Here is a 70,378-nt window from a genome sequence, read left to right on the forward strand (position 1 = left end):
ATTTATGGGCAGTCTGCCGCCAGTAAGCGTAATCGGAGAAGTAAATGGTTGCCCAAATAGCTGCATTTCTCGGGTAAGGAGCCTGGGAACGCAGCAGGCAACGTGCTGCCTGCTCAGCAGCAGCAAGGGGACGGGGTGGCTCGCCCTGCGTCCCGCTGCTGGCATCGCCCGAGCTGCCCCCGGCAGCTGCAGCTGGGCAACTGCTCCCTGGGGGAGGCAGGAACATCCAGGAGAAAAAGGGATTAAAAGGCAGACGTTCCCTTGAAAATATTCTAAAGCCGGCGTGCGTGTTTAGACGGGAGCACGTGTGGGGTTGTGCAACAGGGCAGCGCAACGGGAGCGCGTTACAGCCAGCAGCCCTGGCAGCAGGGTGCCAGCAGCCGCCGCTGCTCCCCGACCTGCACGTGAAATAAGTGCAGCCTGAGCCTCCGAGGGGAAGCCCTGAGCTGCCGAACCCTTGGCAGAGCGCTCCTGGAAGGGCTCCTCCCGCCCGGCTTCCCACCCCCACGGCTCATCAGCGCTTTTTTGGCCAAGAGGAGCCCGTGCAGCGCTCGAGGCTGGCTGGCGACGCCATCGCCGCTGGGTGATGCTCGGTGTGAGCTCACCCGGCCCCATGGCACTGCCAGCTCCGGTTCCTTCCCAAAAGCTGCGTGACACGGGCGGCTCCGTCAGCGAGGCTAACTCGGCTCCCTGTACAAAGCACACCAGCCACCTGCGACCTTCCTCCGCTCCCTCTGGTTTAACGCTGTGGCATCCCTGACACACGATGGCTTGCCACAACTCTGCAGCTGCAGGTGCCCGAGGCAGGAAGAGTGACTGCTGCGCATGGCCAGGTGCCAGCGCCCCACGCTAGGAACCTGGGGCACGATGGGGAGCAACAAACCGAGCTGCACCTTGACAACTTTAAGACACAAGGGTGGAAGGTTTAATTTCTCTCTCGATCGCCGTTTTTTTTAGAAAGTACCAGCAGGGGCAGAGCACTGTGTCCAGCCTTTTGCCATGCCACATTTGTGCTTTGGAGCATTTTCAATCACTTGCTACAAGCTGAAACAAAAGCAGAGAGGGAACACAGCTAAGGCAGTGGGTGGCAAAGAAAATCGATTGAAAAAAGAAATGTTTTCTAGTTGGGTTCAGGCATTAAAGACTAGCTTGCCGTTTTCACTATAATTTGTTAGCTAGCTCCAGCTCCTACCTCAGACTGCGGGGACCCAGGTGCTCAAACCAGAGATGCAGCAGCTTTGATGAGTTAAGAAAACAGGATACACAAGGAAAGACAGTTTTATTAGTCCAAGTGACATAAATTTAAAAAAAAAAAAAAGGCAAGTTTTCAGGCACCTCCTTGCATCAGATAATTGCTGACTGCAGTAACAACGCTGTGATGAAGAGAGCACTAATTTAGTGGTGCCTCTCTGATTACACGATGCAGCACCAGCTGTTTGCCGAGTGTCCGTGGAACAGTGACACGAAGCACAGCGAGGAGGATCTAAAAAGTACCCAGAACTAATCGGCTGGTTCTGGCACCGTTTTCCCTCCCCTGCTCTTGCCAGCCTTGTGCCAATTAACTCAAAAAGGACTCAGCACAGATCAAAATTCCTACATGTGATCTCCTCTCCCTCACCCAGCTAAATTTGAATCATACGAAAAGCTCCATTTTAAGAAAAAAAAGTCTCATCTGAGACATTCACTCAGCCTTTAGCTTACCCCAGCCAGAGCCATCACTTCAGCTCAGTGACAGCACGCAATCACTGCCTTCGAAATATCTCAGCTTCTACAAAAGAAAGCTTCACTTATCTCCACAAGCCTACATAAAGCTGCTCTCTGTAAAGCTATTTATCAGCCTTTCAGCACACTCCCTCTGTAAACCCCAGGTGCTGAGAAAGTGCTCTGCTTCCCAGGTTGCACGAGCTGCAAAAGCTGTTACTTAAGAGTCCAATGCTCGCAGTTTCTGGGAAAAAAAAAAACAGTTGTTCCTGTAGATTAATAAGGTGGGTATTCCATACAGCAAGCACACGTGTGGACTGATTGCAGTCACCCTGGAGAACAGACCTACTTGATGACACCACATAGAAGAGCCTGAGCTTGCAAGCCAGACCAGGGCTGGAAAAAAATATGTATTTGGTATGTTTTAGTTGACTATGCTGTTCAGTTGGCTCAGACCAACAAGAAACAGCTAAAGAAAGCAGCACTTCTGTTTTCCTGTAACTGGCTTGCAACCCACCTCTCTTCCTTGGTTAAACCAAAAGAGCTCAGATAGAGGCATCATTTCAGTCTGAGCTTCACCTCACTTTCAGCCCCAGAAGGGCAATTAGCATTTGCACCAAGCTTCTGCACATCTCCAGAGATTAAAGGACGTGATCTTTTCACAAACTAGTTTAGTGGAGGTATTATTACAGGCTGAGGTCTGACCTCAGAGCATTGCCCTGCAGCCCCAGGAGGACCTGTCTCTGAACAGCAGCCCTTTGTACCCAGCTCCATTTCCCCTCCCTTCCAGGAGTCAGTCTGACTTGCCCTAGTCAGGCTAATAACAGTTTACACTTGCCATGAGCAGATGCACAAGCTGAAGCCTCCAAGGTAGGGCAGGTTTGAAATGACTCATGTTTAGCACTAGTTCTCAGGTTTACAGCAACTGCAGTCATATTAAAGGCTCGCTTTTGACACTGCTGTAAGCACACTCAAGCAAATAGACTGCAGCAGTGCAGCCAGGAAGGTGTGCTAGCACACAAAAACAGCCAGCTTAGCATAACTAGGAAAATCAAGTCGCTTAAATCTCACAGACATTCAGTTAACACATCTAACACACCGTCAGGCCAAAACAACAGTTTATTTCATTTTCAACAACATCTCAGCCATCAAAAAATAAACTCTAACACAGATGGATGGAAGACTTCTCTACAGTGTAACTAAGTGGGCTCTGACCCCAGGGGTTTGAATTGGAGTGACATTTTATTATTCATCCAATAAGTTAGGAAGCATGAGAATAAAGTGCTTTATTTCTGAGCTGGTATGAGGTCATCAATGGACTGGCCTTTCTCAAGGCGTTTTTCCATTTCAATGAGCAGCTTCACACCATCCACCACCATCTGCACCAGCTCCACCTCAGAGAAGCCAAGGCGATCAGCATTGGAGACATCAAACACTCCTCCAACAGCAGCTGTGTCCACACCACCTGGAGCAAGAGTTTTAATTAGTACGTGACCACTGCTTGAGCCAGTAAGTCTACCTTTCTTCCCTCACCAGCCTGAGGTGGGAGCACAGCAAGACAGTTCTCTACAAGTTGCCACCACCTCCTCCTCCCTGCAGGGAGATAAAGCTACATGTGACTAAACATGAGCCACTTTGAGCACACCATTAGGCGAGCTTTTTAATTCTTTTAATCCATGAGTAATCTAACCTGTGGCCAGAAGTACGTGCTGTAGCTATTTCCCAGTCACAAGTTAAATCAGAATTCCCATCCCTGCTTACAACAGGCTTACTAGGTCCACCTTATCTGGTGGTCAGAATACCACAGGGAAGGATATGCCTAGGAGTGCTCAGAAGCTGGATATGATAAGGTTTAAGCAAAGTATCTGCATCTCCACCTCTTTGAAACTATGACTTTAAGGCTCGGTTCTAACCACGTGCCTTCAAAGGCTCCCTTCTGGACAGTCACTGTCAGCATGAACCAAGACTTGACTTTGGTTGTAGCCAGGCTCTCGCTGCTGCCTGGTCAGAGGCAGCCTGACATGGGCATCACTGCACCCTCACTTCTCACCTGTGCCTCGTTTCTGCAGCCGAAGCCTCTTGAGGACTTCTCCAAACTTCTCATGTTTCCCAAGGTTTGGCAGCTTGATGTGCACACCAGCACGGAGCCCCGTTCCCAGGTTGGATGGGCAGGTCAGGATGTAGCCCAAATGCGGATTCCACATGAACTCATGGTTTTTGGACTTGAAGAGATTTTCTATCTATAAATAGAAAGAATGAATGTTTAGAGATTGTTCTCTGCCTGAAAGATGTAGGTCATCCATTAGTGCTCATTTACAGCTTCAGTCGCATAGCAACAGCCACAACAGTTGGAGCAGCTATTTCAGTCAGTCACATAAGCCCCCTCCATTTGGGAAGGAAAGTCACCAACCAGGGGCTTTTAAGGCCTTCGTCTTTCTCACTGCTGGGAGCAAGATTAAGCTGAAGCTCCACTACAAAGCCTAAAGTCACTATCTACTGGCAAGCTTGATTTAGTGCATGTTGAATTGGCCTATCTGTTAGGATTAAGGAAGGGGCTGGTAAGGCTCAAGTTGATATGAAGACCAGATGCTGAGAAAAGCATTCAGCCTAGAAACTTCAGTCCATCTTTGTCCATCCACTTTCAAGCAATTTCTCCTCCCACCCAGAGTCTCTAAATGCTGGGATTTATAGAACCATGTAGAGGGCCTTTAAGCAGTTTAGACACTTTGATAAGGGTATCAGATTAAGAAAACTCACTCTAGATTTCATGATGCTTTGCCAGTACAGACATTTTAGAGCCCTCACAGCTAAAGGCCTCATCAGGGTGCTCCCACAGACCCCAATTACAAAGAAGTACTCTGTGGAACAACAGAGAACACTCTGGCAATGCAGGATGTATCCTACACTCCTGGATTGGAAGAGCATATATTGTCAGCTCAAACCAGAGAAATGTTTAACATTTACACCTACGGCTCAGTCAATATTTGATTTACCTGTGTTAGTCCAGTACAGAAGCGGGTAAATACTTCCTTCATGTTGCCACCTTTCTGCATGGAAATAACTCTAAGGTGATCCTCCTCATTGATCCAGACAAGGAAAGTCTTGTTATCATTGTGCCTAGGAGACAAGACAAAAATGTCCATTTTCAGTATAGATATAACAGCACCAAATTACTCATTACTGTTGCTTTTGAGAAGCCTATTTGGTTGCTCCTTCAAAAAAAAAAAATCTTGCTTTTTTTATTCATCCAGGCACTAAGAGTTAACCTAGTACTTTTACCCTGCTCTTTTCATGGGGTGGTTGGAAGTGGCCTGTACCTAGACAGGTCAGAATAAGCAGTAACCATAACCCTGGCTAGTGCCATGTATGAAAGCCTAGCATTCAGTCAACCGCCTATTTTGGTCCTGAGTTTACAGATTTAGATTTAGGTTGGTCAGAGTTTGCAGGAAGGTGATTAATGCAGACACTGACACAGCCCAGTACACAGATGTTCATAAGGACACCATGTTGACAATGTATAACCAAGACTTATCAGAATTTTATCACATTCTGTTAGGCTGCACTTTGTACCTTATAAGAGAACTACGGAGAATTTCCACTATTCATTTAGATCAAGGGCTCTTCAGAGATGCTATAAAAACCTCCAAATACCAATGACCACTCTACCTTAGCTTGCAGCTGGTCAATATTTATCACACTAATAATTTCCCAGCTTGATTATGATCAAGAATTAACTAGTACCTGATGAAAGTTATTTATGCGCACTGAGACTTTACACTTCAAGCCTGTACATTAGTCATGCTCAGATGACAGCACTATCTAGTGCTTGCATCTGCAGGTAGGTGACGCAATCTTAAAGGTGACCTACAGAAACAAAGCATGCTTCCTCTGAGCTGTATTGAAGCAGCTACAGTAATAAGCTTGGAGTGTTCCAGCTGTTAAAAACTAGCCCTTCGCTTACAAGGGAGCAAGTTAATTATGCTGCAGAAGCTCCTGAGGTGCAGAGTTCTATGTAGGTGACCCACATCTAACAAGCAGAATCCTTCTGCTCCACACCTCTGCAGCAGTCAACTCATGCCATTGAGTCTCGGGGGGGGGGGAGGGAAATATCACTTGTACAGGTAAAGCCATCCTAGTCTGGCATCAGTGAGTTTCTGAAAGCAGAAGCATTGAGACTACACAGGAGTTACTACGAATCCAGCACCAGGTTTCAGCTAAACCCATGCTGTGGTTTGTCACCCGAAGTTACTCTACACTCTTAAGATGAGAAACAAATGCAGTGATACATCAACTCTTTTAGAAGTTATCTCCTTTCCTAGGCTGCTTTGGTTACAGTCTGGTGCTTCACAAACCTGTGCTGGAAGGGTAGACTCTGCCTACAAGCTAGCCCAGCTGGCTTGTTCGTACCAGCCCAATGCTAACACTTCTCCAAATTCTGCTTTCAGATGCAACTTCCCCAGAGGATACCACAGAAGATTCTCCTCAGATTCAGCAGTATGAGCTCAGAGCCTGCCATTCTGCCCAGCAGTATTAGCCACAACCAAAATTTCAAGATTTTTTTTTTTCCAGGGACTTCATGCAATGCCTCCCTTCTGGGCATACACTCACCAGATGCCTCTGGCGTCAGGCCAATCTCGTGCCATCCCAGATGCCAGCAGAAGAGGAGAAACAGGCTTGTCGAACAAGAAGTGGTCATCAATCAGCTGCTGCTGCTCCGCATCGGTCATGTTCCTCAGGGCATAGTACTTCCCCTTGAGATCACCTCCCAGACTACCCAGAGCTGAAAGAGAGTCACTTTTAGGATGGAACCAAAGATGACAAATGTTGCCAGCATTTTAGAGACTGCATTCAAACTATCTGCTCGTTTTGGTTCCTCCCTTGCTTTCATCTGTAATGTCAATGCCTTTGTGGCATTGCAGAACTTAAGGCTGTATCAGATGATTTGTCTGCACCTTCCAGGCTTAAACAAGTCGCCTTTGTTCTCGTACATGCAGTATGGGATCACTACAGCTGCTTAATTGTAGAAGTAGAGTGCTTTCTTCCAAGAAGAATCAAGGTCACAAATACAACAAGCAGTATTCTAGTCAAGGACTGTTACTCTGCCCTTGAGAAGTTTTGGAACAGTGACAGCATCGGTCTCCAGGAATGCACCTTGAGAGTCTCCTTCCCTCTCACTTAAAGGAGGTGGGAGACAACAAAAAACTGCAGCTAAGAAGTTCCACTGAAGACTAGAGTGAGCTCTAGTCAACTGCACACTTGGAGCAAGACTACACCTCTAAGCAAGCTGAACCTTAATGAAAGTCAATTAAAAGCAGCCACAAAATACTGCAAATGTGACTCAAGCCCTGAAGTTGCTACATACCTGTTACATTTCAAGCTTGAGCCATGATGAACCAGCCTCTTTCCCCACACACAGAGAAAGCTTTCAAGATCAGCAAAGGTCAACTTAACAGAGTCCAACTTCCCTCTGACATGTGCTCTTGCTCTAAGCTAGAAACTGTAATGCTGATGCAACTGGAATTCAAACTGCCGTTTTCAGGGAGAGCTCTGTGTTCAGACTAAGCCTTGAGGAAGGCAGCTTTTGCCAACTGCCTCCATTCTCAAACTGCAAGGAGCACCTCTTGCCCAGATGTTAGTAGTTCCCCCTGATCAGCGGGTTCTCACTTTACCTTCAACAGAGAGCTTTTCAATAGCCCGCCTCTCTCCTCTACTACAGTGAGGGGGAAGACAGAATCCACGGATGCTCCTGCCAGTTCTGACACGAGAGCTGAGCACGTAATTGGGATCCAGGTCATCACCACCCTACAAGATTAGGAAATCGGTGAGTACAGCCTTGTTGCCAAAATACTTACCCTAAATAATGCAGCTCCTGTGCATTTGGGCGTGCACCTTATACTTGAGACTGACTACTTGGCCTCTGAGCAGACATACTTGGGGACCATTTTCTTCAGCTTTAGCACAAATATCTGTGTAACACAACCCTTGTTCTGAAGCTGAGGCTAGGGCTACCAAGTACATGCTAGAAAATAGGGACACCATCAGGCCATCAGTTTTACATCTAAGAGCAGCATCTGAGCTTGTTACCCCTTTTAGATCTGCAATCCAGAGGCATCAACATAAGAAATCCTTATTTAGGTAGCCATAACAATGGCTATTCTATAGCATGAGACCACCAGCTCATTTTTAGTATACAAGATCATAACATAGGAAGTGTTAAGGTTTGTAACAGCCCTTGATTCCTCAGAACGGGCTGTTTCACTTGACTACAGCCAAGAGCTGACAGAAATACACGTTCAACGTGTTTGGCATAGCCTCTGCTGCAGCAGCCCATCAAGCAAGTTCCTGCTGCATGCCAGCTGCCTGGTTCTACCCAGCTATTGAAACCCCACAGCAGCAGGCTCTGAAGTAAGACTGCACTGGGCACACTGCCCATCAGTCCACGCAGGGTGAAACTGAGAGGACAGGGCCTGAGCAATCAGTTCAGGCAACTGCCAACGACTTTACCCAGGCCTTTAATTGATCAAAAGTGTATACCTGCAGGTTACCAGCATTCAGGTCGGTCTTGTGTTGATCAGTTGGTTTGTAGCCACCGTGCCTGTCTTCAATAACTGGATCAAAGAGTTCCTTAAACACATCATAGGATTCTTCATCGCCAGCTACGCATCCTACTGTCATTATGAAGGGATGGCCTGGAGTGGTAATAAAGTCAGAAGAGCTAAGTTTGGGTGATGTTTGGCTGTACTCCAACGCAGCACTAACCAGGCAAGTTCTTTAGTGGTAGGTCTAGTCACTTAGAAATGCATTCTCACATAGGAGCAGTTGAGAGACCCTACATTTTACATTTCATCCAGTTAGTCAAAATGCAGTGCTATGGAAAACCATAGCTGTTGCCATTAAAACACGTTTTTGTCAAGCTTTGGTTTAGGACAATTTTGCACAGCACATCCGATTTTACTAGCTAATTTAGACCAGCAGATAAAACGATACCTAAACAATCATGCTTTGCTCTAAGCAAGCACGCATCGCTTTGTTTGCTCAGCTACAGACAGAACTGCATTTTTGTAGTCTGCTCATAAATACCACCTCCACAAGCTTAGTTTAAGTCACCATATTCAAAAGCACCAGTTACTTCAGCTGGTTCACACAGAATATTCTCAACGCATTTTACCAGGATTATCAACCCCAGTCTGAATGACATCATCCAGGGTGAAGCCACTGGGCGTGACTCTGTCTCTCAGTTTCTTGTACAAATCCGGGGTTAGCACTTTGGCCATGTGGTTGTTGTGGGTGCTCAGGTCCGGGTACTCCTCATCGGGAGGCAGTCTCTGATTATTTAGTTGGGCCATTTTGATATTGCTAGAGTAAAAATAAATACTGTAATGTTAACACGTAAACACATCTGCTCCCCCTTTTTTCATAGAAGTGCTACAGAACATCACATATCCACTTTGGAATAGGACAAGATCAGAACAGCCGGGTAAGCCCACACAGCATAAGAGAATTTCCCCCCCCAAGCTGTGTAAAAATTAGAACAAGCTTTTTTTTTTGGTTCGGATTTAAAGTATTTAGCAGAGCAGTTACATAATTGAAGTGTCTGGGAATTGGTGTGTCAGATCACAGCAAGGAACATGGCTTGATGGAACAAGGCCTCTTTTAACACGGCCATGCGTTTAGAGCCATCCTGCAGCGCTTTATGAGACCTGCCTCTCGGCAGCTCGAGAGCCTTGGGGGCTGTTGTCAAGAAGCACTTCCAGGAACGAGGGAGAACAGATCGTTATGTAGATCTAACGGGCCCGGCCGTTACCTGGGTTGTCAACCCCAGTCTGGATGACATCATCCAGCGTAAATCCACTGGGAGTCTGTTTGTCCCTCAGCTTCTTGTACAGGTCCAGGGTCAGCACCTTGGCCATGTGATTGTTGTGAGCGCTCAGGTCGGGGAACTCATCATCAGCAGAGTGCTTCATCTTCAGGAGGTTGTGGCTGTTTGAGAAGGGCATGTCTGACCCTACCGCAGTCACTGGGGGAGAGAGAGGGGGAGCCTATCACCTGGGGGCTCGGCAAGCCTCCCCAACACCCAGGGGAGGACGCCAGGCACCCAGCAAGGTCACCTTGGCTGTCATTCCACACGTGCCTTTCACACCTTTGTTGTCACAACACCTTCCACCAAAACAAGGCGGGATAAAAAGATTGGGGAAAAAAAGTTTTCCACCTTCGCAAGCCTTGCCCTGTCCTTTAAACACCCCGGCAAGGGCAGGGCCGGTCCCGGCTGCTCGGAGACACGAAGGAGGCGAAGGGACGAGCCCAAGGGCGGGCAGGGCAGCCCTAGGGGGGTCCTGGAATGGCTTAGAGGGGCTGAAGGAGCACTGGGGGGTCTAGGAAAGCACGGGGGAGGGCCGGGGGGCTCCGCGCCCCAGGGAAAGGGGGGGGTCCGGCAGCGCCCGCGGAGCCCCGGTCGGCCGGGTCCGCCTGTCCCGCTGGGGAGCGGAGCGGTGGGAGGCGTTATACAACGGACGGCTCCCTCGGGGGACCTGGCTGGGGCGAACCTATGTAACTACCCTGCTAAATACCGGGTTAAGCCGGGTTTACAGCGGGGCGCCGGCCGCGGACGAGCCCGGTAAGCACCTGCGCCGCGCCCCCTGCCCCGCATCCCCCCATCCCGCTCCCCCCAACGCCCTCCCAGCCGCACCCATACAATACAAAAGGAAAAAAATAATTTTTCTCTCTCTCTTTTTTTTTTTTAAAGCCTCAGGACGGCTCGGCTGCCCCGGGACTTACCGAGGGCTCCGCAGCCAAAGCAATGACCTCCGCGCCCAGCTCCGCACCCAACCGCTGCCCTCGCCGAACTGGAGCCGCGGCGCTGCTGCCGCGCCGCTTTTATATAGGGAGCGAGCCGCCGCCCCATTGGCCGCTATTTATAGCCCATTCATTCCACTGGCCGAGGCGCGGGGGGGCGGAGCCAACGGCCCGTCGCCGGCCGCGGCCAAGCCGGCCGCCATTTTGCGCGGCTTCGGGGCGGGCGGCGGGCGGGGGTCGGCGCGTGCTTGGCGCCGCCCGGTCCCTCACGGGGCTGTGGGCACGAAGCCGCCTCCGCGCCCCATCAGCCCAGAGCCGCGAGTGTCCCCAAAACACGGTGCTTTTACACAGCAGGGCGGGCAACGGGGCTTCTTGTTGAGGCTTCGTGCCTTGGTTGAGGGTTCAGTAAGGTGTAATTATCTGCCGCCCCACAAATAACGGCTCTGTAGGGCCGGGACCAGCATGAGGCGGTGATGGGAGCGATTAACGGCCCACGGGCTCGCCTGACAAAGTCTCTCCATGGCTGTTGGGCTGCTGGTGAGCCTGTAGCACCTGTGAGGAGCAGGGTCCATCACTGAGCCACCCCAAGGGCTGGACGCTGGCCTCTCCTCGCCTCCAGCCATGGGCTGGCTCATTTATATCTGAATTTGGACATGTATATATTATGTAACGTGTAGAAGGTCTCCTGCTTTTGTCATATGCAAAAAGGGAACCTTAAATTTTATTACAGAGTCTGGTTTCTCCCTGAAGACAAGAGCAGAAAGGCTGGGATTTGACCCCTCTGAAACTCACCTTGAATTCATAAATAGTGACTTCCATCAGTCTGAAGGATTTCTCTCACAGCTATGAAGCGGCTGAGAATTTCATTGTTTACCGAAATAAAGCAGTCAACTATCTTGATGTGCTTTTCACCTTCACATAACAGTTTCTTTATCTTTCTCTGAAGTGCAACAGAATCCATGTTTATCTTCCCGTCTGGGTCGTGTATTTAACCAAATGGATGCAGATCTAAGTCACGGCATTGCTTTGCTTCAGAGGAGTTGTCAGAAGACAGCAACAGAAACTCTTTTCCCACCTCCATTCTTTCAGCACCACAACCAGTACCCTCATCAAGATGGCAAGAAGTGTAAAGCAGCATACAGAATTGCTTAGGATTAATAAATAAATAAATAAATAGATCATTACAAAATAAAGCACAGACTACTTCAAATAAAAATGTGTTGTGTTTGGCTGCCATCCACATTTCCAAGCTACTCCAAGTCTGATATACTGAGATGCTGAGTACACAGATCTCCAGCAGAAGTCAAAGGCGCAGCATCCGTGCAAGTCTGGTCTCTTATCTCCCGGATCAAAGAACAAATCCTCTCTAAGTCTCCTCTGCCTTTTTAACCTCACAAAGTCTTCCCCTAAATTTTACTAGTTTCACACATTGCTCGTACTTCAGAATAGTGTAAGTTGCAAGTAAAAACATTCATATGCAAGTGTTAAATGGACATGAGTGTAAAATCATACCCAGAATCCTCATAATACTTTTTATTCCTTGATGATCTCAGTTGCAACATTTTCTTTTTTTTTTTTTTTTTTTGCCAAATTCACAGGGAGTTCCGATTAAGGATTTTTTTCTTTTTTCTTTTTAACGTAAACCAGTTATTATTTTTAACGTAGAAGAATACAAATAATACTAAGAACAACTTCTACAATTGTATTTTCCAGTGTTTTTCATCACAAAAAACAAAAAGCATTACCACAAGGTACTGAAGGCTCCTTTTGTCTTATCCCATAATCTATTGCCACTTGTGAGAGAATTAATCAACTGTTCTTTACTATAATTGTTTTATAGATTTGTGGAGTCAAGGTTACCTCAAGAACCCAAATCCAAGGATTTACTTCTGCTCATTGGATACGCTCTTTCCCTCCCAGTCCTGCAGAACAGGGAATACCAGTCATTTTAGTTATTATAAGCCAGTCGTGTTCTCAATGTGCCATTCATTATAGCACTTCCGACACAAACAGACACCTCTTCTTCACACAACTTTTGTCTGAAAAAAGACTTGTAAAGAGAGTCAGGGTGGCGACATAATCAAAATATATCCAGTGTACATGTTTAATAAACACTGCACCCCTTGCCCCCTTTTTCTCACCATTACTTTTCAAATTTCTAAAATTCAGTAAGTCAGAAGTGGTTATTACCTCACTGGGTTTTATCCACCCAATGTTTTGAGATTTGTTGAAAACTGTGTGTAAAGTGGATCCTACCTCCGTTACAGCATCCCATCCCAGCCTCCCTAGTGACTTCATTATAGATGCTGTGCTGTGTGTCAACAGCCTCTGATCAACTGTTTTATCTAGCTCATCTGCTGAGAGAATACTTTCTTTGGATAAGCCTGTATTGCCTGTTAGACTGTGATAAAGGCACCAAAACATACCTTCCATGCTGGGATGATATCAGTGCATACTGACTTGTAAACTACGATGCAGCTTGGCAGTTTGTGATGGAAAGGTGGATTGATTACTCCAGAGATCTCTGCACTAAGCTTTAACAATAAAGAATCAAGGGAAGTTGATCATGGGCCATGAAGCTAACTTCCTAAGAGGCTTAATTATAAATGTTATGCAGTGTAGAACTGCAAGAGGAGATGGGTGTTGGCTAGTGAATGTGTCTTCTGAAATTATTCATGTGAACGTAAGATGAACCTGAAGAAATAAGGTATAAACATCTTCTTGAATATCTAGAAGAATACTTCCAAATTAGGAAATAGCAAGAGAAAACAGTTTACTACGTATAATTGATTTTTTTTTTCCAATGCCTAACATAACTAAACAGCAAGAACTGGCTGGAGCTGCATCTGCTTAACTTCACAAATGAAAATTTTCTTCCCATTTTAATTTATCATTTAATATAGATCTGCCTAGTAATTATCCATGGTGCGTTTTTTTCACACTGGTTGGGCAGCCTGTTGAAAATTACTGATCATTTGCAGTAAACTGAGTGCCTGTGAAAACTACGAGTTGTTGAGTGTCTTCGTCTTGCATACAGTCAGGCCCACAGTGCTCTGAACAGCAGTTCTTCATGGGAAAGAAAGGACACAACAATATAAACTATGACAAATGCAACCAACGACACCAAAAAAATGACACAAAAAACAAGGTAGGTGCAAATATAAAGGCGCAGTAGAGCCGTGATTGCCAGTCAGAAAAACAGCTGAGTAGGAGTCTGCAGTTTAAGAAACCTCTGAAACTGCATACATTATATTTAGATTAGATGAAGGAGAGTTTCATAACTAAGTAACAAAGAGTACTGCAATTATGATATGGGCAGGTCAATAGCATAACAGAAAACATGTTCTCACTGAAGACAGTGCGCAACATTTCCCTTATACTGAATGAAATCACATACATAAAAATACTCACAAAGGGTCATGCAAACAGCTCTCAGTCAAGCGTACATCGATGGTGTCCTCGATTGTGGACGAGTGACTTTTTCTCCACTCTTGCGCGTTACCAGTTATTGGCGAACGCGGCACCCTACGGGGAGTTATCTGATGGAGACGGGAACGTTACCTGCATGTCCAAGGTGACTCACATGCTCTCTGTTGTGCCCGCACCCCTCCCTGGCCAGGTGGCCTGGGCTTGTTGCGAGCAGCAGATGAGGCGATACTGTCCTCCGGCGCGTCTCCTTGCCTCCCGACTCCATCCCCACGCCGCCGGGGCACCTACGGCTCTCCACATCACTGCAATCCTAAACACAAGACACGAGTAGGAGTTAGTACAGTGCTATTTGGGGTTTCGATAATGATTGTGCTTCTTACGAGCCCACATTCAGTTGTGGGTTTCTCCTACAGCCTTCAGAAACCCTCGCTAAGTGGTCGGTTGGTCTTCAACGGCCTTTCCCTGCACCGGGTTCTCCTTGGGGAGTGCCTCGAACTTTCTGGAAGCCGCTTTGCCTGAAAGGCCTGGCTGTGTCGACGGAAAAGGCAGAGCCGTTCCCTGTGGAAGGGGCTTCACCCCACAAGCTGTAGCCCTGAGACCCCCCACACTTGACAGATAATGAACAAGAGCTCCCGATGGGCTCACAGCAAACCACCAGGCTGCGAGCCCCGTGGAGGCAGTCGGGGCTGGGGGAAAGAAGCCAAAACTGGGAAGAGCTGCCCACGGACCCCCACCCACAGGGACCCCTCGAGTCACTTTAAGGACGGGTGTAGGGCAGCCCCACCGCTCCCCCACAGCGGGCGCCGACCGGCTCGGCGTGCCCACCCCAGCCCTCGGGGGCTCCCCTCCGTGGCGGAGGGCGGTCTGTGCCCCCTGCACCGCTGAGGGGGGGAACGGGGGACCGAGGGCCGGCAGCCGGGCAGGGGCGGCGGTAACCCGGCGGCTGCAGGCAGGGCTGGCGGGGGCGGAGGCGGCGGGGAGCGTCAGCAGCCTGCGACCGGGCTGGGAGGAGGCGCGGGGCGGGCACCGCGTGTGAGGAGAGCCGGGCCGGGCCGGGCAGGGCCGGGCGTGCTGGCGGGGCTCAGCCCCGGGAGGTAACGGCTGGGGGGCGGGCGGACATGGTGGCTCCGGGGGGACGCCGACCTCCCTCCCTCCCTCCCTCCCCGGGCAGCGGGTGAGGGCGCTCCCTGGCCCCCTTTCCCTGCCCTATTTGTGCCTTTAACCCCCCGCAAGTCCGGAACCGAGGCGCTGCACGCCGGAGCCGCCGCCACCGCGTGTGGCTTGGGGGCGAGTTGGGTGCCCCCCGCCGGGCGCGGGGCTGTGGGGGGACAGCAGGGGGTTTGGGTGTTAGCTGTGTGCGTGACAGTGCCTGCCTTCCTCATCCTCCTCATCCTCCTCATCCTCCTCAGCAGGGGCATCGCAACCTGCGCGGCAGTGCCTAGCGCAGCCCTGTCCAGAAGCCCTGAGGGGAAAGAAGGATCTCTGTGTGGGAGCCAGCGGCCACAGGGTCAGGAAGGGCAGAGACAGAGCTCGGTCTTGGTTTGAGCAAACACAAATCGTTGTAGTGATTCCCTGTGTGAGGTTGTATGGGATCGCCCGGGTCACCGAGTGCAGGTCGTAGCAGTCGCAGGTGATGAAAAGTTAAGGCGAACCCACAGGAAAATGCCAACCCCTTGCCACAAGCCACAGGTTCACCTTCCCTTCCACTCCGCAGCAGCCTGTGGCAGAAATCCACACAGGCTGCACCGTGACATCTGGAAGAGAAAAGGAGGGAAGTGCAGCAACAGGGCATTAGGCCCTGCACTCGTTAGGGAATGGAAAATGATTGAAAATGCGTGAAAATAATGGATGTTTGTCAACTGATGTGCTCCATGTCATAGGGGGAGGCAGCGAAGCTACCAGAACTCCTCACAGACCCTCAGCTTACCCCAGGTGTACAAAAATAACGTGCCAGGTGCGTGCCTGAGAGCTGTCACTGGGGATGTCAGCATACATTGTTCTGATGAGCTGTGATAAATGTAGTGCTCAAAGGGAGGCAGAGAAATTAGAAGCCAAAAGGAGAATAACTCCTTATTTCTGCAGAAGTGCTGCAGGAATGATGCTTTGTACATGGGTGTAACTACAGTTGAAATGCTGTGAAAGAAATGGATTGCACTCACACTCTTTCCAAACGGCATTATTCTAAACAAGAGCTGAAAACTACATTTCATAAATAGTATCTAGATTGAGAACTACAGATGTAATTCATGAAAGATTAAGAACATCAATATAATCAGATGGTGCAAGCTGTAAAACCTGGTTAAGCATCACTGTACTGTCTCACAAAGTCCAGTGTGTATACATTTCTGCATTTATGGGATGTTGTTCTTGCTGTTTCACCATATGTCCGGACAAGCCTGTTCTGCTTTGGTATATGAATACGTGTATTACATGTCATAAGCTTTGGAAGTTTGGGCCACAAACATTTCTGTTTCTCAGTCTCAGTGACTCCAGCCGCCAACTTATAAATCCAGCTGCTTACCAGGAAAATGAACTAAAACAAACATTGGTCAACAAAAACAGACTAGAATTTTAGAACTGAAAGTTTTTTAGTGAAAACAGTGAAATAGGTCTTACATATTCAATACAAAAGCACCCAAATTAAATAATTATTCTGAAACTAAAATTAGTGCTGGCCTTCATTTCTAACTTCGGGATCACCGTTGCCTCATTAGTCAATTCCTTCCACAAATTGATCAACCTGCAGCTTAGGTTGTTAGCTACCTTATCTGAAAAGCACTGCCAGGTTTTGTTGTAAACTGCCTTCTAAGATCGATGTTTTTTTCTCAAAGACAACAAAATTTAATTGTAATTCTCTAAACAGCTCTGAGAACAGAGGACTAAAATGATGCAACAGTGTTTGCATTGGCTTACAAATGGCTGTTTACGTTCAGTTATAGCACAGATCACTTCCCAGACAATTACTTTGCACCCCCAATGGCAAATTAAAGGCCGTAATATTGCTTTTTCTTTGTACTTAGTCAAATTTATACTTAAATTAATGAGGATACTACCTTTATCTTATCTCTAAAATTTCATTTGGAAAACTTTCAAGCAAACTTTTGCTAAGTGGTCCTAATAACTAGTGATTGATATCCAGGCAAGTAACCATTGTCTTATGTTGTAAATCACCAAGGGATAAGCCAGCAGAAGGAAATTAAAGTCACTACTTAACAACATACTCTGAGAGCTTGTGAACTCGAATTGAACAGACTGCTGAAATTGATACTACCTTGCAAGTTTCCCTGTAGCATTGTGGAGCCGGCTGAGTAAATTACAATGTATTTGGTAAATTTTCTTTTAAATGTACCATACAATGCTACAAATACTGGTTATATTCAGATCAGTGGGATCTTTCCATTGATTTTAATTGGATCAACAGCGTGGCAGAGGGAGGTCCCTGAGTTTCATGGAGTTCTCTTGCTAACATCTTATTTGCACAGTGTGTACTTTTTTATATATTGGGGAAAATGAAATAACTCGTCTGTAGTTACAGCCCTATCGTGATACCATAAAAATGTCTTGATGTTTATTCCCATTTAGGTGACAGCCACCAGCCCCACTACAAGACTGTCACAATGAGTTTTATTGAATATGGCGATACGATAAAGGATGGTGACACAGCTATTGTGTTCTTGGGCCACGAATCCATGTTCCCTGTGAAAGTCCAACATGGGACTGTAACTCAGACTAAGTACGGGGTCATCCGGCATTCCATGGATCTCATAGGCAAGAAGTATGGCTCCAAAGTGACCTGCAGTAAAGGAGGATGGGTTTTTATTCTTCATCCAACTCCAGAACTGTGGACCATGAATCTTCCGCACAGGACACAGATTCTGTATTCCACTGACATCTCTATAATCACCATGATGTTAGAACTGAAGCCGGGCTCCATAGTCTGTGAATCAGGTAATAATTAGTATGTTGAAATCCTTTATTAAGGGCTAACACCAACACTTTTCATGAAAAACACGCTTAACTTTACATTTTACAAAAAGTCTTTTTTTTTCCATTGTGATATAATTTTCCCAGCCTACACATTGAGTAATTCTATTTAATTTGCACGTGTTATCAGCTGCTGTTTCTTCAACACACAATACTACTTCAGTGTGTTGGCCTTATGTACATGTATACCTTTGAGTATGTGATGAATTCATCTTCTTAAAATAAATATATAAACATTTTTCTTTCCATTCTCTAAAACTGTTAAGCACTTCAAAAACATTTTCAAAAGACGTTATTTGAATCGATATCCAGACCCTGAATTAGCAGTTGGAGATAAAACAGTTGAGGTGAAGTAGTAAAAGGCTCTGAAGATGAGAGGTTGAACTCTAGTAATAAGGGAAATAAAATGTCAGTACATAGATCAAGAAATACCACGTAAATACATATATTTCATTTTTCTCTTCCCAAGTGTGATCCACTTGTAGCACTTCAACTGCTTGCAAAGCGCACTGTAGTTCTGTGATATAATGGATGATGCATTCATTACAGTGCTGTGTTATGTTTCTAAACTCAGTTTAGTGTATTGCCCCTTCCATGATTCTGCATAATTCGCAAGTAAGGAGGAGTTAAATTTCATATAGATGGATATTTTCCTAGTTAATACAGTTTATAATAATGCCTTCATGGTTTTATTGCTGCAGGCAGTATGAGGTTTGCTTGATTTGATCATGTTTCTGTAGTCTGGGAAAAAATATGAACTGTAGAGAGTTTGTCCTCATTTTTTCTGGCTGTTTACTTGGAGTCTTTTTAGGAAGCAGCCTTATATGCTTCCCTCTGTAGCACAGAAGTGGCAAAGGATCAGCATGATGGGGTCGTACTGCACTGCATTTACCTGCATTTAACATTTCCTGTTCCCACCCATGCATAATTTTGGGCAGCTTTGGGTCCATAATGGCTGCTTTCCAGCACAACTGAAATACCACTTATCTCTGCGTCCAGTTACACCCGCTAATAAACAGGTGGTGCACGGAGCTGCCTGCTGTGTGCTGGCGCTTGAAACAGGCAAAGCCATGGAGAGAAACCTCTGGTACTGCTCAAATGGCCAAGCAATTGTGTGTTCATAATTCAGTTTGTAGGGCGATTAGGTGGTTCTAGGGCTGTCATGGAAGTAGCAGCATTGTTCATTGTGCAGCTCTTTACCTCCTCCCCTCCTTGCTTTGTGGGAAGAATAAGTACAGCACATTGGGCTGGGGAGATGAGGGTTGCTGCATGTCCTGCCTCACTTGGGATAGGTGAATGTTAAAGTATTGAGCTGCACATAAAATGTTTTCAGTAATGTCAAAGGTACCTAGATGAAAATCTTTAAAAGCTCATTTATCTAAACAGCTAAGAAATGGAAACACTTGATGAGGTAACCAGTCCAGATTGCCAGAAATGTTATGAGTCAAAACTTGTAGCTACAAACAATCCTTTTGCTAATGGGAAACTGTCCCCAGGTTTATTTTAATGTCTGTGCTGTTCTAATGAAAGTATTTTAACTTCAGCTTTCTAGGAAAAGTGGACAGTTTTACTACTACAGTTGAGCTTGTTGTGCTTGTATTGCTTGAAACATTCACTGTATGTGAAGAAATAAGGAGCATTATGTCAAATTCATCTGGTTAATCTCGAAGCAAGAGCTTTACTGCAAATTTGCTTACAACTGACCAGAAGTGGTGATTTGAATTAAAAAAATTTACATGTATTGACAACAGGAGCCTCCGGTGTGATGATGTAACCTACTTTGGTGGCATCCAAAATTAGACCGTGTTCAGTGATCCAAAATCATTAGTTCTAGATTAACCTTGCGTGACCTAGAAGGAGTTAGCCAATGATGTTTAATAGGAACAAGACAGGAAATCTGGCCTAATAATGACATTTGAGTCTGCTTCCTCCCATTGCTGCTTGTTTTAGATGTATCTTGAGCATTAATTAGCATGGAGGTCTGTCTTTTTTGTTATTTGAACACGTAGCTGCTGTAGGGATGGGCAAAGCAGGCACAATAAACAGGCCGGGCTCTTTTCCCCTTGTCTTACTACCAAAGTGTGACAGGAATGCCCTGTATGTAGCCAGGGTAAGCAAGCAGAATTGTGGAGTAATCTGCACACCTGTGTTAAGAACGGGTGGATAAAAGTAAGATGAAATGTCCTCCATGTCGTGTTATAATGCTGTGAACACCAGTACACGTGAGCTTTTGTGTGTGCTTAGAAGAAATCAGGAAAATAACCATAAGGCTCAATTTTGTATTACTTGCGTTGTGCAGTTTAAATTGATTAGTAATGATTTGTCACAAATGATATAAACATATTAATACAGTTTTTACTATTTTAATTATCTCTAATAAATACATAAAGAGTAAGCTTGTCGGCAGCACATGCATAATTAAAATGATCCAAGCATACTCTATTGAGGCTATAAGGAAACTCAGCATCTGCCCGATGTTCCATGATGGAGGCATAGGAATATGATCTCCTGCTAATTGCTAATTTATGAAAGTATGTTGAGATTTTAAAACCATTATCGCTGTTGTTGGAGCTAAGATCTCCTGAAAGTATTGGTCCCTGATATTTGGAATTCACCTCCCTGAAGGAGTCTTTAGCAGCCAGATCTTTCCAGAATTAAAGGATACTTGAGATAGCTGCTAAAATACCTGCTGTGGGCGGCCTGGTAGTATGAAGCGTTCATTCTCATCAGGTAACTCTGGTCTTACTTGTGTTCACTGCATGCACAAGTCACTGTTTAAATAAAGGAATAAACAGAGTCTTTATTTCGTGCCACCACACTCCCTAAAACTAAACTTGATGTCAACTTCTAAGGCAAGGCTATTTTCAGCTCAGTGATTACAGCTGCCTATAGGATAACAACCCCATTCGACAAAAGAATTTGAGGTTTTGAAATTTATTTTTATACTACATTGGAACAAATATGAAACCTTTCAGATGCTTTTGCCAAACCAAAGTATGTAAAAACTTCTTTTTTTTCTTCTTTTTTCTTTTTTCCCAGTGACCACTTACATAGGCATTTTTACTGTCCTCTCTCCCTGGTAAGACCTAAACAAGTATCTGTCCTAACCCTCAGAATTACTCAGGAAATGCAGTACAGCACTATGTAACCTTGTTTAATCTGATAAATCTAAGAATTATTTTGGCTTCGACAGAGCATTGTATTTAGACAAAATGTAATTTAGTCAAAAGTATTCTAACCACCATCCCACTGATCCGTTAGCACTCAACAAAATCAGACTCACATGAGCAAAAATGTTAATTGGATTTTTTGCTTCCCTCCAGCTAAATCCCAAATTAAAAATTGCTAAACCCTGGTCATTGCCACACAGCAATGGATTTCTGAAGCCACAGACAGGATTTCTGAAGACTGAGGGCAGTACCCTGGGTCCTCATGGCTTCTTTGTGGAGGAATAACAAGAGCCCCTGGCTAGTCTTACACTAGAGCTTCTCCAAAACAGTTATGAAATTTTCAAACTCATGGTCTGAGTATAGATTTTGTTAAGAGTACGCTCATAAAAAAATAATGAGGACTTAATGATTAATGGCTACTTAATAAATGATTAATAGTGTATTGTGGAGTCCCAGCAAGTCAGCTGTAATGCCATGACTCTTGTGACTTTTTGACAAACTCTGCTCGCGTCTGCACCATCTCTGTGGCACAAGTGCATGTAAACTGTTTGCAGCTGCATCTTGTGTGTAAAGTGCAGACCAAAGCTTTGTAACTATTAATTTGATTTTGGAACGTATGCTAATTAAGTTTATAATGTCTCCCATATCTACCTCTTAGCAGCTGTTCAGGTTAGAATGAGAGAAGTCGAAAACCTGGTCCTTGTGTAACACCTTCTGAAGCAGAAGAAAGGCCTCACCAGTACAAATGTCAGAGAACGTTGTATTCCCTCAGCATACGAAAGACCTGAACCAAAACTGGTGCCACCTGAGGCATCACTCTGATGCATGCAGCCTTGCCGCTGAGCTGCAGCTGATGAGAAATGCTGCTCATGCCCCAAAGTGTTTGTTTCCAGGCTTCCAGGCTTACTTTCGTCTTCCCATTTCACTTGACTACCAAGAGCATTTCTCCTGCAGCTCCGAACTGCACGATATTACGTCCGTTTTGCAGATCTCCCCCTAACGAACTCCGACTCTTGAATCTCTAAGAGCAAATTCTTTTCAGTCTTTACATTCCCATTCCTTTTGTAGGCAATGCCAGTCTTAAAAACTTGCACACTATTAGTCCCCCGACTCCTGGATCTGGTCAGTGAGCAGTGGCCCTCTCTGGCCTCCATTCTGCTTCCTAAAATGCCTGTTTCAGCAGCGTGTCCTCAACAGATAAGCAAGGGAAAGGGCTAATCTTCTTCCTTGTAATTCTTTCCCTCCCACTCCTCTTCCCTCCCTCCATCCCAGCTCTTGCTGTCTCTCATTTCTGCCACCGTTTGTGCCTTTGACTGTCTTCACAGTAAGATCTCCAGGTTAGTTTCCATCAGATGCTTAAGATCTCTTTATATATTCACTCAAAGTGATTAATGACTCTCCTGTTACATAAACTTGTCATGTACAGTGAGCGGTCTTCCTCTGTTCCGCCTTTCTTGACAGATACTGGCTGTGGAGTTGTTAGCTCTGTCTAAAGATTAATTTTCCTCTGGGTTTGAGGCTCCATCCGTTCTCGTGGCTGACTCATGACCTCTCTTATTATTTAAGGTTTAAGCGTGGTAGCTAGGAGACTAATACAGCAACACTGCCATTGTTTTGTTGTATTTGCCCATTTTAGAATACCTTGTGTAGCCAAATATTGCACCAGATACTTCAAGTCTGTTAAAATGTTACTAGGCACTGTATTGATCCAGTATGTAATAACTCTTCATAGTTAATCACTTTTCCTGTTTTCAAGCTATATGAACTTAAGCGTGCACTTAAGAGCTTCCTCAGCTTTATTCTGGATTACGAACCTGCCGTAATAAACTTGGAAAGTATTTTGCAGGTGCAGAGCTCTAAACGTCATGGGTTATAAATCACAATTTGTACTTTTTTTTAAAAAAAGTATCCATGAAGAGAAATTTGGGGGGAAGGCAAGCCAAGTGATAGCTTGCACTGAGAAAATGTAGTGGAACACAACATCAGGTCTCCTATGTGGTAGCACGGCTGGGATTGCAGGAGTCTAGGCAAATGTCCTTTGTCATAAGAAAACCCGACTGAACAGAAAACAGTGTAAAAATGTGCTCTCTTGCTCAGCTATCAGTCAAGTGCCATGTTTGGTGCTGGGGTAACACTTGTCTTTGTCTTGTCAGTGGCCTGATGTGTATCAATACAGTGCTGAAACAGCAGGTGGTAGTTTTGAAGGGGTCAGATGTTGTCCGCAGCAGCTTTGAAAACGTGAGGAATGATCTTAACGTGGACGTTGCCTCAAGGTGGCTGAGGTGTGTGGAGGCTTCTCTGTGGAAAACCTGCCACTTAAATAAGCAGAGAGTGGGAAGAAATCTTTTTGAGGTCAGGGGAATGATCGAGTTCTTCATCCGATCAATACTTTGCAGTCTGTAATCAGAAGGACGTATCAATAGGTACTGAGCTATTGTTTCACCTCGGTGTCCACTTGTTAGGGTATAAATCCTTCTAGAACTGCTCTGGTTTCTTTGTCGTGAGAGAGGGTAGAAACATTCCCCTGAGCTTAGATGAGCCTGGGAAGGGAAGAATAGCACTTTGCTGTATCTGCAGGGCCACTAGCCAGCTAACCATGGTTTTAACATGGGATCTTAATTCATGCCTTTGGACTGAGATGGGCTACTTTCCTGGTCCACATCCTGATTCCCCGCATAGTTCTTCTTCCTCAAATTCTGAGCTTTGAGCTTTGAGCATAGCATATTGTGGACCCTGTGGCATCTCATTAAATGCCTACAATGCAGATGTCTGCTTTTGGACCGAGATGTTTAAAGTTGTTGAATAGTCAGTCTAAAAGTGCACTATACTCTCACAAGTCATAGGTGCAATGGCCAGGGTGAGATTCACAGATCGTGTTTCTTCATCTAAGTGAGCTCTAAAACGTCAGCTATGCTGGTAAGGATGCCTTCAGTACAGTTTGAGTTATTCCAGTTTTGCCTCTCTTGCAGAGCCTTTTCATGATTAATTTGCTCTAGTTAAATGGATATTGTCCTGTGGTAGAGAGCAAACGGTTTCTAAGGCTATTTATAGTGCAAGCAGCCAGAAAGGCAAGTATCCTCATGTAAAACTTCTAAACTGTATTTGTTCTAGAAGTTGCCTTACCTTCTGCTTTCAGGGCCAAATCAGGACCAGGCGTTTCACTGTGCCTGTGAAGGAAGAGAAATGAAAATCTACTGAAGTCCATCCAGTTCTTAGCTTGCCTCTTCTGATAAAAAAAACTCATTTGGGGCATTCAAGGTTTTGTTCTTTTGTATGCAGGTAATTCAGCTACAGTATTTCAGGTTTGGTAGTGTTCTTCCAGTCCGTGTTTTCGGTAGTGCTCCTTACATTTTGCTGCTTTCCTGGCTGGTGCTTTATCATGTGAGGGCTACCTTTCATTTCCCAAGGAATTCTGAACCTGGCTGGAACTTATTTCAGGCTGGTGCCTAGGTGTCACGTGTTGCTGAACCCTGATTTTTCTACAGTGATTTTGAAGTGAGGACAGAGAGAAATTGGAAAGGAATTGAGAAGGTGGTGAGAAGACTCGGATGTTGGATGTTGCAGATTTGCAAAGGAGGAGATGAAAATAAATGTTCATTTCCCCAGCTATAACAGCAGAGGAACATAGGGCTGAACCCCTCCCTTCTACAGACAGTGCTGATTGGGTTTTAGGGGTTGTGCTTGAGTACAGATCCATGCTGAACTGCCAGACCTTTTATGAGCATACTCAACAAACCACATCAAACGTGCTGAACTATCAGGCGCATGAGAGTTGAGGGTCTTCATTATTTCACAGGACTGGGTTTTTTGAATCTCCGGTCTTTTGAAGAAAAGAAGAAAATTTGCAGTGGTGGGTGATTCATAGCCATCTTGTTCTTTGTTTCCTGCAGTTTTGAGGGTGTTGTCAAGGAGAAGACAGGCAGCATCTTCAGAAATACTCTCATTAGTGATGTTAGCGTGATAGAATTTGATGGAGTAAAGTGTGATACGTATGCATTATTCTCATGTTTGCAGCAGCCAGTCAACAACAGATAATTCCTGGCAACCTTGTCTAACAAAAGCTCAGTCTGTAAGGCATGCCTGCAAGCAATGACTTCCAACATCCTGTTTTTGGTTCTGGTTTTGGCTTGGAGTGTTTATGAATAAAAAAAAGAGTAACAGAAAATAAGCCAAAAAATCTTAATGGGATTTCCTTCCAGTATCTTCTCTGGTGTTTTTAAAAGCTAATTTGAAAGGAAAGTGATTAAAAATGTGAAAGAGTATGAACAAGGAAATCGGATACATGCGCAAGCTGCCTCTCTCTTCTGCTTACCTCTCAGCTGTGCTGACAGACCTTCTGCTCACTCTTACGGATTAGCTGAGAAGGACACAGAAAGTGGGCAGCATTACCCGTTTGAAAGGTAAAATAATTAAATTCGGTGAGGTTGCAGAAGTTCTCAGCTGTGCAATCCTGCCTTCTGGCGTGAAACCTAAAGGCAGAATTTCAGTCATTTTAGCATCCCATGGGCATCGCTGCTTTTATCATTAAAAGAAAATCAATGACATGCTGTTTCTTTGCTGTGTAAGTATATTATTGAGTTTTTGCAACCACGTGCCTACTGTGATACCATTGCTTGTTTTGAACAGGGAAAATGTCGACGTTTAGAGCTGACAGGTGCCATGAGCAGCAGATAGTTTTCCACATGTGCACACATAACTGCCATTTGCCTTTTGTTTGCTTTAATCCTGGCACGTATGCATGCATTTTCACGTTAAATAAATGTTTGCGTGAAAGTTTCCCTCTTCCCTTGGACCTCTTTGGGGCCAGTGCTGAAGCTGTAGGTCCTTCTCTGCCTAATCTGCCCCATTAAAGCCGGGGGAGTTGCTGGTCTGCCTGCTGGGGTCGCAGCCCTCTCAGAGGGGAGCCGAGGAGCAGTGCCCATTCTGCAGTTCATTTGGTTGATCCCATGGCAAACACGGGCCCTGAGCTCTGTGTATAGTCTGAACGGCTCCCTTTTAGAGCTGTCAGATTAAATACAGTGCCATAGCAATATTTCTCCCCTTATGTGACTAGAGGGAAAGAGCCTTGGATCTGTCAGTAAACTCTGACTTCCTGTATGGTTACGGGAAGTATTGCTCCAATTAAGCAGCATACCAGCCTCTGTGTCCCCTAATTAACTTCCTCTCTGCAGTTTCTAAGCTTTCTCTGCTACTGCTGTACTTCAGGTTCTGTCTTTAAAAAAAAAACAACTTCTAAAGATCTATGCTAGTTAAAAGAACTTGCTTCAGGCTGAAATACAGCCTGGACCGTCACTGAAGATAGCTAGAAATAGATTTTCTTTTTACAGGAGAAATGTTCTCCCAGTACAGAATTATAAATCAATAAACACAGATAATTTGGGGTAGCTGTGGGGTTTTGAGTTTGGGGGGGTTTTCTGTTAAATGCCATTTCAGTGAGTAATTTGCAAGGCAAATTGGTATATGGGTGGTTTTTTTTAGTGAAATGGTTATTAGTCATTCATCTATTTAATACGCCAATGGATCATTAAAAATAAGTTTCCTAAATTATCAAATTAAAACAAGAAAAAAAGTCTGTCTTAATGGTTAGTCCCTCACTGTACATGGTAATTGTACTTACGGACAGTTCCAGGTATGGGATTGCTCTCATTAAACTTCATGAAGGTTGTGCAGGCATGTGTATAGGTAAGTCACTCGTGTAATCAGGTCATTTGGTCAGCGTGGCTGCAAGGAGCTGAAGGCCTTAGTTTTGGATAATTCCAGTGTGAGCTGAGGGTGCCCAGTGTCTTAAGAGGCACTAAACGTGTCCATGCAAACAAATGGCCTTTAGGACCAGTAGGGTTTTCATAGACCCTTACCAACATCTCTTCTTTGTTTCAACCAAGTGTGAGGTTTTGAAAATGCTCAAATTTGCCTTCATCTCTTTTTACCTTAGAAGAGTCTGGCACTTTAAGAAAAAAAAATCTCTGGTTAATTTTCCTGAGTATTTCCTGTTGGGTTTGATTCCTCGTGTCCTGTTGTGGCTCTTGTTAGAGCTGTAGTTGGCTCTTGGCATCATTTTAACTAATGCTTTGAGGACCCTGAAGACTTTTTACTAGGTCATTCAGTCTCCTTGTTGGGGAAGGACTGCTCTCTTTCGGTAGTTTAACCAGTGGTTTGTGTTCGTTTTGGTTTTGAGTAGTGTTCCAAGCAGTCGGACTGATGGAGAAGACCACCGTACTAATGCGGAGCACTGTCAAAAGGCGTCTCACGAGCTGTTTTTCTTTTCCAGGTACAGGCAGCGGATCCCTCTCCCACGCTCTCATCAGGACAGTGGCTCCCACAGGGCACTTGTACACGGTGGAGTTCCACCAACAGAGGGCTGAGAAGGCCAGGGAGGAGTTTCGGGAGCATGGGGTGGAGCATCTGGTGACTGTGACCAACCAGGACGTCTGCAAGAATGGGTTTGGTGTCTCAAACATTGCAGATGCTGTGTTCCTAGATATTCCGTCTCCATGGGAAGCCATAGGACATGCAAAGGCAGCATTAAAAGCTGAAGGTAACCGCACTTATCTCTTTTTAGGAAGTACTGTGCATGCACACATCTCTGCCTCTGAGCTATATGCTAGATCTGCTCCTTTCCATTGTGTGATCGCTGTTCTCAAATGTCAAAGTCTATAGGCATTTCTAAGGATGAAAAACCTTCAAAAGAGGTCTGCGATTTACAGCGAAAGATTTGAAAAGAGCAGAACAACTTTTTCCTACAGGCCTGTGCTAGCTGCTACAATTAGCATGGGCAGTTTTAAAAAAAAAAAAAAAACTTAAAAACATATTTGAAGCTTTGTCAAGTGCATTTTGCTAGATCTGAGAGTGTGTGGGCAGCAGCAGCAACAATAAATGCTGAAAGCAAATTTCTTTGGCACTTCAGTGGAAAGGTGTTTGTATAGAAGGTGTTCAGAAGCACTTTACATCAATCATTGCAGATTTGGACCTATTTAACAGAGCTCTCCATCGGTAATGTTAAAGAAAATGTGGTTGTACTTAAATATGCTTGCCAATTTCTGCCTTAAATCTCTGCTGTTGGAGGTAATGAGAAGTTTGCCATTGGTAACAGTAGGAATTGAACATAATGGCTGTTCCAGCTTGTGCCAGCTATTCCTGGACAGTGACAGCAGGTGGGAACTGCTATTGAGCGACTGGATGGCTTTTTTCAGTTTATAACAAATCTTTTCCCTATTGAAAAATAAACTTCAGTGAACAAATCATTCTTTTATCCTGGAACAAGTTTTCCCCTAATTATTGTTCTACCATTGTAGCTGTACTGGTGTGAATCTGAGCTAACGTAGGCCAGGCTGCTCCCAGCTACCAAAGTGACTTTGCTAGTGAAGGAAGTGTAGGGTGCAGAACCCAGTCCCGTGCTGGGACACGGGTGTAGTAGAACACTGACTTCAGGTAAATTGCTAGGTCTTCTTGAAATCACAGCATTTAAACTTGTTCTTAAAGGTCACTGAATGTGCACTACCTTGCTGAGTCAGGACCAGCCCCAGCGTTAGGCTCCCTCAGCTACTATGGACAATTTTCAAGAAAGCTTTCCAATACCAGCGTAATCCATTCTTTCTTTAAAAAGTAAATAAATAGAGACTCGTTAGCACTCTCTACCTGCAAGGGTTACAGCTAAATTTGAAGCTGCTTTCCAGTGTGTCCTGGGAAAAAAAATAATTTTCACTGCACTGTACAATGTCCTTCCCATGCTCAAATTATCTAATCTAGTGAGCACAACACTCAGCTGACTTCCCAGCTTAGAAGGTGCTGCATTGCGCAGTCCAATTTGAATTATTTAAGTGGTGCATGTTTAGAATACTAAGCAGAGCTGCTTGAGCAGCTCCAAGATTTGAATCCCTGTCTCACTTCAGCATTTGAAATCCTAGAAAAGGTTTTTGTATATTCTAAATCTGGCCAAACTGGCCATATTCTTTGGCTATATTTTCCTGTGCTACAAGGTTACATCTGCTTAGCCAATATAAAATATATTTTAAAACCCCACATTTTTGTGCTTGTAAAGTGGCATCATGCATATTAGGTACCAGTCGAGAGGGAAAGCTGCTGATCCTTGCTGCAGTTTTTGCTGCAAATAGCCACCAGTGTCTGAGACCTGGTGTAGGTCTACGGCTCATCTTTTGTGTTTCATAGTACCTGGCTGAGCCATGAAGCTTTTGGTTTGTTTTCTTCTTGCATATAAACAAAAACTGGTTTTTGTATATAGTCAATTGCAATAGTAAGAGATACAAACTTACACATGCTTCTGTTTTATTCCAAATCATGTGGGTAGTTTTTGTTTGTTTGTTTTTGGTTGGTTGTTTTGGTTTGGTTTTTTGTTCCTTTTGCTGCTGTAACATCTAAAATATGATAGAAGAATATCTGTAAGTGCTTCTCCTTCCCTACTGCCAGCAGATTATTTTATAGCACTCCTTTGTTTTGTTTTTAAATAGTTAAAGCTCTTCTGCAGTGAGAACAGTTTGTGCACATACTGCTGATGTTCACCGCTGTTCCAAGGGTTAGTATAATGATAGGGCATCACTGGAGAAAAGGAGTTGTTCCATTCTTTTCCCTCCATGCCCTCTCTCTCACATCTGGACAGGGCCACATTGTGGGTTTTATTGTGATGCACAATGCTAATATTGCAGCTGTGCTGCCAGACAGTGGTCATTCATCCCCTAAAGTCTTAAGGTGCTTAGAATGAAGTCAGGGCTAAAGAAATTCAATACATAGCATCAGCTAGCCTCCTCTTTAAAACCACACTGTTCATTATGGAGTTTTCAGCTGAGACAGTGCGTAAGAGAGAGTTCTTAACCTTAACAAATCCTTATCAAATCAGTATTTTCTCTCCTACTTAGGCTCAAGATCCTGAATCTTGCAGCTCCTAGTAGGCTGAGTGCTAATGATCCTCTTCACAGGGTACACTTATCACTCACGTTATGCCTTACAGTAGGCTGTAAATGTGCTGCTTACAATAGCTTGGCCTCCCATTTAAAGCACTGCCAATTTGTGAAGAGCTAGGAGGATAAAAATGCACAGTGAGTTTGTGACTAGAAGGTTCTTGTTCCCTGGTGATGCGCTCTGCTGGTGTTCAGGCTTGCATCTCAGCTGCATCCTTCTGTGCTCATTTCACCAGTCACGCTTCCGAGCAGAAATGCTGCTTGTAATACCTCTCAGGCACTGCTGCACTGCAGAACTTGCCTTCATTCCCAGGCTTGCACTGTTTTCCTTTAGGAGCATCAGCTGATGAATGTGTTTCTATAGTCATGGCTGCTCTTCTTATCTGACCTTGGTGGTTTTTGCAAAGTTTCTGTTAACCCCTTCGGGCTAATTTAAAAAAAAAATAAATTAACACAATACGGAAACAAGTGAGGTAACAAACATCCTACAGTTCTTAAATGCCCTGAAACTTTTGACTCAGTCATCTCACAGCTGAATACTGTAGTGCTTTGATTATAATTCTGCACCCACCTACTCTGCTCTCATAAATATTGCCTATTTCTTCCAAGGCCGTGGAAGATGATGCATTTCTATAATAATTTTCCTACAGGTCTTAAATTTTCAGATAGGGAGATGGAAAAATACAGCCATATATTAGGCTGGATTGGCCTCTTGCATTAATAAATCCGTCCTTGGTGGTGCTTAAATTAGCAGTCTGAGTAACAAACTTATTACAACCACCCCTCTGTTATTTCCATTCTTTATATTAACGATATTACTCTTACATCCAGACTTTCCGCTCCCTTTTAAGTGTCATAAAGCCCATAAATTACGAGTTTGTCAAACTGTGATCCATGGTAGATCATGTGAATCAGGTAACGTGGTGCTGTCAGATCTCCCCCGAAACTCTGCGGGGGAAATCCCCTCTGACCATCTCCCCATATGTATTTTCCTGCCATCACAGAAGCCCTTCAGCAATACTCTACTCCTTGCAGTAGTAGTTGCTTTTTATTTCCAAAGTCTTTTGTTTGTTTTGCTTGTTCACAGTGGACTTCAAACAGGTAGGTCTTGCTTGCATTTTTTCCTCTAGCACAGCCATCGATTGTTGTCCTAACCTGCCAGGTTTGGTTATTACCGTTGATGTATAAGCAAATAAATAATATCTTATCCTCCCAGTAGCCTGTGGTGTAGGTAAGGCATTGCTTGGTTTTGCTAGTTTCAATTTTCATTTGGGCTTGCCACCCTCCTCCCTTGAGCTTTCAGGGAATACCAGTTCCATGTAAAAAGTCTCACTGGCTATTTTTCTTGAGGCCCAGAGGTTATTCATGGTCCCGTTTTTAAAACCACCCAGGTGTGGCTTTGAGGAGCAGCTGAAATCCCCAGCCACAAGTCTCAGGGTAGGGAGAACCCCAGGCTGAATGACGCCGAGAGGGCAGCGACACAAGGCCGGTGCTGGTTGGGCTCAGGCTCCCTCAGGAACGCGCAGGGGATGTGTTAGGGCAGGAAGTGGAGCCTAGCAGTCTAGCGTGCTGTCTAGACTGCCCTCCTCCACCCATGCAGGTGGTACTCAAGGCAATATCAATGCTTCTCCTGTCCACAGGAGATTGTTTTGGGATAAATGGATGAAGCCATAAGTGCTTGCAAAATGTCATCACCAGCCTTTACTAGTGTGGCGCCTACTTTGATTTGAAGGAGAATTCACTCAAGGTGAGGTTAAAGATCCACTAACTAGACTGAGACAGCCTCTCAGTGTTGAGGGGCCTTCTGGTCAAGCGCAGAGCTGCGAGCTGCCCCACTAGGGTCTGCTAGCAAGTGGGGGCTAACTCACAAAGCACCTTCATCCGGCTCCCAAGCACGGGCTGTTTGCTTGGCCAACTCCAGTTGTTTTGTCTTGTTGGAGAGCTTTAACCTAGCTCAGGTCTGTCGGGGATTGTTGGGTCAGGTGCACCCGATGGGTCTGGCCCCATATCCAGAAGCAGAAGTGATTCTCTGACATGTGAGTCCTGCGGGATTCCTGCATCATAATCCATGTTGAGGAATGCTGGCCCAAATCGTTGGCCTTTGCATGGCTTGTAGGAAGCAGCTGGGGATGAAAGGAACCTTAAAGGAAGTTGTTAGGTTTTATTCCCCAGTTTGGAGCCAACTGATATTTAGTTTTTGTTACATGCTTTTGCCAGCCTGCTAACAGTGAGCAGGAATGAATTCCTCTTGAAGGATGTACCTGCAAACATGGAGGTTAAGGTCACATTTGCAGAAAAACACATCAAGCTCCTATTAATGAGCTGGCAAGTGATTTGGAGAAAATTTTCTTTTCTGAATCAAGAAACATCCTTTAATTTCTTCCGACAGCCAAATCCTCTAATTTCACTTGTCAGGGAAGCTACATCAAATCGCCCACGAGCACACTCACTTAAAGGACGTTCTGTCCCCTTTTACAGAGGCAATATTTTTAGCGTCCTACTAGCTCAGAGTAAATGCCATGGTGATGCTGCTCGGTGACTCTTCTTGCCTCGCCCCTACATAATGTTAATGCCTGTGTTGTCTTTTTCTTTCATGAGATCTTTGTAACGCAATCTTCCAATTACCACGATGCACTGAGATCCCAAAACCCAGAGCTATGTTCTTTTACCAGAAATAAAAATGCTGTGCTGTATTCTGTACGTCATGGAATCATTTCCAAAATTATGGGCTCCAGAGCTTAATGGTGCTGCACTACATATGTTCTTTTCACATCCTCTGAATAATATTGTGACGATGAAAAAACCTAGCAGAGCACTTGTGACTCATGCTACAACCTGCAGAAGAGAGTGCGTAACTTGGACGCATGTTTTCATATCATGAGAGTTGGAGTTCTTGTCAGTTGGGTTGCGCTACCAGATTTTCCATACTGGAAACCTAAGACAGAGTTTAGCTAAGCAGAACTGGTAGAGATGCTAGTCCTTGTTCAGAGAAACCAGAAACAAAATCGCTTGTTGGAGTTGCACAGGAACACACCAGGAACTGCTCTTGAAGGAGGAGCAACTTTCAAGGCACTGATCTCTAAGATAGCAGGGTGTGTCCCATGATTATGAGTTAGATACTGTCTGTTCCGTGGTTTAGAAGTGTACAGTGCTATGTAGATGCAAATCCTCTCTTATTTCCCCCCCTTCCCTTAAGCTCTCTTTCTAATTGTTCCAATTGTACTTTAATTTTCATACGCTTTTGACCCTACTGCTGGTTACAATGACTGCCAGGACTGTGTGGGCTCGTTTCAGCCTACAGATTCAGGAGATTTAACCTCTCCATTAAATGTTTCAAACTCACTCCCTGTAAAATTGAAGGTGGAAAAAGAAATTTAAGGCTTTAATAGAGACTCATTATTCTCTTCTCCTCAACTGTAGCACTTGTCAGATGCATTATACATGAATAAACACATTTTCAGACAGCTCTTCAGATCAAAAAGCTTGCACAGCTTCCCAATGTGAACAGGATTAATCTCAGATAATTACTGTATCAATTTATGATGACACACAGATCTCATTAAACAAATTTAGGAATGGTAGCTCTCCGAAAATGAGAGTTTTCAGAGAACACAAACCTAGTTTGTACTTAGAAGTCTGAGTTCAGTTGTTTTTCCTGCTCTCTAGTCTAGTCTACCCCTTTGTCATCCACAGACAGCGCAGCATTCCCCAGCGAGCTGAAAGGGAGGCAGTACATGTCTTTTCTTCCTTCATTAAGGAATCCTTGGCATGGCAAGACAAAGCACTGCATATTCAAGTCCTTTAAGCCCTAAATGCCTCTTGATGTGTAAAGGACAAGAGGGCTCTCAGAGAATCTGAGCATTGTGAATGCTGAAATCTAGATTTATATCTGTTTGGTGATTGTGACAGAAAGGGTGTTGCCTAGCTGGTAATCCGGCAGGGGTACAGAGGGCAGCCTGCAGAGGGGAATTCAGAAGCATCTGGGTTGCTGAGGACAGCGTCGCTGCTCCTAGAGCAGAAGAGCATGTCCTGCTCACTGCTGGCTTTCTCTTGCTCAGAGGCCACATTTTTGCAACTCACAAAGCATCGTGTCAATTGAAGCTTCCCAAATCTTTCTATTTTAGGCAGTCTCTGTAAGTCTGGAGCTGCAATTTCATTTTTGCCTTCCAGCCTTCTGCTAATTGCAGCCTTCCAACCTTTTGTTAACACCTGCTTAATCAAACTCGTCCAGCCTGCGAGTCAAATCCAGCCTGCCGGATGGTGTGGAGAGGAGACGGCAGAGGACACCCCCCTCTCCCCTTTGCTGCGATCCATAAAGACAGATGCTTGGTGGTTCTGCTTCTAAGCTATTTGTAGGTATATTTATTCGGGAGGAACGTATAATAATAACCAAAGCAATAGGTAGTAAAGGGAAAAAAATGCAATTGGCAAAGCTAATGAAAACACACTCGGTTATGTGGAGTACCGGCTGTGTTACCCAGTTTTCTCACTCTTCATACCTGGGAATCTCCCAGCAGTGCAGTAAGTGAAATAACTTTCGTTTTGCACTTCCCACCTGGATATCAGCTATTACAAGCAAGAACTTTCTTCTCCATGAAGTGGCTTGAAAGCCCATTTTCTGTAACCCTCCTTCCCCCAGGCAGTCTGCCTTGCAAGAGGGCAGCCTGATAAATCAGCACCAAGTTTGGTGCTGACGTGCCGCGGTCAGCTGACGGCCCTGAGGCAAGATGAAGGTTGCTCGGGCTTTAATTGAAGGCTCAACAAGAACCGTAGGCGGGCCTGCAGCTTGTATTGCAGCCGCTGTGTGCAGGCTCCTTATTGTTCAGTCAATCCACAGCATGTGAATTCGAAAGCCTGAGGATGTCTTGAAATCCTTGTGGTCGGAATAAATAAGGAGAGCTGCCGTACTGTAAATGTAAATATATTTCCAGGTTTTGTTTCAGTGCAAAACACCAGAAAAGCAAAGCGTGAATGAAGTAGTAGTAAGTCTCTGATCTCCCCACAAATTCTTTCTCTGCAGACAAAGAGTTACTGTGAACTGACATTTAGCTCAGTTAGACGTTTGTTCAGTTCCGTACACAGTAAGAATGCAGCAGCTTTCTTTATAACCTATGTGCGTTATAGTAGCTTTCTAATTATGTAACGGGAATTTCTTCTTGGGCTTTTCTCTTTTACATCTACAGACATGGCAGAAATGTGCACTGCTTTGGCCAGAAGGGACGAGCTGTTGGATTCAAAATCGTTCTGTTAGCCCTGGCCACCCTGTTAAACACGGAAATCTAATTTCACGGGAACTAGCAGACTGGGCGTGCGATTAAATTGGCATCACCAGAGCTGGTTAATAATGACACATACCAGCATTAATTTTGCAGGTGATTATTAGATTGTTTTTTAATTGTCACTCCAGGGAACTACTTGTCCAGGGTGCTTTGTTCTGAAGATGCGTGATAAGAACCCCTGGCTGCAGAGACTTTATTCCAGGACTAAAATTAAATCCTTGTTAGTGTGTGGTGGATTAATGGTCATGGAGAGTGCTCTTCCCCAATCAGTACCCAGCACATCGTTGCTGCACAGTAACTGGAGTGCTGCACTGACGCTTTCAGACCTGATGCTTTCTTTTTTTAGAGATATGACTTTAGAAATGAGAAAGGAAAAAAAAGGGGGGAGTTTGAGATAAAGCAGACTTCGTGTAGTCCCAGCATAGCCTCTATTTTTAGCAGGAGGCTTTGCTCTCACTTGCATGGGTTCTTTAACTGCTTAGACAACTGATGTTGGAAGGCTCGACTGGATGAGCCTGGGAGAGGGCTGGGAAGGAATGCAAATCAGGTCAGCAAACATTTTCATCTAATTGTAATAAGTGAAACAATAGCTGAAGCTGCATTGTCCAGCTCTCCTTCCCCCAGCACAAAAGCTTTTCAGGAAGGGCAGTCGCCTTGTGGGACGCTGTGTCCTGGGAGAAAGCACATGCCCTGGCTTTATGGCAGACAGTGTCCTTATAATTCTTTGATCTGATTTGGCTGTGGCTTTTCAGAGTAAATCTGAATCCTTCTATTCTCAGCTGCTAAGGTGACATTGTAGCCAGCAGAAAGTTGTAGGGGGCCTATTAGGACTCTGTATTTAGAATCAAAAATGAACCATGCGCAGATGAGGAGACAAGTGTTAGTTTATCACTTAAAAGCCTATCCTAGAGTTTTGAAACATTTGCTGTGAAACTGCCCGATGTGCTACTCAGTAAATTTTAATGCTCGAGAGACGCGCTAGTCATCTTGACTAAAAGGGTAAAGTCTTAGCAGCACTCCATCTATGGCCTGGAGAGATTACTTTATTCTGTACACGCATACCATCGTTCTCAAATAAACACAGCCGCTTTTGTCAGGGTGTGTGTGCACGCACACTTATATTCTAATGAAGGCAACTCTGTGCAGTGTGTGAAGGATGACTTCTGGCTTTGTGTAGGTGCCAACGGCAGTTCAGTGCCTCGGTCCAGAATAGTGGGTAGTGGTTCTAAAGGGATCGACGTTAACAGTTTCGTCGTGAACAAATGTGATGGGCAACACTGGGTTTGGAAGATGAATGAATTTGCAACTGCAGTTTTTAAAGGGTCTGAAGCATCTTGTAAAGTCATCCGTGTTTGATTTTGACACTTTTAAAACCCGCACAGTTGCCTCATGAAGATTTTTTCAGAATATTCACACTTCTGTGTAACAGTATTTCTATATGCAGCTGAGAGGATTCAAAAAAAAACGAAAAAGTGCTTCGTTTTGTTTTTTACCCTCTTTTTCCACTTCCTGTCTTATTTTGTAGGTGGCCGCATCTGCTCGTTCTCCCCCTGCATTGAACAAGTCCAAAGAACCTGCCTAGCAATGGAGGAATATGGTTTTACAGAGATTAACACCTTGGAAATTCTGCTCCGAGTGTACAACGTAAGGACAATTAGCTTGCAAATCCCTGACCTTGGAAAAGCAGCCGAGGATAATTCTAGCGCTGGCTTTGACAGCAGCAACCCATCAAACCAAGGTAGCCCGTGCACTAATCTGCAGCAAGGAGCTGTGCAGTTCAAAAGCGGTGTGCCGCAGAGGGAAATGGTCGGCCACACTGGGTACCTGACCTTTGCCACTAAGAGCCTCTTTTAGTCCATGTTGAGTTTGTGCAGTTTGGAGTGCTTTGTGTGTTTGTGTGTGTTTGCTGTTTTCATGGTTCCTTTTTGTAGGGCATCCAAATTTTTACTTGTCAGGGAATTCCATATATAGTCAGATTTGGTTGGAATATGCTTTGTTTAAATAGCACACAAGCATTAAGCAGAGCAGCATTAAGGGAATGCTGGAACTCTGGAACAGTGCTCCACTTGCCATCAGAAAGAAGATAAATTAATAGGGAAGGGCCATTCACTGGAATCTGCAGAATAAAGATCCCTCCTGATAAGAAAGTAAAACAAACAGCATACTAATCACAAACGCATTGGGATTTTTTTCCTCCTCTTTATCAAATTACTTTCCTGGTTTTATGTTTTTATTTTTTCTGAGCACCACTAGATACTTTTTTTAAAAAAAAATAACCTTCTCTTTAACACACTTTCACTAACTAGTGTGTGTGTTTTTCTTAGGAATGTGAAAGTGCCTACTTGCTTCGTTTTAGATATGAAAGTTGCAAGGTCATGCGTTTGCCAGCATGGTTGATCACAGAATCAGTGTTTCCTTGGAGCAGAGTTCAGCTGCACAGAGGGTTATTGGCAGCACTCGGGAGCACAGCCTCTTACTCCGTTCTGGCATCTGCAAATCATTTCGGTTACACGGAGGTCAAATAAGCATGCTAATTGTTGGATTTGGATTAAAATAGTAGATTGTGATCAATTTGTAGTAGAAATTTGGAGCTGGATTTGTACTGTAATCTTCTAATAGATCATCAGCTGTCATTGTTGATGAGTCCACTGTGAAAATTCACTGAATGGCTGGTTAATATTATCTGAACACCTCTTTGTAAGCAGTGTGGCTGAGGTTCAGTTTGCTTGGTGTTTTATGTGCATTATGGTGTGTTATATTCCTGCAGCTGAATAACAAAAATGTTGCTTTCGGCAAGATTTCTGTCTCCAAATTGCAACAATAATGCAAACTTAGTAAAATCATCAACCAGCTTCATTAAGTAAGGTTTTAGACTTTTACTCTTCCATTTACTCTTCAGTCTTCCATATAAAGCTGGTGGGTGTGATGAACTTTTTGAACGCTGGATTACATTTTATATTCACAGAGTAAAATAATTATGCAAATATATGAAGTTCCTCGTTTCTTTCTTTCTTTTTAATGAATTCACCAATATTTTTGTTCCAGCCGCTAGTGCTGTCTCTGGAAGTATTTGGCTGCGCTTTGCATTTGGTACCTGAATATGGTGTAAGAAAAGTAACCATTCACAAACTGCTGCCTGAACATTTGAACCTGATATCCCTCCCCCATTCTTGACAAAAATAAACAAAGCTAAGCTTTTAACGTGTTATAGCAGAATGCTAATCCATAACGGTTTAAAGAAAGCTCAACCGATCACGACAGCAAAGATAAACTGCTGAGCAGATTAAAGGCAGAAAGCAATTCTGTTGAAGTAAATCAGTTATGTAAGTAGGCCTGCTATTGTAGCTTTTCTCCAGAAATTATGTGAAAGTTCTGTTTCTACTGCTGTTGAGGTCCTCCAGGAAGGCACGCAGTAAACTGCTCGTACTGCTAACAGGGTTTGGTAGCTGTATTACAACGATGTGCTTGCCTGTGTATGCATATGCACGTTTGCGTGTGCTTAAACTGCCACCACAGAAGTGATGCTGAGGTACTCAGGTAAGCCAGAAGACAGCACGAGAAAATGCAAAGTTAATGCTACGAGACCGTTCCTAACTCACCTGGGGGTGATCCTCACTTTCCAACAAGTGGGGTCCCCAGGCTTCACTAGGGCTAATTCCAGCCTTAGACTTGATTCCTTTTTCCGACAGACTTTATTTTAAAATAGTGTAACATTAAAACAGGACTAGAGAGGAACACAGTCACGTTTCTGTCTTACAAATAGACATGGAATGGAAACACTGATGTGTCTTCATGGAGCTTGAAACAAGGCTGGTGCTTCTTTGCCTACAAAGCCCAATTCAAAACCCCTTGAAATAAACCATTGACTTTGCACGGTCCCATATTGATTTGATCCCTGCTGAGGAAGGGCAAGCATTGCGTAAGAGGAGGATTTAATTTCTGTCTTTGCAATATTAAAAAGGCTTCTGTGTTTTTGTTGCCAGTCAGGGCCATGGCCAGCACCACACCGCTTCCTGCTGTTGCTTTGTTGTAGGGTCGCAGGGAGGACCCCACAGTGTCCAGCATGGGCGGCACGGCGCTGCCAGCACCCCGCTGTCTAATTCTGCTTAGGATCACCCGTGTTTTACATTCTGCCTATAACTGCTGCCAAAAGTGGTAAAGCAGAAACATGGGTTTTTCCTGCCACGCTGGGGGAATCTGCCTGGGCCACGCTTTCAAAGACTCATTTCTCCTTTGAATACATTTTAGTCTTCAGTCTAGAACGAAACATCTCTTCTTCCTGACCTGACACAGTTCAGTCACACGTTGTCTGGCCCCGCATTTTAACTGCTGGCTCTGCGCCTGGATCCCTCAGCTGTTGTGGACAAGCACCAATACACGTCTCTGCTTGACAGCCAGGTTCGACTTGTCCCGTTGTGCTCCATGCCCTACAAGCGAGCAGTCTCAGGCACCTTGCAACCTACAAGGCAAACAGTCATGATTAAGACGAGGCTTGTGAAACACTGAGAGGCCTGCTGTTGTTCGCTGCTTAGCTGTGCTTTAATTAAAGTATTACAGATCTCTATCTCGTTGTGGTTGTTTCCTGCTTACCTGTTAGCACACAACCTTTCCTCTGATCATAAATCCTGCTGGAGAACCTTAAAGGGATAAAGTAGCAAAAATGCTATGAACTTCCTCTTTTCTCAACGTCCTGCTCTGAGCTCTCCTTAGGTACTGTGGGATACGTGATGGTGAGGAGATGGTTCTTGCTGGGAAGCGTTCCAGAGACGAGGGTTCTGGTTCGCTTTCTCCCTCGAGAGCACATCTGTGCTCCATTAGCCCTGGTGAGCGGGATGATTGCGGAAGTCGTGGTGACCCAGGGAGGCGGGGGGCTCGGAGATGCAGCGAGCCTCCTCGCAAACACTACCGCGCATCCCAGCAGAGCCTGCATCATTTAGGTGCACAAGTGCACCGGGCAGCCCGCGTATTCGTGCCTTGCCAGCTTCCTTCTGAACAGAGACTGGAGACACCTCTGTGCTCCTGCACTGCTCCAGCTCACCTCTGGTGCCAGCGGGAGCAGGGCAGGCTCAGGAAAGGAGGGCTGAGACAAAATGCCTGGGCTCTCGGAGGCCGTTGCAGGGCTCCACCTCGGCTTCTGCTTGCGCAAGGATGAGAGAGGCGCCATGAGAGCGAAGTGGGAGAGTCAGCATTGCATAACCATGATGTTACACCAAAGGTACGTGCAGCTGTGAGCTCCTCGCAGGGAGGAAGGGGGTTACTCCAGTACCAGAAAGCTCTGTCTGTGTCACCATGAGGGAAAGCGTTCACATGCTGCTGGCCTCCTGAGTGCTCCTGAAGAACTATGCTGTTCAGATGCCAAAACACAGGAGCCAGATTGTGTTATTTCCTTTTTCCCTGCATGACGGCTTCTGAACTGGAACGAATCAGCACCAGTGTCAATGCAGGGAACAAATAAACCTTGAATTAAATTGTCGCATAAAAACAATCCTCCTCACTGGTACCCAGCCCTTTACCTGCATATCTCCCCCAGGAGCTCCGCGTCCCTTTGGTGGCTGTTGAGGACACGCTGTTCTCCTCTGCGGGAGGGCAGCGGCTTTCAACTCTTAGGTTAGCTGGCTGATACACCGGTAGAAATAAATGCAGAAGGCAGCTGGAATTGCTGGCCTGTGGGAGTGTTTAACTGTGCCTCCGTGTTCCTCACCTGCTTCCTAAGGCAGCCACCCTACAGCTGCACCTCCTGTACCAGGACGTGGTCCCTTCCCTTCATCTCCCGCCTTCAAACTCAAAGCGAACAGAGCACGCATGCATGAACTCTTCCTGGTGCTGCAAGGTGACAGACTGCACAGCCAGGTTTTTAGCAGAGGCAGGCATTTCTCTCTTTTCTTTAGAGCTTCTGCCCCACAGGGCAGGGGGAAAAGCCTTCCTTTGACGCCCCAGCATCAGGCCGTACGGCTGCAGAGGCACCGCAGGTACGGCTGCTGCAAGGCGCTGCGTGCTCCTGTTGAGATCGCTTCACTGCTCCTGGCCCCTGGGCACCCCGCGGAGGTGGTGTGCTGCCCTGGCAACTGCACGGCATCATTCAAGCCGCTGGAGACCTCAGCCTGGAGTTATTTCAGTGGGGACTGAGGGGGTGGATGCTGAATATCGTATTCCTTTCTAGTTCTGGAGGGGGAGATTTGCATGAATGGTTCCCCTGGAGCTGCAGGGAAGTATTCCCATGGGGTCTGGATAGCTGCAGGAAATGTCAGAGACCCGGACCAGGTGATTTCGGAGATCGCAGAGGTGCTGGCTGAGCAGCCAAAGCTATCTAAGTGGAGAAGGAGCTTTCTCCATCTTTTCCCAGGTAGCACTGATACTGACTCAGCATGAAGCCCGTGTGCATGACTGGTCCTGGTCAGCCAGCAGAAAACATTGCATAAGCAACCTCCCTTCAGGTGCAGTGCAGGACAGGGAAGTCTGCGGGGGTGTTTCCTCTCTCATGTTGATTTGGGGGCTGTCATCCCCATCCTTCAGCAGTGCTTGAGCAGAGGTTACCCCTAATGCACGTGTGTGGGATTTGGGGTGGCTGTTCCCTGCGCATGTGGAATGAAAGTTCGTGATGCCAGAATATTCTGAGCCAGATGTTCTTTTATTCCACGCGGGGGTGAGGGAGATGATAAGATTATAGGCTCCGTGATCTTTTTTACATTGGCCCCCCCATGCCCTTAGAAATTGTCCGTGCAGCGCTATTTCAAAATATTAAAATAAAAAAAACAGGACCCGCCTATTTGTAGGAATTGGCTGTATCTGAGAGCCAAATCTGCATGGAGGAAGAAAAGGAAAGACCAATAGCAAGGTAGGAAATGACTTCTTGGAAAAGGCTTCCTGCACTTTTACAACGAAGAGGCAATTTCCCAGAAGGTTGCAGATGTTCCCCTTAAAAATCGTGGATCAGAAATGCTCCTTAATGATGTCTGTAATCTTGCATTTTACCGACTCAGTTTAATCAGCCTGTTTTAACAAGGCATGCAGGCAACGGCATTGCTGGGGTCTAGAGCTGGTGGAGTGAAAAGGAGGGAGAGCAAAGGAGGTTTTTAAAGGGCCTGCATTCAGGTCAACCTGTTGGACTGCATGTACGTTGTGTGACACGTTACAAGACTTACATTACGGTCTAAATTTACTGTGGGTCTCAAATCTGAGCAAAATAAACAGTACGGTTATATAATGTATATACTACAGGAAAGAATCACCCACTTCAATATACTGCTGGGCATGAGCTGGGCAGAAGAAAGACATTTGATTGCCTGTGTTGAGAAATCAGGGCTAGCAAAGAAACTGGTCGCAGTCTCTGCATGTTCTCTTCCTGTGTTTTTGTGTCCTCTGTCAAATACGGTGGAAATATTTAAGAAAGACCATTCATTTTTAATGTTCTCTCAGTGGCCTTAGCAGTACTGTGAAAAGAGAAAAGTGCCCTTTTTCAGTGGAGAGAGCAGAAATTCACACGGTTACAGCTGATTACCAGTCTGCGGACACGTCAGGGCGAGGATGACGGCACTGAAACTTGCCTTCATTCTACTCCGTAGCCATTCTCATTAATTTGCTGCATTAATTTTATACCGATTAAACTGGGAGTCAATCCCTCTGAAGCAGAAAAGTGGTATTTTTAAATCTATATTCTGTCTATAAATACATCTCCCTCGCAGAAATCAGCTGTTTGTGCCTGATCTTATAGCAGAGAGGATGACTCAAAGAGGCTTATGTGCTACATTGTTTTCATCAGAGCTGAAAAAAAAAACACCCTAAATTCCCTGTGAATTAGACGGATCCGTGACTACGGACAGATCCTGTACTTTTTCCCAGCCAGCCAAAGTGTGGCACTGGTTTTGGGTGGTCTGTACCCAATGCAGTACAACTAGCCGTCACATTTTAGTACGCTTCCCTAAAATACCAGCCAGCATTTGATTTCCTCAAGTAAAAATTAACAAGGCAGAACTACCACATAGACTGCTAATTACTGCAAACACCACGCAGCCCGTGGTTTCCTCCCTCCCTGCCCCACTTTGTTACAGAGCACGTACCAGCGGTTGTATTAAATTATACACCCCAAAATAATATTAAAAGAACATGAGCGAGGCTGCAGAGCCAGCCCTGCAGAAGCAGGGGGCTCTAATGGAATTAAGGGGCTTTCTGAAGCCATTAGCTGTGAGATGAAGGCTCAGTGATGACTTTGGGGATGTGCTGGTTGGGTCCTGTGGGAGAGCGGAGGTCACGCTGGTGTCCGTGTGCCCGTGCTGGTGCAGCCCAAGGCGGCTGTACATGAGCTGCAGAGGGGGAGCAGCTAGCCGAGGAAGTCTGCTGATGGCCCGGAGATATTTAGGGTGGTACGGGGGAGGACAGGTTGTAAAGAGCTACAGAAAGACCTCACAGGTGAGTCCCTGTTACGACTGACTGGCCAATAAAGCTCATGTGAAGTTCACTATAGATAAATGCAAGGGGTTATTTAGGTGAGGGGAAGGGGGAGCGACCCTATCTGAAAATAAGAAGATGGGTGTTTGGGTATCAGGTGCTGGGGATGTGGGTGGCACAGCACAGAGAGGGCCAGGGCTCCTGGAGAGCACCTGCAGCTCCTCCTCTGAGCTGCTCGAAGCCTCCTGGCCGAGCATGCCCAAGGGTAGACAACCCCGGAGCTGATGCCCGTCCTCCCTCTGCACCTTCCTGGTTATAACAGCCTAAAGCCCCGTGACACCTCCCAAAACGCGTAATGGCTGCTGAGTGCAAGCCGGATTAAAGTCCCAGTTGTTTCTGACCACAGTAATTAGATTTATATCGCAAAACTCCAGTGCTGCTTAGCAGCGCCTTTGCCCACTTGCAAGATGGGAGGTTTTCATTATGACTTTTGTTTCCTAAACATGTGAAAGCCTTTGAAAAGCAGAGGGCTTGCTCAGCTGTGTCATAAACATTCAGATTACGCCTGCCTTGTTTTGTACCCTGTATTTATCCTCTGAGTATGCTTGTTGCTGTTTAGCCAATGCAGCGATCCCGGGAGACTGGGATGGGAGAAGCCCCCTACCTGCATCTGAACCTCTCAGCCCCCGCTCCCAAACTTGTGATGAACAAAAGGCTGGGCAATGAAATCCCTTGTTGAAGCTCCTTTCTTTCCCCCAAAAGAGGGGGGAACGCTGGTGTGACAGGAAGGGCTCTGCCGAGCAGCACCTTGCGTTGCACTGACGTGCGGTGGGGATGGAGGGAGCATAGCAGCCTCCTCGGGAACATGCTGGAGGTTAATGCCAAAAAATCGTTATCCTTCCAAGAGATGGTTCTCAGCGGAGCAGGGTTCCCTGTCTGAGAGTGGCTGTTCATCTAAATGGGGATAAACGGGGTTGTCCTTCTCCCACACCTCTCTGCCCGTTCACCTGCACAGGGCTCGGGCTCCGCCAGGCAGCTGGAGCAACCCAAAGTCCAACTCTTACACTCGGTTTGGAAGGGAAAAAAAATCCAGTAAACATACGCTGCAATTTGCATGAATAGTTTTCAACACCCAAGGCTAAAATCAGTCTTTATGTGCTTGGAATTTATTTAAAATAATTGCTATTTATGCATTTTTTTGGCTTTTTACCAATCTAATCAGCATAATTTGACTGTGCTGGAACAACTCTACAAGACTCCAGAAGTGCTCTGCAGATCGTGCAGATTAAACATGAACTAATTAGTAGATTTCTGGATCTCTAAGTCCACAGCTTTGGAAAAAGCTGACAATGCCCATCAGTGTTCCCCTGAGGAGAGAGAGACAAAACCCAGACACACCAGAAAAATGGCTACAGATGGAAATATGTGTGAGAATTTTTTTCTTTGCAAAAGAAAAAAAAAAAAAGATATTAAGCAACAGCAATTCATTTATGCTTTTTCCCTAAACATTTCAGGAATGAAGACCTTTTTCAGACTAGAGTTCACTCTTCAACATGATTTGGTAGGAAGTAGTAGACATAAACTGCCACGGGGTAAAAGGGAAAACCTAGCAGAAGCTGTGAAGACGAATATTGAATTCACCCGCAAGCCAGTCCAAGCGCATCTGAAAGCTATGACGTCGGTGAAAAGGAAAAACTATGACTATTGCACTGGGAATGAACCCAAAAATCACTTTGCCAATATGTGAAGGCTTCTTCACTCTGAAAGTTTTCTAAAAGTTTCCTCAGGAGACAACAATAACTCCGCAATAAATGTTCCAGCAGATGATGAAGAACAATAACAGCTGCTCCGAAGATCACGGCAAACAATGGAAAGTCCCCAGTTGATTCAGTCAAGTCTTGAACCAAGTCCAAAATTCACAGAATTTCAGAGAAGAGGTAAACCCAGCCATCTGACTGCAGCAGTGGCATTAGCGCAAGGAGTAAACACGGCCCCGTCATTCAAGCTCCATCCAACAACTGCCACCGAGAGCCAGGCACCTACAAATTCGCACTGGAGATGCAGGTTCGGTGCTGGTCCCAGAGGATGCTGCTCCCCAGACTCTGTGTTTGAAGGAATAGCGTGGGCACACTTGGGAAGATCTCTCCAGAATCAGACCCGGCACGTGCAGCGTGACAGCATTTGTTAAATCCCAGCTGAATTTCAGCGGCGTCTTGGTGCTCCAGCTTGGCCAGCCACGTGCGGGCAAGGTGCCGTCCTGCTCCCACCACCACCGGTTTTACGGGCAGCCTCCTGCTCGAGCTCGCTGGCAATTTGCTCTGACCAGCTCCCCCCACACTGCATCAGAGCTTGCCAGGGGGTTGGCGCGGGCGATCAGTTTCACCAGAGCTCCAGCAGAAGGACAAATTCCTCCTTCACCTCACCAGGACCCGGAGCAAAACCAGTCAGCGGAGCTCCGGGCTGCCAGATCAGGGTGGTTTTGTGCTGTGCACAGTAGTTGGGGAAAGTAAGCAGGAACTAACCGTAGCCTAATAATATCTACTTCACTTTCATATCTGTTTCCTCCCCATGCTCCCCCCTCCAAAAAAATAAAGAAGTATTTGGAAAAACAGACCAGCTCTTCCTGCAGGCTCTTTCCCTATAATGTAGATTCAAGTCGGTTTCAGAAAATGGCCACACTTCTCTGTGAGCGGACTTTTAACAACAGAGTTAGTTCTTTAACAGGAAAACCAAGCTGAAGATGAAATAAAAATTAACTCTTTTTGTAGGCCTTTCACTAGGTACATACTTTGTCTTTTCTCAGAAAGTTACACAGTCCTTTATTTGAAAGATGGGTTTGACACATCATACACTTTTGGCCAGATATGATAAATATACCTAAAAGTCATCCTCATAAACCTTGTGCAAACACACCTATAATCAGCACACCCCTTCCCCAAATTTATTCTCCTGCCCCGTGCAACTGCAGCAGCTGAAATCAGGCTTTTTCCACTGCATGGATTAAGCCTGTTTGCAGGCTGAGCAGAGATTCTGGATCCTGGACCTTGTACTGAAAATCCCTCTGGAATTGATCTCTGTTTATCCAAAGAGCCATTTAGAAATACAGCAAAGGGCCCAAAATCCCCTCTCATGTTATTTTCAAGCGTAAGCTCTAGCAGCCCTGAAGCATTAATTTAAACTTCACCCCCAGCTTATCATTTGGGGCTCATTTTAATGTGTCCCTTCAAACCTGTGTCCCTCCTCAGGCACTGCCCTGGCTGCTCGGTGCCATTCAGGCAGGGACGGCGGGGCCACAAGGTGCTCTCGTGGGGGTGGCACCATGGGGACAAATTTCCCAATGCCTGCAAATCACCTCACGGCCTTGTGCATCCCCATAAGTCGGTTTGTGCCCCGAAAGGCGTGTTGGCACTTTGGCACATGTGAGGGCAATGCAGTCAGCAGCCTCGACTTTATCTCCTTAATCACCTCGATAGCCCTGCCTGGCCCGTCATGTGCTGCGACTTCAGGCGTTAGTTAAGGGTGGCTTCTGCATTAAAGGTTTTGTTTGGGGAAAACAAAGCATTGTACCTTCCACACAAATAAACGCGTTCTGTCGTGAGTACACGCTAACAAAGCGAAGGATGGGCAGCAAGGGGAGGAAGGATGATTCCCATCCTGGCAGTGAATCCCTCATGCTGCACGGGCAGTTTCTCACAAACCCAAAGCAAAGAAATCAAGGAAAATGTGAATACCTGTGCAGGAAAGCTTTCATTTGATGGAGCAGGGCCAGCATCCCTGTTTCTGCAGGCGAACCCTGCTGTTTGACCCTGGATGGACTGCTCAGGTCCAGCAAGCTGTCCAGGGCAAGGACACCACAGTCAGCCACCACGGGGCTGGTACTGCTGTGTGCTCTGCCCCCAGCGTCATGCTAGCCATTTATTATTCCTATAAAGCCTGCTAACGTGTGTGTTTATAACACGTCTTTCTGCTCTACAAGGCCTTATGGACCTGATGATAGATAATATGCAGAAAGCAAAGAGAAGGGCGGTTTGTAAAGCCAGCATATTGGTGGTTTATTCAGTAAATTAATGTCTTCCGCAATGCTTATGTGCACTGAAAGAAGGGTCTGTCATACATCACATCGTTAGGCCTACAATTTATATTCATACTTTCTGAAAGCCAGGGAACGATCCACTACAATTCAGCCCTATCTCTATGCAAAATATGCTCTCTGTACTCTTCATCGTCGTAGCAATATGAAAGCAAAGTTCTCAGAGGTCTCTGACCTGGAGCTGCAGTAGCTGAGCTCGGCCACAGAGCACACCATGGCGAGCCACACCGGCTGCACAGGCTGGTTACAGGGGGAGCAGTCTGATGCCTGCAAAGGGCTTCTCTCCAGAACTGAAAGATGACAAAGTCCTGCTCCTGCCTACTAGATCCTGTATTACAAAACCGCAATAAAACCTTTTAATTACTTTTAATCCATTCCTTCCCCTCCCCACCCCATCCCCAGACAGAACCCGATTCTGCTGTCTTGCCATCAGCAAGGCCCACATATAAACCCTACCAAAACCAGCACTGGGGCCCCTTGATTTCCCGTGATGATCAAACCCAGGAAGTCCAGCCATAGATTTTGCTGCTCTTGACTGTGTGGTTGGCACAAACCCCTGGTGTCCCAGCTACCCAGAGAGGTATTCAGATGGTTGGCCAACGGCGCTGCGTTATTGCTCAAATGTTCCCAGGTCTTCTGCTGTCTGATGGTTCGGTTTAGTAAGAAAAGTGTTTGGTTATTTTTCTGCAGAACTTCATAAATTATAGCTTGTTCTCAGTCTAAATACCAAGAATCTCAAACACCCTTCCTCACAGCACACAGAGCTAAATAAAAATGTCTCTTCCTTAGAGCTAGTACTGTTAAAGAAGTCTTAACAAGCTCCTTATTCATAAAAATGCCTTCCTTTTAAAAGCTAAATTAGCAGTTTTTAATTTTTTTTTTTTTTTTTTCATCTCTTCAGAATTGCAACTTCCTTTTCTTCCACATTCCTCCAAAGTCCATGGTGCGTGGATGATACAGCCTTTCACCTACCTTGCCCCAAGGCAAGTCCAACAAACTACCAAATAGCAGCCGTGAGGAAATATCAGCAGGGAATGTTACTTTTAATGAGAAGCAGGGAAAAAGCCCAGAGAAGAAAATGAAAGTTAGCTTGCACTACCAGTAGAAGCCATTTGCTGCCATGGGACCCCTGGTAATCATACCCAGGGGACTCAACTTGTACAAGCTCCTTTGCTGGGCTTTCTCTCTGGCTTCTTCTAAGGTTCAGTCCAGCATCCTGTGACATGGACAACTTGAATGCCAGGTCTGGCATTCTGCCTGCCTGCAAAAAGTTGAAGAATTGGCTTTCTCAGTTACTTTTTTTTTTTTTCTCCAAGCAAGAGCTGTCGTTTTGCTTGTAGGTTTTAATGTGCTATAATGTCACTCCTGTGCTCTCAGACAACCTGCTGGGTACTTTTGCTAAGCAACAGTAGTCTCCTAACGGCGATAAGATCTTTATAAACCTGTTATCCTTGTTAAACGAAGAGGACTTTGATTTTACAGCAACATTGCATCTGGTGAAAACTTTATTTGCAGACAGCCCTTTCCCTTCAGCCTACTAGAAAACTCTATCCTTGACCTTCAAAGGCTTTTGAATTCATGTGTAGCAAAAAAAAAAAGCAAGGTGAGCACCTGACTTTCAGTGTTTGCTAGACCTGCCACTGCCAGCCCCACGTCAGCCCATAACCTTCAGCCCCAGCAGCTGGCACTTGTTCTACCTGCTCCTGAGCTCTTTGAAATGCCTTCCAGCCCCACCAACAATGGCAATACCTGCGATAGAGGGAGACTAAAGGTCGATGTGGGATGGCATAGGAACTAGGGTATTTCTCCTGTCCTCTACCAATATTACAGGAACCTATTTCCTCATCTATCAGGATGTATACAAAAAGGGAAATCTCTCTGCCTTATGCAAATACTTCCTATCAGCAGATAAACCCACCTGCACCACCAGGCACGTGTGATTACAGTACCTGGGCTCGAGGTGACACAGCAGTAGCACATGGTACTGTGCAGACAGCAAGTGGTTTCTTTACGTCTAAAATCTTATTTGCACTAACTGTAAGGAATGACCCATTCAGCACAAATAACCGATTTAGCTAAAGGCTTTAAAGGGCACCACTGAGAGGACCCTCCAACCTAGCCTAATTGCACCAGTTCACGTTCAGGGTGGAGAAAATGTGACTTTTATCCTTTAAATGCTCAAGACAGGCAATATAACATGAGCATATATAATACAAAACTGGATGGCCGTTATCCAAAGAGCTACTGAGGCAGCCAGGAACTGCTGGAGTTCATCAACAATGCTTCCTTTCTTCTAAGGACAGTGGTTTGGGGACCACTTTCCAAAGCTGCCCTGTATGAAGTGTTTTTCTCAGTGAAACCATGCCTAGGATTTAGGGACTGGATCTAAACCCACCGACTTCATTGGAAACCTTTGCATTGGCTTCAGCAGCCTTTCCATCAGCCCCTCATTTCTTCAAGTCCTGCAGGAACAGGGCTGCGTAGTGCTCTGCAGCGATGCTTTTAAAAACGTACTTGGGTTCATACCTCCTTCTGGCAACCTAATCATCAGACAGGAACAGGAGTAGCTGAAAAATCCCTCACCTTCTTGCAACGAGTTAATTTTCTCCCCTGCTGTGTTTGCCATCACACATATATATTGCCATTTATTTCCTACCCTATTCTGGATCAGAGAGCTGCTTAATCACTGCTTGCTGAGTCCTGCCTTGCCATATTTCAGGCTGCTAATTTAAAATGTTGTTATTTGCTCCCTGGGCAGCCAGTAGTAAACCAAAGGAACAATCAATAAACGTCCTTAACTGGAGCTCAGGCTGCAAGCGGAAGCGCTGTCTAAAACAACAGGGGGAGAATAAGCCCTTGTTTCCTTCCCACGGCACCACTGATTGCACGTATGCACTGATTCACTTGTCAGCTTGCCATTAGCGAATGCGCCTGCCCTCCCGAAGCAAGGGGCTTGGGAGAGAAGAGCAGGGAGAGCCACGGGCAGGGGCAGCAGGTGCCCTGTGGGCAGGATTTAGCTCACATCCAGGCTGGGCTCATGCCTCCAGGACGTTCCCTGTCCCCACCTGGGCATGCGGGGCAGGTCACGGCCACGGGGAGACGTGGCACTGGCACACGAGCATCCCCCAGGGCTGCTGCCACACAGAAGAAGCTGCAGGCTCCAAGGGAGCAGGGCTTTCTCCCTGGCCTTGAGCAGTGGTGTCCTCACAGCCCACAGCCCCCAGACCCAAAACACCGGCCCAAATTGCCAGTGCTGCTCAGGTGCATCCTCTCCTCCCCCTGCTCTCCTGGCCTGCCCGGCTGGAATGCTTTGGAGGCAAATCAATGTCGTCGCGCTCCCACCAGCCCTCCTCTTGGAAACTGGAGAGCTCATTCTTCTCACAAGCACTTAGCACTTGGGAAATACTACAAGATTACAAAAAAAAAACAAAAGCAAAACTCAGTCCAGAGCACTCCCCACTGCGGTTAAACGCAAAGGCATTGTCCAGACCGGGAAGTGGCCTCCTGCTGTGACTTGGCACTTAAACTGAGGTACCGAGCGCCTGTTCAAACGGCCTGAAACAAGGGCTCTTAATTCTGCTGGTGACACAACCGGTACCTGATGTGAAAGAAGGCTGGTGGGTAGAAAAGGGGTGGAAAAGAGCATTATTTTTTTCTGCTGGTGATGGAGCTGTAGGTGACTCTGCCCTTGGCTGCTGCTTGCTCACCTCCAGCGCTGCCATCCTGCGGCAGCGTGTGGGCCACCACGCGCCCCTGAGGCCTGAGCTGATGTTTCCCTGACATTTGTGCCACCACGATGCACGTTATAAGGCATGAACCTGGCACAAGGCAGACAAAGGAGACATGGGCTCCTGGCAATGGTGGGCTGCCAGTGGGCTTACTAGGGCTGGTTGGGTCCGCATGCTCGGGGACATGCCGGAGGTGGCATGGCAAAGTGTGGCACTGCCTCTTTGTCCCTGGGTGCGTGGCCTTTGCTGCAAAGGGGCAAGCAGCACCAGGTGCCAACAGCACGTGTCTGCAGTCCCGGATTTAAGTGGTTCCAACTGCCCCGTACCGATGTCTCACAAGAAAAAGGCATCAGCCACGTGGAATGGGGTTGCGTGACAGCTGTTCTACCCCGGGGGCATCTCAATAATCATTACATTAATTGCAACCCAGTTTGTACATTTTAGCCTAGTGAAACTGAAAACAGTATCTGTCTTAAGCACATGCATTTTAATTCCACTTAAAGATACAAAGCCATGAGAGGTGTTTTTTTTCTTGTATTTTCTGCCTTGGACGCAGTTTGTGTCTGCAAGTGTTTCCATTTGCTCTCCTTACCATAACACATTCTTGCTGCAGCAGAGTACTGGAAATATCTCTTAGATTTAACACCAGTCTGTAGGAAGGATGTTTTTCATTTTTAGCCTACTTATAAAACTTAGTTCCTGAACTGACCTATAGAGAATAACTAGGTAAATGAAGGTTGTGGAATGATCTTTGCTCACAGACACACCTTTTAGAAAAGATTCAAATTAGAAATCAACAACTACTAAACAAGCAGGGTACTTCCCTGTGGGTAAATCAGGCACTTCAAGCTAGGAGCTGGAAGACTTCCAGAATTCGGGAATTGGAAAATACAGCTAATTTTCTCTCCGGATCATGATTGCACTTCATTTCAGTAGCCTGAAATGGCTTGATGGGCTTTGCTTGTTTTAGGAGCCTGTTCTGGTTTGCGTTGAGCTCTGGAGTGCAGCTGCCACTTAGTTGTTATTATTTTATTTTGAATTCACTACTTGTACTCTGATCATCGCCATTGGCCCAAACCTAACACGACAATTCTCCTACAAGCCGCAGAGACAATTAGTTTAGAAGTCCCTTCCAAAGCTCTCCTCAGGCAGCAGAGGGATTCCCAGGGGTGCTAGAGCAGATCCCAAGCAGATATGTGATACAACAGCTGCAAGTAATGGAAGGAGAAAAGATTATAGGAAAAGAGTAGAGGAAACAGAAGGTTAAACAGGTTGCTCAAAATATCCTCTCATTCCTGCCAGATATTAGTCACTCTCGTCTCCAACCGTAACACATCTTCTCCCACAGCAGTGCTGCTCTTTGGCCTCCTTCTCCCGCTGTGACCCGATATCCTTTGCCTTGACACTGGAAGCTGGGAGCAGGCACCCATGCTGTCGCATTCGCAGCTGCCAAGGTGGAGAGAAAAAATTCAGGCAATCCCAGCTGATCCGCTGCTATCTCACAGCCATCAGCTGTCAGCAGTGAAACGCTGGCTGGCCGCATTGTCCTGCCCCGTGCACACCCTGAAACCAGAGAACTGGACGCACAGGTGGGGCTGGCCCATGCTTGTAAGGAGCTTTTCCTTCTGCCTCCACCTCCCCTCGCAGTAAACCTCCAGCTCCGCGGGTGGCTCATGTCACAGAAGCACTCCTAGATACAACTGAGGTTTGAGAGATGCTACCATGGCCCTGGATGGAAGAAAATATGTATTGTCAGCTCGGTTCTCAGATGACAATGAATGTCACACGAGTCATCGAGATCCCAGCCAGAGAGCATTAGTAAGCATCAAGGAGAATAATAAAGACAAGGAGTGTGGAAGAGCACATGTACGCCGCACTAATTACTCCCATCACTAACAAGTCAATGAATCGAAGCATGAAAGTGAATGTATGCAAAAAAAAAAAAAAGAACAAAGCTGAAGAAAGCATCCCTTATTCCCCAATGGAGAGGGAGGAAGCCCGTATTGGCACAGCAAACCATGAGTAATAGTACAAGCAGCTGAGCCTGAAGCTGAGCTGGCCACACCGTGCCCTTGGGTGACTTTGGATGATCTCCCTCCTTCAAAGCAGGGATGCTGCCTTCTTTCCTCCACTGTTGCCTACCTGGATTTGGTGTTTTTCAAGGTTCTCCTACTTCTTGACCATGCTCTGCTCAACACAATGTGCTCCTACTTCCGTGTGGGAATCCCCAGAACCTCAACAGCACTCAGTTCAAACTGTGCTCCCTTGAATTAAATGTAGGGGCAATGATGAGACTACTAGATGTACTATCTGGAACCAGGGCATCTCCAGGGGAACATCGAAAGTGTCCTTCTATTTAGTGCCCTTCTTCCAAAAGGAGTACTGTTCAGGAATACTCTCTGTTCCTCCATCTTCTGTCCCCTTCAAAGAGTTTGCAAAATTATAGCAAACCTCCTGGCTGAAAACGAGACCACCCAGGCAGTTTGTAGTCAAGCCACACAATTAGGGTCTCTCTCTTCTCATTCTGCCAGCCGGGGATGCTCGCCTTCATGCCCCTCTAATGCCCTCTGCTCAGGAGCAGAAGTACCAGCTCAGCTCCTGACTCCATGCCTGGGAAGGAAGGACTGTTTCACAACCTGATTCAGAGCCTCCTGACAGTCCGGAGGGCTCGTTCCAGTCTTGATTCACGCTGCTGTGATCTGATTCAAACCCTCCTGGCCCAGCGGGGAAGTGGGACCTGACTCAGATGTCTGGGTTCAGAGCACGGTGACTCACGACTGCCACGGGCCAAAGCTGGGTGACTTCTCAGGAATCACCTCCGCTACCTGTTGGGTGACGTGCTGCCACCCAGGTGCTTGGGATGAGACGTGTTGAGATGTGCTTTGGACCAGATCAATACAAAGAGGCTGTATGTTCACAGAACTGTCAGGCACGAGGGCCTTCACTGAAGTTTCCCCATGGGTAAATAGATGTTAATCCCCCTCTGGTGATCGTTGCACTTTCAACCCGTTACAAGAACAAGGCAGGTGCCCGGCACAGCCCTCCTCCTGACACAGTGCCAGGTCTTGTTCTGCAGACATATCTGGATTGATGCCCTTTGCGTCGTGCCCTGAAGAATTCAAGGTGCTTTTTCAGCATCAGCAGCTCAGGGCTGCTGGGTTTTGTACCTTGTGCTTACACTTATGGGACATGACAGTGGCTCTTTAATTCTTAATCCTTCTGAGAAGCAGACTGTGTGTTCCTTCCAGCTCGGATCAGTCTGGACCTCATTAGCTCTTCTCACTCGGGTGTGCCTCGAGGAGGCGGCCTGCACACAGACCCAGGCAAAACCGCAGTCCTTCCCCACAGTGCTACTGGAATGGAGGCCCGGGGGTTTTACACTACATTGCAACTGAACTCCTTGGTAAAGCCCCTTTGGCTTCCTCGGCATTTCTGATTCCCCTTGGTATATTTTCCTTTTTGCCTTTACGTTTAAAACAGAGGTTAGGGTGGACCACAGGATGCAAGCTGCTGATGCAGTCCTCACAGGGGCCCTTACTCTCAGTGCCGGTGGGTGTTTTTACTGACCCCACATCTTCAGGACCAGGTATTTGGGTGGAAGCTTTAGAAAATCTTCACTGACATGCGTTGACGGACAGCAAGAAGAGCAGTCAAAAGCTGCTGAAGAATCCAGAGCAGGATCTATAATATTACCCTGTGAACAGGACAGTCTTCTGTTGGTGCACCTGGTAGTCCTGGATGAGGTGTGGGCTGGCTGGCTTTCAGGCAGGCTGGCGACACGAAGCACATCCCTCCACATCCCAGTGGCCTCCCTGGGGAACTGGGAGATACGCCGCCCGCCTAGATGGGACTGATACCGATCAAAATCAAAACACGTAAAGATGTCGCTACACATAGTGGCACTCGAGCTGTCCCCATGTGGCCTTGGAGCCGAGAACCAAAGAAGGAGAGCGGGATGTCTCCGGCATCAGCTGCCTCCGGCTGTGAGCGGAGGGCAGGAGCGAGGGATTCGGCTCTGCAGCTCGAGGCCTTCACTCCGCGGAGGGTCTGAGCTACCCGAGTGGCCTCTGAAGTTCACAGCAGACCCTGCGATGCAGTGAGACCAGGGAGCGCTTTTAAGGAGGAGTTTTAAATCACAACGTGCAGGCTTTTCTTCCTCTCTTTAATTTTGCTTCCATAGAGTAGATTCTATTTCAGAAAGGGAAAAAATGCCTGGCACGCCTGAGCACTCATCATGGAAAGAGGCAGAGCTTGTGCCGGGCACTGCGATTGTTTGCCTTGCTAAAAAAGCGACCGCTGCTTATGTTAACCCTCAGCTCCCCTGCATTTTCCACAGCACACACCGGGCATGTCCCGGAGCCCAGGGCTGCAAACAAAATGCTGCTCTGTGGGCACCCAAAACCAGACGGGGATGTTTGTCAAGGAACAGCACATTTTCTGCCTGCCTTCCAAAAAGGCAGGTGTAGACAGGAGCATGACTTTTACTGAAAAGCCAGGCGCCAGCATTACTTCTTAAAAATGCATCTTTATGAAGATTTGAGGAGCCGTCTATTGTTATTTACTGTTTTTGCCTTGGTGCTGTTGTGCTAAGGATGGCAGGGTCAGAGAGGAGGGGGAAGAAACGTGTTAAGGAGGTGAGCATGTTTTCAAGCCGTATCTCATGGAAACTGTTTCCCTCTGGTTTTTCCTATTGTGGGATTTCAAAACACACCAGAGCCTTTGAGATGGAGCGCTGGCCCCCAAACAGTTAATGCAAAGCAAATTGCAGCATGGTTAAGTAATTTTTTTTTTACGTGATACAGCTGCAATTTGTCCTTCCTTGTCACTAGAACCATGAAAGCTGGAAGGAAATTGTTTTAGTCAAATCAGGACAGAGTTAAGTGACCAACAGCCTGCCTCTGTGTCAGCCTGGGATGTATTTTTTTTTTTTCCAGATACTGATGCTGGCTTAGATATTTGCATTTGCTTGCTCGCTCTCACATGATCATCATTGTTTCTCTCTCTCTCTCTCTCACACACACACACACACACGCACACCAGTTTTCATCAGGAGAGATAAATTAGCAGATAGGTTATCTATGCAGTTGTATTGCCATTTTCCTCACCCAGGATAAGCAAGTGCACTGCAAAAAAATCGCTAATACAGCTGGAGCACAGAAATCCCAGAAACCTTGCTGACATTTCAGACAACACACGCCATTTATCTGAGCAATGCACAAGCGAAACGTACACCTGCATAGTGGCCTCACACAGCGTTAGTGAGAGCTAGATATTTTACGTTGCACTTTTTTCCTTAGTCAAACATTTCCTGGCCCCTTTTTCAACAGGGGCAGAACTGGTAGATCAGGTAGGGCCGAGATACGTGCAGTCAGTCTGAAGCCAGCCAAACAAGTGCCTGGTCATGCGGTTTGTGCTGAAAGAATAACCCGGGCCCCGAATGATTTGTACCAGCACAGCTCAACTGGTCTCACTGCACGCTGCCTGCTCACACTTTCTTTCTGGCCCACACACTCCGGGCCACTTTGTTGGAAGGATGCAGCACAGACCTTCCCTATCCCCATCCCCATCCCCATCCCCATCCCCATCCCCATCCCCATCCCCATCCCCATCCCCATCCCCATCCCCATCCCCATCCCCATCCCACTGCAGCTGCATCCCACCCTCTAACCCTGAGCATAGGCCTGCTGCAGTTGAGGAGCTTTCAAGGGTGCGGAGGCCTACTTGCATTGATGTCACTCCCAAGATCTTTTCTTAAATTAACAAATCAAAGAAATGTTTTTTGTTTTTTTTTTTTTTATATTGTCCACAGCCCATCCCTGGAAGGCAAAGGTATAAGAAAAGTGCTGTTTGAGAAATAAATAGCCATGTCACCATAGTCTTTAACTGGAGGATCAGACTCCTGTTCCTAATGCAGAGAAACACACGCATAGCTATTGAACTCACTGTCATCTTCCTTTATTTCTAACTTTCTGGTCCAATACATGCACAAGTTTCCAGCCACCGCTCTCGCCTGACCTTCACTGTGTGACCGCTGCTCAGAGCTGGCTGTGCTGTGCCATGCTGCCAGGTGCCTCCCAACCTCCCCAGCTGCACAAAAGCTGATTTACTTGCCCTTTAAAAAAAATCTGCTGCTAGACATTTCTCCTTCTAATTACCCAAACCTTTGTTTCCTTCCCGCTGCCTGATAAGTGCTATATATACCCACAGCTGCTGGGGTATCTTCTTCCCGATAGCAGGTGAAGAAGATTCCTACCGCAGCACATGCTCTAAAAATCCTAATCCGTTTTCTAAAGCCATTTGATGCCTACCTGTCTTTTGCCTTGCAGAAACTGCCTCTCTGTATTTTGGTGGCATGCATGAAATGACAGGAATGTCCCTGGGAGGGGGTAAAACAATTAAAATTAAAGGAAAGCACGGGGCCGTAGAGTTAAACTGACTGCACAGCTGAGACCTTCCTCTCACATAGAAGCACTTCTCCAGCTTTGTTGAGGAACCAGCCAACTGTCCTCCTTTTCCATCTGGGATTAGTTTTCTGATTGTCTCCTTGAACAACCTCACAATGCTGGCACAAGAGAAAAAGTGGTGGCAGCAAGGGGAGAAGGTGGGAGAAGAAACTCCCCTTCCAGCAGCCACTATCCCATACACCACTTCTAGGCGCAGCTGTTGGGCTGGCCCTCTGGAAGTGTGCCTGTGGTTGGAGATCTCTGTCCCGAGACGGTTAATCTGGTGGAGCTATAAAACTGCCCAAAATGACATGTGGCATGGTCATACAGGGGGTCGGTTGCTTCTGGTCTTATAACCTGGGCTACAAACCTCAGGCCACTCTGCAAACCTCACGCTGACCCATTCCACACAGCTACATCCCAGGGGGAGCACAACCTCTGTTGCAAAGCCCGGAGTCTGATTTTCAGCTTCTTCCCTATGAGCTCAGCCATTCCCTTGTCCTACCACAAGCAGAAATCGTACCTTCAGTTGAGCACGTTTGGTTACCTTTAGTGTTGGTCAGTCTTCAAAGCTGTGGTTCATTCTGAGTGCTGTGTTAAAACTGACCCTCTCATTAGCAATTTCACTGCAATTATTTTGAACTTTTTAAATTTATCCTAGAACAACAGAGCCTTTAGGCTCAGCTGCATGACCAATGACTAAACTTAAAAAGTCCATCCTAGACAAATTAAGCACAATGGAATTGTACAGGGTGTGAAAGGAATGTAAGCCTCATGCCCTGTAGCTGGAGGGATGGCTTTTGCCATGTGGAAATTTGCGGACTGAAGGGCAGAGGCTCTGGTAAGAGCACTGAACCTACCCACCCGCTACAAGCCAGGCAACACAACTGGTAGGGACATGAGTCCAAGAGACCCACTGCAGAGCTCAGCCTTCAAAATCCATGCAACCACACCAGCGTACTGCAGCGTGAGGTACAGCAACCAATTTCCAGTCCTTAAAAGTTTTGCAATTGCTCCTTGTGCTGAAGAAGGACCAACCAAACTGCAGCTCATCTGGAGAGAGGTCAGTAAGCTGCCCCCCAGCAAATTGCCAATCTGATTTTGCTCTCTGCTGGCTTCGGCTTTATCAGTTTCATTCCAAGCACCAGTGTGCTACAGCAATTAGTTTTAATTCGAGTGCTGGCACCCTGTGCTCAGGTTCAATGTCCTGGCATCTCATGTGAGACTGACAAGATGTATCGCAGCTCAGGGAGCTATCTCAGTAACACTACACTGCCAAATAGTTTGAAGGGGTGTTAATGTTAAAGAGGTGCTCTGAGTTATTTGCACCAGGGGCAGCTTGGTGGACCCACGGCTCCATAACATACATGGGGGCAACCCCCAAAATAATAATAATAAAACAATAAAGTGCAGAATAGGTAATGGTACATCACATGAGAACAAAAGAAGACTCCTCTGCAATGTTCCCTAAAGGACAAGCCATAAAGAGAGGCGATAACACTGTATAAAAAACATACTGGCAAGGTTATCCAAGAAGGGCAAAGGGGAGGAAGTCAAAATAGAGTTATGTGAAGAAAATTCCTGCAAGAAATTAAGCAAAAGGCATTCAGAGTGAGAAGAGCCATCAAGAGGAGACTGATCCCTGGAGGGGAGCTGAAATGGCCCAACAAAAGGTTCAAATAAACTGCGGCATGTATGGGGCTGAGGATAGCAATGCACATTTTGTGCCAGCACCTCTGCCAGGACACGTTTATCAAGGTTTTTCTGCGCCGTGCCAAGCCAGGACGTCAGCCCACGTGCATCACCGACTGGTGCCAATGAGGCAGCCGCTGGGGGATGCGCCTGGGAGCGCCGTACGTGGGCAAGCACTCGCGTGTGCGTCCGTGACAGGGAGATATCTGTGTAACTCCAGGCATTATCAGCACCTAATAACCTCTACTTGCAAAAGTTGCTCTGATTTTGGGCCAATCTCCCTCGGAAAACCGAACCTACCACACAGAAAAATGTCCTGAGGAGCCAGCTGGCAAAAAGCAGCCCAGGACCCGTTGCCTCCCTGGGTGCCGTGTCAGGAACAGCTCGTAATTCACAGATAGCTGCACACAGAGGCGTGTTTGCTGCGGTGTGATCCTGGCTCTGCCGGTGGGAGCTGCCCTGGTGGGGCAGCAGGAGCAGAGCACCGAGCCCCTCGGCCGTGCCCAGCAGCCTCAGGCTGTGCCTGGCCAAGGGGACACACCTTCCCCTGCCTGGATACCCGAAATCATGTCTGCCCCTGCCCTTTCCAGAAAGGATTTGCATATTGGGTCAGGCCAGTGTTTCCAGCAGCTTGATTTCCAGGGGATAATGTTATTCATGAAGCTATTTGGGACTGCAGTACCCAAACTCTTGGATGCTGTTTGTTTGCTTCTTTCTCCATCCCCCTTCCTTGCTTTTTACTCCCCTTGGCTGTTTGTCTGTTTGGAAAAAAAAAAAAAATCCCTTGGCTGTGCTTTTGGTAGGACGTTTCAAAGTCAGGCTGAGATCAGTATTAAATGAGGATAGATGCCAGGTTCCTTTTCTCTACAGAAAGAAAGCAAACCTACTAGAAGAGCACCGAAAGCTGTAAATTAGGTCATCTTTGCACAAGAGCTTCCCGAGCCTTTGCTCAGAGCAATGCTGCACAAGCATTTGGTGACGATTGCTTTAAACTTATCTGGCACAGTTTGTCTTGGGGGACTCGTGTAACGCAGTGAGGGGGCTCCCAGGGCTGCCCCTCCCCTATATAGGGGCAGGATCTGGGACCCAGACCTGCTCTGCTGAGGGTGCATGGCTGGGGGGAGGCACGGGGACCCCCAGCACCCCAAGGCTGGGCCTGATAGACAAAGGACATCACCAGCACGAGCGTGGGGCAGGCTCCCAGCCCGCAGAGGAAAGAGCCTGTGCATAGGGAGGACGGGCAGTAGTGGCAGCATCTCTTGGGTAAGCAGCAAAAGGCAGAGCAGCAGCAGTGTGGATGGAGATCACCTACAGGAGCTTCCCATCAAGTCCAGAGTGGCTTCCAGCACCCCTCCATAGAGGCTCAAAGAGGCCTTTTCAGATACAGCTGGTGAAACAAGAGGATTGCTGGTGCCGGGATGATGCATCCCGCGCCTCCAGGCACAAGGACAGGCAGCGGGCTGCGTGTGCTCTCTTGCCGGCTAAGCCACTGCCACCTTGGCACAGCATTCGCACGGTGAAGCCAGATCCTTGCTCCCTGAAATGGAAGATTAGCTCCCTGATTTTGGAAAGCTGCAAGTGGGGACATTTTGACGCCCGAGTGAGAGGCTCCTGGAGGAGACCTGATGCTCTGGGATGACTTTCTTGACCTTGCAGAGCTCTTGCTGGTGCAGCACGGAGGTGCTGTCGGCTCTCCCTGTAGAGCTGCTTCCAGAAGGCATTTCATAACCCAGGCTGCATCATCCTGGCCCAGTCTCCTGCCTCCAGCAGCGATCAGCAGTGACTGCCCAGGGAAGATGAGAGCAAAAGCACGTGCTCCTTCTTCCCCAGCACACTCACCCAGCCTCCACTGACCCATAGCTCAGGGACGCCCTGGTTCAGGGGTGACATCTGTGTGTTTAATAGCCCCGGGCGTACTTTCCTTCTGTGAGTTTGTCTAATTGCTTCTTGAATCCGTGTAACCTTGGGGCAGTGTGTTCCACCCTCTAAATACACGTTTGGTGAGCACACAGCCTGTCTCATGACTGCTCGCAGCCAGCCTCCTCTGAGGCTCTTGTCCTTTGAGAGGCTGTGACACCTCCAGACTCACCTTCTGGGTGATTTTGTGCTCTTCTGCACTGAGAGGGACACGGCGCAGGTTTCTGAAAACAATCCCATCGGCGGCATCACCTCACTTCAGCCCTAGGAGATCTGCTCCAGCCTCTCCTCTGGCTGCAGGGCTGCCCCAGAAGGCAGCCACTGGGCTCAGGTTGTGCTGGGAGAGCTGAGAGCTATGAGGGGGAGCCTCGGGATGGAGGGTGCTGGGATTTGGGAGCCTGTCATCAGCGATGAGCCCAAATCCTGCCCTCCTTCCCCGAGGCAGGACTGGCTCCTGGGCCAGGGACAGGTAAGCTGGGAGGAGAGAAGGAGCAAGGAACGCATCCAAGTCCTCAGCCATTAATGGAAACGCAGAAACATGAGAAAAGTAATTAGTGACTTGGCATCACGCTTGGGAAAGCCAGAGAAGCACGTCAGACAGGGGAGGAGAAAGGGCTGAGAGGATAAGCTGGAGAGCAGAGATCAGAACAGGCGAAAACAGAAAGCACAGTGCAGGGCCAGGCTGGTGTCCCCTGAAGGACAAAGGTCCCCTGGTAGGGCAGCTCCACTGTGCCTCTCCCGGTGGCTCCAGGCACCTGCAGAGCCTCCAGGGAGCTAGGTGTCAAAGCCTGAGGTGTAAAAGGCTTCCTCAAGGTTGCAAAGTCCTTACCGAATTCGGCTCTACCCCATATGCTGCTGCTGTATTGTCTATGGAGGTGCCATGAATGGGAGAGCGAGGGAGGGACCCGTGAGAGAAATCTCACTCTTGTATGTATTACAAATGTAAGCAAATCAATACCCATCAGCTACAAAAACCTTCTCACTACCCCAACACTTGCAGGAGATGCGGTGGAGGTCCACACGTGCATGCTACAGGCAGGCAGGAGGAGGTCTCAGCCAGGGGGGTGCCTCCAGCTGAGCTTCCCAGCGACCAGACGATCCAAAACTACAGGAAAGTGGCCGCTTTCTCTACCTCGGCCGGCAACAGCCTTCGGTTTGCCTCAGCAGCAGGAGAAAGCCGCAGCTGAGCTCTCGGAGGCCGCCCGTCCTGCTGCGAGTTGGGACAGAGCCCGCAGTCGGGGAGGAGAGAAGGCTGGGACCCCGGGGCCCTGTGTTTGTTTGCGAGATGCTGTCCTGTTTGGATAGGGTCGGGGCAGGATGTGCTCTGTAGTAAACACAGGAAAAGGGCTGAAGCTGGAGGCGAGCGGAGGGCTGGCAGTCGTTTCAAGTTTTAATTGAGGTGGCCCCTGGTGGGGTAGCGTGTGGTCCTCTCAATGTGGGCTGACAAAGGCTGCAGGCTGCCGAGGGCTCCCTCTTCAGGGTGCTGTGGTGGTACCTTGGTGGTTTGAGTTTCCTTTCTAGAAGCAGCAGAAGGTATTTCGTGCCAAAGGAGACTGCAAATGCAGCTGGGAAAGTATACGCGCGGATTTAAACACTGAAACATCTCTTGATAACTTCCTTCAACCTCAAAATCAAGCATGCATTTTAGCTGGAAACAAAACTAAGCTTTGCAGCGCCAGTTGTGCACCAGCCCTTGTAGTTGCAAGTGCTGCTTCTTGGCCAGGGAATAAGAGGGAAATTAAACTCCAGGTTACTGTCGCTGGCTCTGTAATTTCGAAATTCCCATGCTCAAAATGTCTGAAAGCCTATACATGGATTTACCATATAGCACTGCCCCCTGCTGTGGCTTCACAATCCCCACACACTTCATTCATAACAAACCCTCCCGGTAGGAACCATCTGCCAAATACCAGCAATTTCACAAAATCCTGGGCTCCTCGCTGTGTATTTGTCCGTTCAGTGTCCCCCAGGTCTCCCACAGCTCGGAGGCTTCCTCAAAACATGAGGAAGAAAAGACAATGGAACAGAAAAGGATGAAGGAGGGAGAAGGAATTCAGCCAGCGTATCTCTTTACCTAAAGGAAATCCCTGGGTGATATCTGGAGACCCTGGGCACTGAGCCTGCAGCAGCTGCAGCCCAGCCTTTGACACCGGGGCTTACAGCCTGGGAGGCAGGCGGTGCGAGCGATGCGGCAGGTGGGGACGGGGGGACCAGCAGGGAGCAGTTGCTGATGCTCCTGGGGCAAGCCCAAGTGAAGGGCTTGAGTGGTTTCGCTGCTGAGCAACGATGGAGGCAATACACGTCTCTGAAGCATCACTGATCCGAGCACGAGTAAGGTCCATCGGCTCAAATCCTCAGCCACGCTGCCTGGGGAGCGATGCTCCTGCACGGCAGGGGAAGAGGCACTGCAGGGAAGCACAGGTTGCTCACTGGGAGCAGCACTGTAGGAGCTGGGCCCATCCAAGTGCTACCGTTAACACTCTCACAAAATTTTCCCAACCACTCAGGACATAAAACTGCCCTCCGGTGACATTATATTTCTAGCAACTCTTGCACAACTCTCTAGCTTGCTGGGGTCGAGCGAGTTCTCTTGGCACAGCATGATTTGTAGCGTGATTCTCTTCCCAGCATTGCCAGGGCTGATGCTGAAAGTCCTTCCTGCAATTTAGCCACGCTCAGGGTAAATCTGGTAACTCAAAGCCTAATTTCTGGTAACTCAATCTGTCATCTTGCGACTGGCGTGCCTGCAGCTGCGCTGCTGGACCGTCTGGGTTTTACGGTGGATAATGGATTTCAAAGGTGCTCTCGTGTCCCGCGGAGGTGATTCTGTTCTTCTCATTTCTGGTATGTGGCCACAGTAGCTAAAGGCCCAGACTTTCACCTGCTGAAGTCCATCACAACCTTGCCCTTGACTTGAGAAGAAGCTGGTATCCACTTTCAGCTAAAGAAGGGAAAGAAAAGATAAAAGAATGAAACAAATGCACACAGCGCATACCAGAGTCCTGTTAGCATCCAGGCTGCAGGAGGGAGAGATGCGGTTTTTTGTAAACAGAGGACAGACAGAGGACAGGAAGTTTTGGGAACTGCATACATCCTAGATTAAAGGAGATTAGCATGCATTTACTCTGAATAAACCATGAAATATCTTGGCAAAAGTCTACTCTGCAGTAGATTGTCAAGTTTTACATGGTAGACTGTAAAGTGACTAGTCAGATAATACCTTGATTGGCAGATAAGAAGAGGTGACTGTTGGAGTGCGATTCACAAAATGAAGCCCCAGGGCACTGCTACCTACAGAACTGCAATTCCACCCACACCACGAAGGAACGGCTGGAAGGGAAGGAAAGCGAGGGGAGGGCTTCTCACACGGCTGTGATTGGCACCTTGGGGAAGCAGAGGCCAGGATGGCTCTCAAAGGGGTCTTTTTAGCCAGGAAGAATGCTTTTTTTGTTGAAAAACCAAATGCTTTTTTGGTTTTTCATTCTGGAGAAAAACCTTGGCATTGGTGAATCTCCAAAGGCCACGGGAGCCATCGTAGCATTCCCCGTTGGTTTGGGAGACACAAAGTGTGATTCTGCTCCTGGCTTCTTATTCACCATGTCAGCAGCTCCCAGAAAACGGTGGAACGTTTCTCTTTAGAGTGACATCTGTGGCTGAGCCAGGAACAGAAATAACAGGTACTGAGGAACATCTCTGCTGGCCTGGAAAAGTCACGGAGGAGATGCAGTGTAAGGTATATTTGTGCATCCTCTGTCCACTCTGTAAAGCCACTCTTCCTAAGAAAGCAGAACAAAAGGGCTTGGGAATTCTTCTTTTAACCTCTTCTGCCATGTGTTTTGTTGATGTGACTCACTGTTGCCATTAAATCAAATGTACCCAGGTTATAGGAGAATGAATTTATGCAGGGATTAAAATAGGCTAACGTTATGCCATTGAAAAATTATTTAGCTTGCTACTGAATCAAACCTCAGTGCTGACCTGCGCTAGTGTTTTTGTTCAGGAACAAAAACAGGTCTAAAAGTCAGAAATGAGAAGACAGCTGACAGGATGAAATGGAGAAAGAGAGAATGTCAGCTGCCCCTCCAGGGACCAGGAGTCTGAAATGAGCCCTGCCAGACAAAATAGAAGCCCCGTTGTTGAGCTCTAGCAAAATATTAGCAAAGGCCTGATGCTGCACTTCTCAAGGCTGGGTACTTAGGTAAATGTAAGAAAAGAGTGACAAGCAGGGGAGGAATGTAAATGCTGCAGCTCAGTGTTAACGCGCGTGTCCCACCAATCCCTCAGCACATCCAAGGTAAAGGGAGCGGGTCTGCGGTGGCCCCAAGGCTGGCTCCATCCATGCAGAGAGCAATCCCTGGCCTCTCCCTGGTGCCAGCCCCCTGCAAATGGCCAGGAAGAAGAAAATACGCCCAGAGCATTGGGAGGATGGTCGGGGTGATCTAGCACAATCTTCCCCTCAAACTGCCATGAACACCTGGCTCAGGCCTAGATAGGGTTTCGGGCTGACGAGCCGAGCTCTTAGCTGATGTAGGAGGGTTTTACACTAGCTGAGGACCTTCTTAAAATGTCAAAAATAAGAGAAAGGTTTTTTTTATTTATCATACGGGTATGACTGAAATGTCAAAGCCAGAAGGGTTTTGGCATGGGGTTCACCACCTCGATGCAGAGGGAGCATCCGAACCCACCCCGGCCGCATTTATTTCAGCACGGCTCTTCACCTTGCACCTGAATGTATGCTCTGACTTTGTGCTGACATAATTGTTTTTGCCAAGGTATGGCTTTTATTGATGTATCCGGGAGTCAAACTGTTACAGGACGCTTGGTACTGCTATCCATATGGTCCGTACTGCGTCTACGACACAGGACAGATTAATAACAGACCTGAACTTGTTTCTGCACCAGTAACTATCCACCCCATGAGCAGGTAAATCCCACCTCAACCACTTTATATAGTTATATTATTACCTCTCTTGGTCCAAAGGTTATACTGGTATAACTGGTGCATATGTTTTAGACTGGGAGAGTTATTCAGTTTCTGCTCAGGAGCAGCTGTCCCGATAAGGACGTATTTATATCAGCACAACCGTGCCCACTCAAAAGGAGTTTTACCATTTAAATTGTAGGGACATGACTCTCCTGTGCACACAGCTCAGCATGAGGATATCTTCCAGTCAACAGAAGATATCAAAGAGAATGATATCTATTATATCATGTGCTCTGCTCCAAAAGAACAGCACCCTGCCTGCAGCAACACAGGGGAGTAAGCAAAAACGAGGAAAAAAAAAAAGTGATTTCTAATGTCGAGAAATATTATTCAAAGAAATTTTATCTTTCCTCCAGTGAGGAAAGCAAAGTTGTTTACTCTTTTTCTCTGTCCAACAGCGATGGGTGCGATTAAAGACAGCCAGAAGTATGGCCTGACTTGGTTGCTGATCTGCCTTCTGGCACCAGAAGCCAACCGATTTGGCTGGGTGACACCAGGCAGGGGTATAACGGGTGAGCAGCCCCCTTTTTAAGAATACCACTGCTCATTAGCCTTTTGTCTGGAGGGCTGTGACCCATCTCTGCCCGTGCCTGGGGACCGAGCCCCTCTGTCCCACATGAGCCACCAGCCTCTTTTGTCATTCTACGCTTTTGCAAGAGTTTTGCCTGCACGGGTTTTCCTTATTGCTATTTTTGGGAGATTTCAGAAGTGCAATGCAGCCTTCGCCTGTTCAGCTTCCCTCAGACTGTAAAAAAGCCTCCCTGCATCACTAACCATCTAAGCATTTGCTATTAAATTATCCATCAGAGCTCCTTCTGCAGCAGAGGGAGTTGATGGTAGCGTCTTTATGGAGGATAAAAATAGCCAATGTCACATGCGACAGCAGCGGGGAAGGCTGAGGCAAGGCCAACAAAGGCAGCAAAACTTCTGCTTTGATTGCAGTTGGCGTCCTCACCTGCAGCCAGCAGGAATTAGCAAAAAAGGATCGAGTTTTTGTAATCGATCGAGATGCAAACGTCACCGTCTGAATTCACGCCGACGACCTTCACTTGTTAGGCACCGGATACTGCAGGTTTCTCACAGCAGCCTAAAAACTCCCAGTTGGCAGCCTAAAACCCCTGCCTGACTCTCCAGCTGGCTGCGGACAACAGCCCTGTTTGCCTTTTAAGCACCAAAACCACTGTGAGCCAGCACGCCCCGACGTCTCACGAGGCCAGACGAGCTCCCTGGGCTGCGACAGGAGGGAAGTGAGCCCTGCATGGTTTCTGCAGCTGTTAAAGAAGTGGGGCACCTTCCCCTCCTGCTCTGCCAAGCCCCTTCCAGCTGCTCAGCTCCCAATCCAGGCTCCCACCACCTTGCTCCACCGAGCCCATCGGCATCATCGGGGCGATGCTGCCAGTCTCCCCTCAGACCTGCTGAGAAGGAATGAATTCACTATTTTGGGCCCAGGAGAGCGCAGCCATCCAGCAGCTCCTAAATGTGAGTGATGCTACGTGAGGAATGAGGATTTCACATTCAGATCCCCTTTTTTTTTTTTAGAAGTGCCGATCAAGTATGTGCTACTTGGGCTGGGAAAATGGTTTATGAAGAAGTTTGCCAGGATTATAAGAGCTTCATAGCTGTTCAGTGGAAAAAAATCAATCGGAGCACATTTCCCTGTCGGTATGGAGGTTCAGATCACTTCTGGCCCAGAATCCAGCTAGCTTGGGTCTAAAGCTGTGCATGGCTGTAGAAGGGACCCAGTTATCAGGAGCTATTCAGGAGACAGCAGAAGAATACAGTGCAGGAATTGCACCAAAGTAAAGACAAAAGTACAGGCTTTGAGTAATTATCTTACATCCTCTATCTTAAGAGGGTGATGTGCCATGGGAGGGAGCAGACTGGAATCACATCTCCTTTTCACTGGCATGAGGGACTGGTGGCAAAAAAAAAATCAGGAATCTGAACCCTCATCTTACGATGTAATAAGAGCTTAAAAATAGATAGTGAATCTTTTACACTTCCCTTTTTAGGGCACTGTCAGAAACCCACATCCCCTACAGACTCCCCGTTTCAGCAGGAGCACACCAGGCTGAACAGGAGTGTATTTATTTATCTGTGGTTATTTCCATGCAACATGCAGCTTTTGTTAGTCGATCACTGGACAGCTGTAGCATGCCTATCTCAGAAAAGCCGTTGCTCTGCTATTTCAGTACAGCCCTGTTGGGCAACCCTTCCCCAAAAGCAGGGTGACCCTGGCCCACCCGCAGCCCACACGCCTTCCAGGAGCGCCTGTGCTCTGCCGGCTCAGGCAGTCTCGGAGGGCACATCACAGGTGTCCACACCCAAAAAGCTGTGGGTGCTGCTGGAAACCGGACACAGCAGCGAGTTCCCCAGAACTTGCTTGGGAAGAGCTGAGCCAAGCATGGCACAGCCTCGGCACCGCCAGCCGGATCCTGAGGCTGTGACTCATGAGAGGAGAGCTCAGCGGCCCTGCGTGGGTGTGAAGGAACAAGGCTGGCCACACGCAGACATCTGTGCTCTCAGGCAGGGCCCAAATGGGGAAGATCTGCAGAGATCTCCCATCTGCCGAGATCTCCCATCCCTCCGACAGCCTGGATATTTCCAGGGCGACTGCTAAAAGCAGCAGACCACGCGGTGCGGGGGGCGAGCGGCCACAGCTCAGCTGAATTCGGTGTGCAGGAGCTGTGTGAGAGTCTCTGCCTTCCCCTTTTTGCGACTCACCACAAATTACGTATTCAGCCCTAGCAAAGTTCCTCCACTGATGGAGACACCAAGACACGGAGGAGAAAATGCAAACACTCTGAAATGATCCTGCTTTGCTAAAAGTTACATCTGCAACTTATAAAGCAAATGCCATGGTAAATAGCTATCAGTAGGGCTGAATCATCTCCCCATCCTCTGCACATTTTCACTTTGACATTTGTTGTCCTTTTTCTTCTGTTTAATGAGTGAGTGAAATACATTTGAAACTTGTGTTAGTGCATCCTAGCAGCTGAAAAACTATTTTAAAGGGAAAAACACCTAGAATGGCTCAAAGCTTCTCAGTGCAAAGAGAGCAAGCAGAATGATGATACCCTCAATGAAATGCTATTGTGTATTTTATTCTGGTTTATAGCAAATCAAAAATGATATATCTGAAGATCAAAGCTTTTAATACCTAATTTTCTCTCTGCCTTTCATTCACATCAGCTATACTAAGCATTAATACTCTGAGCTTTATGCAGGTACACTAAGCTTTGTTACTTCAGGTTTACATATTTTGCATATGAGATATGCTTTGAGACATGGATTGAGAGATTTACCTCAATTTTGAGATACATTACGTAAGAGAAAACTGAAGTTTAATGACACCAGTAAAAATGATAATGAGCATTTCATACCGATGAGTTTTGCAAAGATAGCAACGTGATGGCTAGTTTCTGTATTACTAATACTCCATTCGCCCTTTTTCCAGTCCTTTTCCAGTACCAGGAAAAATGTGTCTTTCTGAATAACCTCCATTTGGGTGCCAAAATCACCAAGGCAAATAGCAAACGCAAAGAGCTCCAGCCACTGGTAAGGCAAACCAACCCACTGTCTGTGTTTCTGTGTTGACAGCACAGCTTTTTTCTTTTTTTCCTCTCCAAGTGGGAACTGATTGTTGCAGGGACAAAGTTACTGCTGGTACAAGCTAGTGTCTCTTCAGGACTTGCAGAAGTTACACTAGAACATGGCAGGACCAAATCAGACCTAAAACCCGCCTGATGTTTAACAAATTAGATAAAGTCTGCAAGGAAAAAAGCTAGTCCACTCAAAACTGATTTCAAAACCAACACTAACAGTAAGCAGCAACACACCATAAATCACCTGGAAAATCCAAACAGCCAGC

The 70,378-nt window shown here is 46.7% G+C and overlaps 2 protein-coding genes across 5 annotated transcripts; one reads left to right on the forward strand and one right to left on the reverse strand.

The window, feature by feature from the left end:
* Window positions 1-2,802: 2,802 nt before the first annotated feature.
* On the reverse strand, window positions 2,803-10,619 carry CKB (creatine kinase B). 2 transcript variants are annotated; one of them, XM_083837332.1, is made up of 8 exons: window positions 10,477-10,619; window positions 9,506-9,718; window positions 8,236-8,390; window positions 7,371-7,503; window positions 6,310-6,481; window positions 4,695-4,818; window positions 3,752-3,941; window positions 2,803-3,166 (listed from the first exon to the last, which is right to left on the reverse strand). In XM_083837332.1, the coding sequence occupies exons 1-8, from the start codon at window positions 10,601-10,603 to the stop codon at window positions 2,988-2,990; spliced, it is 1,293 nt and encodes a 430-aa protein (XP_083693458.1). In that variant the 5' UTR covers window positions 10,604-10,619; the 3' UTR covers window positions 2,803-2,987. The 2 variants fall into 2 exon arrangements, with proteins under 2 accessions (XP_083693458.1, XP_083693459.1); XM_083837333.1 differs by lacking the exon at window positions 9,506-9,718 and adding an exon at window positions 8,870-9,057 and having other exon boundaries at window positions 10,477-10,573.
* A 4,248-nt stretch (window positions 10,620-14,867) lies between these two features.
* Window positions 14,868-38,254, forward strand: TRMT61A (tRNA methyltransferase 61A). Of its 3 annotated transcripts, none has more exons than XM_083837336.1 (5): window positions 14,868-15,017; window positions 17,506-17,871; window positions 27,346-27,612; window positions 36,794-36,912; window positions 37,593-38,254. In XM_083837336.1, the coding sequence occupies exons 2-5, from the start codon at window positions 17,541-17,543 to the stop codon at window positions 37,791-37,793; spliced, it is 918 nt and encodes a 305-aa protein (XP_083693462.1). In that variant the 5' UTR covers window positions 14,868-15,017; window positions 17,506-17,540; the 3' UTR covers window positions 37,794-38,254. The 3 variants fall into 3 exon arrangements, with proteins under 3 accessions (XP_083693462.1, XP_083693460.1, XP_083693461.1); XM_083837335.1 differs by adding an exon at window positions 15,804-15,877 and having other exon boundaries at window positions 14,959-15,017; window positions 36,794-38,254; XM_083837334.1 differs by having other exon boundaries at window positions 36,794-38,254.
* The last annotated feature ends 32,124 nt before the right edge of the window (window positions 38,255-70,378 follow it).

This window comes from Anser anser, assembly GCF_964211835.1.
Source record: "Anser anser genome assembly, chromosome: 5".
Lineage (NCBI taxonomy): Eukaryota > Metazoa > Chordata > Aves > Anseriformes > Anatidae > Anser > Anser anser.

What these genes read in the sequence shown, in the direction of transcription:
- CKB (XM_083837332.1), bottom strand. Translation starts at nt 10,603, where the DNA reads ATGGGGCGGCGGCTCGCTCCCTATATAAAAGCGGCGCGGCAGCAGCGC. An exon ending in CTTTGGCTGCGGAGCCCTCG is followed by an intron (nt 9,719 to 10,476) that starts GTAAGTCCCGGG and finishes TCTCTCCCCCAG; the next exon opens with TGACTGCGGTAGGGTCAGAC. An exon ending in TCTGTACTGGACTAACACAG is followed by an intron (nt 3,942 to 4,694) that starts GTAAATCAAATA and finishes TTCTATTTATAG; the next exon opens with ATAGAAAATCTCTTCAAGTC.
- TRMT61A (XM_083837334.1), top strand. Translation starts at nt 17,541, where the DNA reads ATGAGTTTTATTGAATATGGCGATACGATAAAGGATGGTGACACAGCT. An exon ending in CTCCATAGTCTGTGAATCAG is followed by an intron (nt 17,872 to 27,345) that starts GTAATAATTAGT and finishes TTTCTTTTCCAG; the next exon opens with GTACAGGCAGCGGATCCCTC. An exon ending in GGCAGCATTAAAAGCTGAAG is followed by an intron (nt 27,613 to 36,793) that starts GTAACCGCACTT and finishes CTTATTTTGTAG; the next exon opens with GTGGCCGCATCTGCTCGTTC.